This window comes from Cryptomeria japonica, chromosome 10 (assembly GCF_030272615.1).
Source record: "Cryptomeria japonica chromosome 10, Sugi_1.0, whole genome shotgun sequence".
NCBI classification, from domain to species: domain Eukaryota; kingdom Viridiplantae; phylum Streptophyta; class Pinopsida; order Cupressales; family Cupressaceae; genus Cryptomeria; species Cryptomeria japonica.
In genome coordinates, this window is record NC_081414.1 from 834,082,329 (window position 1) to 834,154,417 (window position 72,089).

General features: G+C 36.8%; 2 protein-coding genes across 2 annotated transcripts; both read left to right on the forward strand.

Moving 5' to 3' along the window:
- Positions 1-8,118: 8,118 nt before the first annotated feature.
- LOC131076953 (cytochrome P450 734A1-like) lies at positions 8,119-41,912 on the forward strand. Its single transcript, XM_059212933.1, has 8 exons — positions 8,119-8,410; positions 8,719-9,087; positions 12,284-12,570; positions 37,555-37,744; positions 37,936-38,159; positions 39,587-39,828; positions 40,394-40,787; positions 41,247-41,912. Exons 1-8 carry the CDS (start codon positions 8,119-8,121, stop codon positions 41,670-41,672), a joined length of 2,424 nt encoding a protein of 807 aa, XP_059068916.1. The 3' UTR covers positions 41,673-41,912.
- Positions 41,913-57,121: 15,209 nt separating this feature from the next.
- On the forward strand, positions 57,122-59,958 carry LOC131076936 (cytochrome P450 734A1-like). The gene is made up of 5 exons (XM_059213499.1): positions 57,122-57,467; positions 57,582-57,805; positions 57,980-58,221; positions 58,716-59,106; positions 59,270-59,958. Exons 1-5 carry the CDS (start codon positions 57,197-57,199, stop codon positions 59,693-59,695), a joined length of 1,554 nt encoding a protein of 517 aa, XP_059069482.1. The 5' UTR covers positions 57,122-57,196; the 3' UTR covers positions 59,696-59,958.
- Positions 59,959-72,089: the final 12,131 nt, after the last annotated feature.

Sequence of the window (72,089 nt, forward strand, 5' to 3'; positions counted from 1 at the left end):
CAGTGTCCTCATATCCTTGGACAAGTCATAGCATTACTAAGAGACAATCCATAGACAGCAAATACAAATAGGTGACGATATCCCATCCTCGCCTTTCTAGTCAAAGACATCCTGGAGATAGAATCTCTATTCAGAGACATCCTGGAAAAGCTAAAAGACATGTCACTAAAAGATAAAATCAAAAGAAAACCAAGACTCGACACCAACATCCACTGTAGTCCTCAAGTTTAGTGTCTCTTGTCACTCTTATAAGTCTTATTTGATTGTGGTTACAATGTTTACTTTCACAGAAAGGATAGATAGCACTGAACCATAATGTTGTCTGAGTCTGTTGAAAGATTTGATTTTGTTGAAGCCCATTGTTGCTGCTGTGTCTCATCTAAAACTGACTGAATCCATAAAACCGATACCTTATTGTGAAGAAGACAGAACTTTATTGCAGATCAGTGATGCAAATGTTTCTTTATTGTGGATTGTGCGCAGATAGATTGAAGGAAGCTGGAAGAAACTATACTCCTCGAAACATGTGATGCTCTTAGTTCCACACCCATTACTAGACGTAGGATTTGCCTTAGCCACAGGTAGGATCTAATTTATTATGGATGGAAAGGGAGGTTTATTATGAATGGCTAACCAATCTTAGGTAGATCAATAACAAGAGATGATGGGAATGGGTAAGTTTATTATGAACGAATAGGTTGTGAGTGTGTGCAAAGTGAAGGGATGAAAGTGAATCCTGAAGGAGGGAGGAGCAATGTCTCTACGCATGGCACTGGTGACCCAGTTTTCACCATGGTACTTGCCCAGGGCGCCACCGAAGTGGTTTTCATTGTTGGACGAAATTATTTCTCTTTACTTCTTTTTTTTTTTCGATTTTTTGATTTTTTTTGTGTCACGGGGCGCCTGTTCGCCAGGTTTTCACCAAGTAACGATTTTTTTGTTTTATAATTTTTTTTTTTGTATTTTTGAATTTAGGATATTCTGAAGAGCTATGTGTAGAACCTGCGAAGGTGCATGCTGTTGATAGGATCCTCCAAAGGTTCACCTTCTATAGTTGAGAGCTGATATGCACCAGATCCATATGCTGCTGTAATAATGTAGGGACCAAGCCAGTTTGGTTCGAACTTGCCCTTCTTCTCTCTGTCTTGTTGATTTTTAGGATTTTCTCTGAGAACTAAATCCCCTACCTCAAATGTGCGAGGCTTGACTTTGTGATTGTAGCTGCATTGTTCCTTGACTGAATGATATGTAGCTCGAGCGACTGTCTTCCTTGATAAGGGAACTGAGATAGAATTACTAATGTGTGCACTACACAGGCCCGTATGCGTGTCACCTGAAGAAGTTTGGGCATCCCTGATAACAAAGTCCTTCAAGGAAGCTCCATTAAAGGTCCATGATGTATCTCCAGAAGGGGATGGATCTGTAGAACAAGTGGATGAGTGATGAAGGCTTATGATTGTGAAAAGAAGTAAGAGTAGGATAGCATGATGGAGACTTAGGATCAACAAGTATGCTTTTTGACTTAGAATTGTAGAACTTTTTCTCCCAGTTATTTTGATATTAGGGGAGATCAACTCTTGTTCCTTTTCTTTCATAGGATTTTTATCCTTGACTTTGATTTTTGCAGAGTCCAATAGCTTTTGATTTTGATTTGGACTCAAGGACTTTTCTTTATTTTTGACTTTTAGATTTTTCCTTTCAAAGTTTGATTTTTGATCCCCAATGAGTAAGGGCTTTTGCAATTCTTATTGGTCCAAGTCTAGAAGTGGAGTGGAAATGGTTTGAGTGGATGAAATGGTAAGGCTATGTGAGTTATCAAGAGGTTTGGCGATATGCTCAATAGATTCTTTGCAGGAACCACTCTTAGGACTATTGATATCAAGAGATGCTTGCACCACTAGAGGAGATTTGCATTCAGACTTAGTAGCCACAACACTAGGTGGTTCACACCAAATTCCTTGCAAATTGTTTATAGATTGTTCCTATCGACTCAATCTCTTAGGAGATAGTGGGAGTTGATCAACATGAAAGATATACTCACCACATCCCATGTCTTTAAACTTGAACTTTTCTTTGAGCTCTGCTTGCTTTGATGTAGAAGGTTTCAAGGATTCTGGATCCACATATGCTGATGAAGGAATAGCTTCTCGATTGACTGGAATTGTTATTTCTGATCTAGGTTGCAAATTGTTGCAATATATGAATGGATTTGGGTCAGCTTTGACGGTCACTTCAACTCCATTGTATGGAAACTTGATACATCGATGATATGTAGATGGGACTGCGCTCATCTCATGAATCCATGGACATCCTAGCAATATATTGTATGTGAGATCAAGGTCTAGGACTTGACAAACCACATCCCTCGTAACTGGCCCAACTCTGAGAGGTAAAATGATTGTGCCCTTGGATGAACGCTCTTCATCATCATATGCCTTGATGGTGATTTTGTTTGTAGAATTCACAGCTTTATCAAAATATCTCAATTGTTTAATAGTGCTCAATGTACAAATGTTCAGACCTGCTCCTCCATCTATCAGGACTCGTTTTATTCTATGTTTGTGTAGGAAGACTTCAATGTGTAAAGGTGCATTATGTGGCTGATTTACGGAGGTGTCATCGGCTTCTGTGAAAGTAAGGGAGTGTGGAACGGAAAGGTATCCCACCATGGCTTGAAATTGGTCCACGTTCAGATTAGTAGGAACAACAGTATCTCTTAAGATTTTGTCAAGAATGGCTTTATGTGCGGGAGATATGCGTAATAGCTCAAGGATTGAAATGAGCGCGGGTGTCTTCCCTAACTGTTCTACAAGGTCATACTCAGGTTTGGTTGATGATGAAGCGTTGTTTTTAGTTGGAGCACCTTGCAATGTGATTTTCCCTCGGTGGGTTGTAACATGACATTCAAAGGTAGGTTCAGAAGAAGATCCAACACCTTTCAGGACAATCCTGGGTCTCTGGGTAGAATTCTCAGACGCTTTGTCGTTGATGATAATAGTAGAGATGTAATTGTCCATCGAGATGTGATTGATAGTTGAATCATAGTTATAGGATGCTCTGCTATAGTTGGTTTGATCCTTTGTGGCTTTAGCTTTTCCCTTGTCATGTTTTGGGAATGGTTCCTTAAACATCTCATGTTCTTGATTAGACGAGTGTCCCTCAATCTCATTGTCACCTCTATCAATGAGATCTTGTATGATGTTCTTCAGTCGATGGCAATTTCCCGTCTTATGACCCTTGCTCTTATGAAATTCACAATACTCATCATCATTCCACCAATTTGGTTTGACCTTTGGTTCATATGGCGGGAAATCTGGAATTGTGATCACCTTGTTTGCCACTAGCTTCTTAAAAACTGACTCAAGTGGTTCTCCCAATGGGGTGTACTCCCTTCGTGTTCTGGAAGTTGTTTGAGTATTCACCTGATTGTTTGTAGAACTTGATCCCGAAAAAATGAATTTGGGCTGCATTGTGTTGGCATCAACAACACCATCATTGACTGTGTTCTTGTTTTTATTCCAAAATCTTGGCTTATCTTTTCCTTTAAAGTCATCTTTGTTTTCCTTGAATATCTTGATGACTCCTTGTTCAATTAGGACCTTTTCTGTTGCTAAGCCTTTTTCAATAACGTCCTTGAAGGTGGACAAACAAGCTTTCCTTAGATCATAGTCAATTTCTTTATTAACATTTTGTGTGAACATTTCTACCATTTGTTTTTGCGGAATTTCACAAGAGCATCTGCTGGCTAGATTTCTCCATCTTTGTAAAAATGATGCAAAGGATTCTCCCTCTTTTTGCTTGGTGTTGCACAAAGTAGTGACTAATATGTCTGTCTCTATGTTGTAGGAGAAATGTTGAATAAATGTCTCTGCTAAGTCACCCCATGACTTAATACCAGGTGGAAGTTGGGAGAACCATTCCATAGCTTGATCACCTAAGCTTTGTGGGAATAATCTCATCAAATATGTCTCTTTTGCTGCTACCTCAATGCAAGCTGTGAAAAACTGTCTTATGTGTGCCTTAGGATCCCCCTTTCCTCTATACTTATCAAATTTAGGCGTCACAAAGTGTGTAGGAAATGGAGGCATTGGAATGCTCTTGTCAAATGGATAAGGACATATGTCTCTCATTGTGTATGTTGGCTTCAGTGTATTTATGTCCTCCATTTTCTTTTGTAAGTCCCTAATTTGTTGTTCCAAACTGCTCTTAGGTGGAGATCGACTTCTTGGACCATATCCTATGTTTGAGGTACCCATTTCAGGAGGTGCATGTTGCATATATGGATGATATTGATCATACACATGTTCATATGGAGGAGGTCTATAGTAATGCTGCGTATGTGGACCACCTGGTATAGATTAATGTTGAGGAACACCATATCTATTTTGTGCATGTATACCATATTCTACAGGCATGTCATGTTCCAATGTGTTGCCCCCAAATTTGACCTGAGGTTTCCTTGTGTCCAAATTTTGAGCATGCCTTTGAATATCCAATTGCTTTGGTGGTTGATCCTTAGCATTGATATGTGATTGAGCATATTTCTCTCCATAAGATTTCCATAATGGTCTACGAAGGTGAGTATCATATGTTGGACCATGTGTATGTGGGACCTCTGGTTTTTGAAGCAAAGCTGATGGTGATTCAGGTACCATGTGTGGTCCTCTATTTCCTCCACTATTAGGTCTCCTTTGATCCATATTGGAGTGAGGTTGTTGCAAAGGTCTATGTTCCATTATTTGAGACATGTCAAAGTCATGAGGTATCTTGGCTCCACTTTGCACCATCATTTGTAAGAAATATTGTCTATCCCTCCTCATTATTTCCTCAACCAATCGATTGAAATGGGGATTCATAATGGATTCTTCCACATCTGCTGAATGTACTGAAAAGTTGTCCACATTGTCATTGTGCGTAGCATTGTTGTTTATAGTGTCCATGTTCTCAACATTTGGAATGTTTCTATAGGCATCCATGTCAGGTAATGTAGTATGATCAGAATTGAAAAAGATATCATTGTCATACTCATAAGAACTCATGTTTGCAGACTCTTGAGCCTCTTTAGTTTCTCTCCTAGATTTTTGAAGACGGGTTTCAACCATGAACTAGGTATTGACCAAGATGTGTGAAACTAGATGAAAGATGGAAAGAGTATGGAAGACCAAGAGTTGGATGGAATGTAAATGAATCTGAAGTGTACTTGCAATGTCCAAAGTGTAAGACCAAGTATGTATGTAGTAGAGTGGGTGTGGCTTCCAAAGAGAGGATAGTTTCTCTTGATAAGGTAAGTTGACCTTGACTCCAAGTAAGACCAAATGAGACCCAAAGGTAAGAAACCTTGATGAGGGACCACTTAGCAAGGTGTTGTTGTATGTAGTGTGTTAACAAAGTATGATGAGGACAAGCAAGTGACCTTTTGACACAAGTTTAGACAATTGTGAATGTAATGAGAGAGGTGAAGCAATGATAGACTTTGTGAGACCCAAAGATAGGTTGACTACTAAATGAAATTCTGGAGAAATGACCTAGGAAGCTCAAGAATTCCGAAACTGATTGTGTTTGTTTGCTGGACTGTAACAGGTTTTTTCAATTCTGGACACAGACGCGCCTGTGTACTTCACAGACGCAGTTTCCCGACACAGACGCGGCTCTGTTTAACACAGACACGTTTCTGAGATTTTTTTGCCAAATGTAATGTTGATTTTGTGGACACAGACACGATTTTGCCCTTCACAGACGTGGCTAGACAACACAGACGCTATTATGCTCGACACAGACGCGTTTCTGCAAATTTTGTGCAATTTTTCCAATCTTTGAAGTTGTTTTGTTGTGACCAAATCTGATTGTTTGACTGTTTTTCGTGACAAGAGGACACAATGTTGATGAGGACTCAATGTTTGCAAGTGTCTAGACTCAAAATGACTCCAAGAAAAGTGTGTTGTTTGATGTAAAAAAAATGTTTTGCATACACTTGAAGACACAATAGACATAATGTTTTTGTTGTTTTATTTTGAATGTTTTGAATGTTTAACATAAGTCAAGCACAATTCTTATGGCTGGCCAAGACAATAGTTGTTGATCCCACATGGGGTTTTACCCCCGAGGCTACGCTATTCAGAGCGGATACTTAGATGCTTGACCTCACTAGCTCCACCCTCGACACTCACTTCTCAGGTCAGCCAAGCATCAGTCCCCATGAAAACTCCTCGTGGCGAACTTTGTATCTCTAATAAGAACCGTATGTGTGTGGGCCGCTACCAGAGGTCTGATCTCCTGCCCCAACAACTAGAAGGATTTGGGCTTCTAAAACAAAAAGGTGCTAGTAAGGGCATCCGCTCGTGTGGCCATACATGCGGCACTTTCAGCTCTGTAAATACAGAAGGCTCCTAGCCGGTAGGGGTTACGCCCTACAAATGATCAAATAAATTTGATCAAACGGGTTTATGGGGAGACATAGTGTCGGTATGAACTAATCAGCACACGTTATTTATAGTTTTCACCATGAATACAGTTATTTATAGTGGTTTGGAAGAAGATGGCTTTTCTTTTGCTACCACTTGGGTCGTTCTCTTCTCACTAGTAGTCCTAATGACCACACGAGAAGACAGACCCTCTAAAGATTAAACAAAAAGAGCCTATTGCTCAAGACACAAAAGACAATGATTCAATTTTAGTGCACCAATTGAAGTGTTTACTAGTCTATGAAAACAAGGCACACAATAAAAAAACCAAAAAACCTTGCCAAGGTCCTGCAACAAAGAGTTGTTAGTAGTTTGGATTTGTTTGAAATAATCACCCCTTCCTGCAAGCACACAAGTTAGGTAAATTTTAAACCCAAAAGACTTTGTGAAAATAGGGGCCTTCAACCAAATGATTTAGCTTCCAAGGCAAGCTGGACCAATTTTGTTAGCTAGATCTGAAAATGTTAGCTCAAAATAAACCAAATCTGAAACTCTAAATGCAAAATCCGAAAAACTGAATCAATGATAAATCAAAATTCAAAACTGGTGAACACAGACGCGGTTACCCTCAACACAGACGCACCTGGGTGACACAGATGCGGTTCTGTGCAGCACAGATGCGCCTACAGAACACAGATGCACTTCCTGAACACAGACGCGAATAAAAACATCATAAACGCGACTTTACGACACAGACGCGCTTTCCTGGAACCTGCAAAATTAAAAAATGCCAATAACACAGACGCGGTCCCAGACGTTGCAGACGCACCAGAAAATCAAAAACGCGATCCGAAAGTGCACAGATGTGGTAATGTCGAAAACGTCAGATCTGCAACTTCAAAATACAAAATCTGCAACAAGATGTTAAATGCAAAAAGGGACAAGAGTCCCACCGGGCGTGCCAAAATGTATATGGTGAAAATGGATAACAATGATAACAATATTGAAAGGCTAAATGAATTCAACCACAAAACCCTAGCCTAACAACAACAAAGATCCACCATAACATATGAAGATTACCTAAGACAATGCAAATCAAACGAAATCACAAAGATTATACCATCACATGTCCAATAGGGTTTTGAATCTCCATTCTTCCTATCTCCATTAATCTTGCTTGATATATTTGCTCTCAGATTTTATGTGCACAAGAGCTCAACAAAGAACGGAATGTGGTTGCAAGTAGGATCGTAGTGTAGTCCAGTGAATGATTAGCCTCAATGATTAGGGTTTGATAATGAAAGAAGCATCTCCTTATATAAAAGACACTATAAGAAATGGAGGGATAAGATTGAGAGGTGTAAAAGGAGATCGACTATGATTAGAGGGTAGGTAAAAGAAATAATAAAATAATGAAAGGGGTAGGTAGTGTATGAATTAAGAGATGAATGACATGTGTCATGGGTAGAAAAGGTTAATGAATTAATTAAATAAATAAAGATTTATTTAATTTAATAGAAGAAGTGGGATAATTAAATAAATAAAATATTTATTTAATTTAGGAAAAGGATAATTTAAATAAATAAATGTATTTATTTAAATGAGAAATAAGGCTAGAAGAGGATAAATTAATTAATTAAATAAATAAAGATTTATTTAATTAATAGAAGAATTAAGCTTAGATAATTAAATAAATAAGATATTTATTTAATTAGACATGACAATTTTGGGTGTCTACAATGTCAATCTTCACTCTCCGGTTATGGAGACTGGCACGTTGAGGGAGATGGGAGGGCAGATCTACTCCTCGACAGGTATTGAGCTAGAAGATGGAGAAACTGAAACCTCCGCCTTGGAGGGGGAGGAAGACTTTGAACTGGACTCAGATCTTATACTGGAGGGTACTCCAAAAGGTTTTGGTAAATTGGATTCAACTATTGATAAACCTAATTTTAATCCAAAAGGTGTGCGGGAGCGTAAGTCCAAAAAAGTTATGCTTGCAGTGGCTGGTACTTCTTGTGGTCAAACCAAACTTAATTTAGAGAAGGGAAATACCCTTCCCCAGGAGCAATGAAACTCCTATCTTGGAATGTCAGGAACATCAATGCCCCTGACAAACGGCGCTTGATTAAGCGCCAAATTGATGACACTAAAGGAGATATTTGGCTACTTTAGGAAACTAAATGGAGCATGGCTGAGACTGCTGCTAAAATGAGAGTTTGGAAACACTAGAATGGGCTTTTTAGGCAATTGGATGGAACCTCTAGTGGCTTGGGTATCATTTGGAACCCCATGAATGTTAAGATCTCACTTGTAGGGGATGATAAGTATTGGCAACACTGCTCGGTTACCATTCTTGGACGGAATGAGAATTTCAATCTTTTCAATGTGTACAAACCATCTACTGTCGGTGAAAAACGGGCTCTCTGGGATCTCTTATCCAGCAAACTAAACAATATTACCAATGGTACTTGCGTGGTAGCCAGGGACTTCAATGCTATCCTCTCTAGCACTGAGAAAAGTGGGGGTATTCAGAGAACCAGTACGTCCCAGAAGGAATGTTTGGATTTTGTTGAGCAGAATCACCTTTTAGACATTGTTCCAAAAAATGGTATTTTCACATGGACAAACTGGAGAACAGTTTTTACTAATATTGTTGAACGGCTTGACCAGTTTCTTATCTCTAGTGAGTGGTTAGGACAAAATTTATCTTTAGAATCATCGATTCTCTTGCTTATCGGATCAGATCACTACCCGATCTGTCTGGAGGTCACCTTGGGTCAAGCGGAGGGGGGCACCCCGTTCCGGTTTGAGAAAATGTGGTTTAGAATGCCTGAACTATATGACCTTATAACCACTTGGTGGAATGAACTAGTTTTTGGAAATTATTGGAGACTTCTCATTCTTAATAAAAAGCTCAAGTATATTAAGGTCAAGATCAAAGAATGGAATAAGAGCCATTTCAAGAATATTCATATGGAGAAATTAAGAATTAAGGCTGAACTAGCAGACTTAACTAGCTCTGTAATCACTTCTAGAATGACCAAGGATCTATTTATCAAAGAAAATTCTCTTAAGTCTGACCTAAATGAAATCCTTCGGTGTGAGGAAATTCATTGGCGTCAAAAATCAAGGGAGTTGTGGCTTAAGGAAGGTGACAAAAACACCAAATTATTCCACCGGTCGGCTATTGCCTATCGAAATAGAAACAGAATATCAGAAATTATGAGACCAGATGGAGTTACTGTTAGGAATTATGAGGACATTGCATAGGAAGCTGTAAGATTCTTTGACTCTTTGTTGAACGGGGTCCATCAGATCGATCATGAAGCAAGAACCAAAATTTTGAACTCAATCCCATCTATTATATCTGGTGATCAAAATACAACTCTTTGTACTTCTATTTCAATTGACGAGGTAAGGACTACCACCTTCTAGCTGAAACCGGATAAGACTCCTGGCCTGGATGGCTTCCCTGTTGCTTTCTTCCATCATTGCTCGAGATCTACACCTTGCAGTAGAAGAATCAAGAAAGAATATGACTATGTTAGGAGCTTTCAATCACACCTTTTTGACTCTAATTCCGAAGAAGCAAAATCCACAACAGATGAGTGACTTTAGGCCCATTACTCTATGTAACACTGTATATAAGATTGTAACAAAGATCATTGCTAACAGATTGAAGCCCCTCCCAAATCACATTATATCATATGAACAAAGCGATTTTGCCCTTGGAAGATCCATTGTGGAAGGCATTATCGTTGCTAATGAAATGCTTCACACAGCTCGGAAGACCAAGAACTCTTGTATGGTTTTAAAACTGGACATCCTGAAAGCTTATGACATGGTCGATAGGGTTTTCTTATTTGGTGTTCTTAATAAATTTGGCTTCTACAAGGAATGGCTCACCTGGGTCATGAGTTGTCTTTCTTCCCCCAAATTCTTTGTTCTGGTTAATGGCTCATCCCATGGTTTTTTCTCTTCGACAAGAGGAATCAGACAAGGTGATCCGTTATCACCATTTTTGTTGATCATAATGGCTGAAGCTCTAGGTCAATCTATTAGAGCTCTTCAACAAGATGATCGTTGGGTTGGAGTTAATGTGGCATCAGGGGTTGAAAAAATGACTCATCTCCAGTTTGCTGATGACACCATTTTATTTGGTTCGGCTTGTAGGTGGGAAGCTAGAACTGTTAAATCATTCCTTGATAATTACTGTTTGGCTTCCATGCAAAAAATCAACTGGCATAAATCTGAAGTGTTTTTTGTTAACATCCCACTTAACCTACAAGCTGTATTATCAAGGATTCTTAATCTCGAAATCACTAACTTCCCTGGGAAGTTTCTTGGTACTCCCCTCTTCATTGGTAGCAACAGATCTTACTACTAGAAGCATCTTTTTGATAAGTGCAAATCTAAACTTGCATCTTGGAAAGGCAAGTGGTTATCCTCTACTGGGAAGCTTACTATGATAAAATCGATTCTTCCAGCGCTATCGGTTTTTTCCATGGCTTGCCTGAGATTATCAGTGGCATTTGAAGATGAATTGATTTCTCTAATGAGAAATTTCCTTTGGAATGGTTCAGATGACAAAGGTAAATTCCCTTTGATAGCTTGGAAAAATATCTGCCAACCAAAAAAGGTAGGAGGTGCTGACATTCACCAAATCTCAATTATGAATTTAGCAATGGGTGCTAAGTTGGTTTGGGAAATTTATAGCGATGGGAAGAAAAAATGGGTAAGGCTCTTAAAACACAAATATATGGACTCCCTGGAGCCTAAAAGGATACTGACTATCAACAATGCTCCCAGAGGCTCAGCTATCTAGAATTTCATTATGGACAACAGGGAAATCATCAATGATCAGGTTACCTGGGATGTCAGGAATGGCAGGGATGCCTCCTTTTGGTTTGATTCTTGGTCTGGTGAAGCTGCCCTATGCCATAACCCCTCTTTGCAACCTATTATGGTAGAAACCTGTCGCCTTTAGGGGCACAATATCTGTGATTATGGTTATTTGATCCAAGAAAATGGTATTGCCAAATGGAAATGGAACTCTTTGGATCAACTAGACTTCGATCAGCATCAGAAGGACCTGTTTGCTGACATTCTCAACAAAAGGTTTATTTTCCCTTCCCCTGATAGGGACATTATTAGGTGGTGCAGCTCCTCTGATGGCAAATACAAAGTATGTTTTGGTAACAAACTGAAAGAAGTGGCTATCGACAAACAAGACTCACCTTTTAATCTTTTTTGGCATCAACATCTCCTTCCCAAAGCGGGCTCCTTTGCCTGGTTGGCTTGTCAGAGAAAAATATTGACTCAAGAAAGTCTCCAATCAATGGGTATCAATGGACCTAGCAGATGTCCTTTATGTTTGGCAAAGGAAGAGACTGTGGATCATCTTCTTCTCCACTACAAATTCTCCAGTCACTGTTGGTGGCATTTCATGGGTAAACTGCGAATCTTTGGCCCCTTCCCAACAAGGCTGGTCAACTGGTTTTTGCAATGGCCTAAACCGACAAGTAAGGTTGTTTTTGTTGATCTTCTTTTTATCCTCCCATCTCTTCTGATCTGAGAAATATGGAAAGAAAAGAACCGCAAAATCTTCTAGGGTAAAGAAATGAGCCTATTGTCTCTTTGTGGGAAAATAGAGAACCACCTAACTGAACTCCTGAATGAGGCTGCCCAATGCAAATCATTAAAGAAAAATTTGTTCACTGACTAGGATTGTAAGATTAAGCTAGTTCTTCCAAACCTACTCATCCCTCCGATCTTCAAACTGGGTACCCCGGTGGATTAGATCAATCCAAGAGTGGGGCTGAAATGGGATGCACCAGAGGTTGGGTGGTTCTAGGTAAACTTTGATGGTACGTCTATAGGAAATCCGGGTCAAAGTGGAGTTGGTTGTATTCTGAGGGACTCTGATGGTCTCTGTTTAAAAGAAATCTCTAAAAATATTGGTGTGGCCACTAATAATGAAGCAGAATTCAGAGCGGCTTTTAGAGATCTTCAGTTAGGGAAGGAGCTAGGGGTGCAGATAATTCATTTGGAGGGAGACTCATTAAATGTTATTAATGTGATTTGCTGTAATAGCATCCCTGGTTGGCGTATTAACGAGTGGCTTCAACTGATCCTGGCACTGCTAGCTACCTTTGAGGAATTTCAGGTTAGCCACATTTACAGGGAAGGTAATGGTGAAGTTGATAGACTTTCTAAATTGGCTATAGCCATTGGTGACCCCACCTGATTTTTCATCAATGATATTTTTTGGGGTCGGTTGTGTTAGGGTTTCAAGCAGATCCGAAGCAAATATGAACTAATAATTATATGCAGATTTAAATACAAAAGATAAAGAAATAAAATAGGACACAGATAACACAGAGATTTAACGTGGTTCACCCAAAATGGGTTACGTCCACCATACACAGTCGTCCAATCTTTCTTATTATCCAGCGAAAATAGTACATCAACATTACAATGCCTTAAGCATCCCAACCACTTATAACATGCATTTTTAGGGCAAAAAACAAAGTCGGTCTTTTTAGGGTTTTATTACAATGTCGGTTTTCATCAACAAACCCGGCAAGGATACATGCTGAGTGTACAATACTTTGCTGATCAGTCACCACATTTCAACAATCTCCCACTTGGAGACTAATCAGGCTCCACACCGAACAATCTCCCATTGTACATGCAACATGCACTGGAAAAAACACTAGGACTCTACTGGTATACATTCCATAATTATCAATCAAGAAGACCAACTGAAACTGATGAAGAAATCAGCTTCTCCTATGGAACTGCCTTCGTGAACATATCGGCAGGATTCTCACTTGTGTGAATCTTCTCAAACCGTAACTGACCCTCCTCCAAAACAGTCCGGATGAAGTGGTACCTGAGCTGAATGTGCTTTATCCTTGAATGAAAAGTAGAGTTCTTCGCAAGATGAATGGCACTCTGGCTATCAATATACAATGGGAGATCCTCCTGTGTTTGACCCAATTCCTCCAGAAAACATTGTAACCAAATCATCTCCTTACTGGCTTCTGTAGCAGCAACATACTCAGCTTCAGTGGTTGAAAGTGCAACAACCTTTTGCAGCCTAGAAATCCAACTGACTGCAATTCCCCCTATAGTAAAAACATACCCTGTAGTACTCCTCCGTGAATCAATATCACCCGCTAGATCAGAGTCAACAAATCCACTCAAAGCAGCATTATATCCTTTGAAACATAATGCCTTCGTAGTAGTTCCTTTCAAATACCGAAGAATCCATTTCACAGCATTCCCATGTTCCATACCCAAATTACTCATAAACCTGCTCACAACTCCCACTGCATGTGCAATATCTGGCCTTGTGCATACCATTGCATAGATTAGACTGCCAACAGCTGATGAATACGGGATGTTAGACATTTTATTAACCTCTTCCTGTGCCTTTGGGCACATCTCCTTAGTCAATTTGAAATGACTAGCCAAAGGTGTACTAACTACTTTTGCATCCTGCATGTTAAATCTTTTCAACACCTTTATATACTCACTTTGGGACAAATTCAAGGTTCTATTTTTCCTATCCCATGTAATCGTCATACCGAGAATTTGCTTAGCTACACCCAAATCCTTTATAGCAAATGACCTGGCTAATTTTTGTTTAAGATCATTTATATGTTGCATGTTAGACCCAGCAACAAGCATGTCATCAACATAAAGCAATAGGATAATATAATTGCCATTATCAAATCTCTTAAAATATATACAATGATCATAATGACATCTATGATAACCGTGTTTAGCCATGATACTATCAAATTTTAAATACCATTATCGGGGTGCTTGCTTTAGGCCATATAGACTTTTCTTCAACCTGCACACCAAGTTCTCCATACCTTTGACCTCATATCCCTGTGGTTGCAACATGTAAATTTCCTCCTCCAAATCTCCATGGAGAAAAGTTGTTTTCACATCTAATTGTTCAAGATGTAAATCATCTGCAGCCACAAGACTAAGTATAGTTCTAATTGAAGTCATTTTTACAACTGGAGAAAATATTTTTATCATAATCTATACCCTTTTTCTGTGCAAAACCTTTTGCCACAAGTCTGGCCTTATATCTTTTCTGACCTCCTTCCTCCTCCTTTAGTTGATAAACCCATTTGTTAGGCAAGGCTCTTTTTTTGCTTTAGGAAATATACCCATGTTTTTCTGGTTGAGTCATCAATAAAAATAACGTAATAACAAGAGCCACCAAGAGATGATACCTGAGCCGGTCCCCATACATCTGAATGCACAAGCTCTAACTTCTCACTCTTCTTCTCTTTCCCAACCTTGAGAAATCTGACTCTTTTTTGTTTGCCATAGACACAGTTTTCATTGAACTCTAAATCAATCTTCTTTAGTCCTAGCAATAGATTTTTGGAGTGAAGGATTTTCATCCCTTTCTCACTCATGTGCCTGTAGTGTCCTAAAATTGCGACACTTGCAATTTCGACTGCATTTGGGTCTTCACGATGGCGGCGCAACACTGAACTTGAATGGAGACCCCGAAACCTGTCTATAACACCAAAAACTGCATTTTTCAGCACCCTGGCCTGATCCTCCTTGCACCCTGCTGTCCCGGGAGGTGGGACCATGGCGCCCAGCGCCCTGGTCCTTCAGGACTAGGGAGCCCAGTCCCCTGGTCCCTGGCCCTATTTTGGGCCCGGTCTCTTTTGGGCATCGGGTCTTTAAGTTTGCAAATTGGAAAATAATGTTTCCTGGTCGGCCTAAGGTCGGGAAAATCAGTCTATCAACCCTAATCGACAAGTATATAAACTACATTTCCTCTCCCATTTTGGTAGATGGAAAAAAAGGCGAAAACGATATTCAAGCATTCAAGCATTCAAGCATTCAAGCATTCCTTCAAGCAATTGAGCATTCTAAATCTCCATTCAAGGCTAAGTGTTGCATTCAAGACAAGGATTCAACCATTGAAGAGGAGATCACATACAACATACAACATACTACATACATTACACCTTCACATGTAAGAATACAAACATTCTTACAACAAGGTTGCAGGTACGTGGCTGTAATTGAAGATCTGGAATCCTTGTGCAGAGACGAACAGATCCCCCTTCGTTTCGTGGATTTTTCGGAGGACCGTGTGCACGCCGGGCGCCATCGTCTCGTCAACTTTTGCTCAAATTTGCAGAACAGCACCGTCTTGACATTTTACTGCTAATTCCAGGTCCGCAGCTTCATCCCATATCCCTATCTCTGTTTATAAGCGAATCTTTCTTGCTTTACATGCATTCCTAGTTCAATCTTTCTATCTACATTCTTTACAAAAGAGGGTATCCTTGATGTCTTAACCCTTGAAACTCATTTAGAATCCAATCTTGCATTGTGTGGGATTGGATCTTGTGGGTTTCAACCCCTCTTTTGAATGTAAAGTCTCCCCTAAGTGAAAACCATCAACCCTAGTGGCTCTCCCTTCTCTCTCCTTGGAGTTGGGGAGGGGAGAACGATTAGGGTTCGATTTTTCCGCTTTACATTTTGGTGAACCCGACGTGAACATCCTCATTCTGATTATTCATGGTTAGATCTAAAAAATTTGCTTCCTTAATTACATTTCCATGTTTGATCTTTTGCAAATTTTAGAGGTTGATTGCATAAAAACCCTAAAATTTTGTTTTTAGTAATTAAACTTGTGAAATGTTTAATTGTTAATGCTTGTTTCAGATCTATCCTTCTATTACAAATTGTCAATTCATATTTGTGCTTTAATTCTGAAAATTAAGTGGTTAAATGTCAAAACCCTAATTTTTAAGACCTTCTTGATTCAACCTTTGACTGATAATTTCACTAATCAAAACACCTCCAAATCGGCTGTAACTTTGGATTCCGCAATAAAATCACAATATCTTTCATCCTTGAAAATTTGAAAAAAAGTTGCGAGGACCGTGTGCACCCCGAGCGCCATCGTCCCCGACATTTTTTTTGAAATTTCGGGAGCTAGATCTTACTATATTTTTCTGCTAAAATCCAGAATTTTGGCTGATTTTATCAATTTTAACATCTTCAAAATTAAAGTTGAAGTTGGTCTAGTGATTTCTTGGATAGAGGCTTATAATCATTCAAAAATTGTTGAAATTGAAATTCATATCAAAATTGTGTTTCTTACAGTCCTAAATCTGAAAAGTGTGTTGGCATTCATTCGAAATTCCAGTGCTTTATTCAAATTTTTACAATTTGTGACTATTGAAATTAAGTGTTTAATTGCAACAACTTTGATTTCCACTTTCAAATTCGAATTTTGCATGAAATCGAGTCAACTTTTAAATTTCAAAACTTGCATTGCTTTCAGCATTCCCTCTAAAATCATAAAATTCAAAATTTCAGTTTCCCCCTCTTTTTCAAAATTCAAATTTTACATTTTTCAACAATCTTGGTAGGGTTCAAATTTGAGATTGCAAATTTAATTTGGCCTATCTACAGATCGTAAAATCACTCAATTTTTTCAGATTAGCTTTAAAATCATCATAACTTTCATCCCTGAAAATTTCGAAAAAAGTTGCGAGGACCGTGTGCACTCCGTTCGCCACGGTCCCAGACATTTTTTCCAAAATTTTGGGAGATTGTCCTGATTGCATTTAACAACTTAAATCTAGGAGATTGGCTGATTTTATTGAAATTTTCTACCTCTAAAATTCAAAATCTTCTCTCTTTCTTTAGTGCATGAGTTTTACAACAATAAGCCCTACTTACACTATTCCCGTTAGACGAAGCCTTAGAATTAAGTCTTTCCAAGGTGTAATTACCGAGGAGATGGAACCTAATTTGAATGGCCTTTTTAACGAGGACATGGGTAATTCCTCTAATCCTCTTAATGATGAAGAAGCTCTCCAAGAGGTTTCTATAGAACAACTTTCAAAATTGAATAACCAATCTGATGATTTTCGACAATGGATGTCTCAAGAATACCCTGATAGTGAAGCTCTTTCATTAATTGAGGGTCTAAAACGTATGGTTCAAAGTGATAAGAATGGAATTGATATTTTGCGTGGTATTGTACACATTGTGGATTCGAATGTGATGCCTATGAAGAGTTGTGCCGAAACTTTAGGTTATACACAACCTCCTACTCAAGTTAATCATTCTATTCCTTTGACAACTCCTATTGCTAGTATACCTACTTTTACATCAAACATAATGACTACTTCAATACAAGACATTCCTCCTATGATCACTAGTCATGGGGGCAATCCTTCTTCTTCAATCAACCCTCTTCCTTCATTCAATCCGTCTTCTTCATTCATTCCTTCAATGAGTGTCCCTATTACATCTCCACAAATAAACATGACACAAGGGGGCAATTCATTTAACCCTACCATTCCTCCTTGTAGTGTTCCTCCTTTCCAATCATCTCCTATGACTAACTATCATAGTGTCCCACCACCTTACTCTCTACCTTCTTTCAATAACATAACACCTCCATCACAATCTAACACGTCTAATATGAACTCTTCGACTGAAGCGACCATTAACAATCTTGCACAAATTGTGTCTTCTTTACAACAACAAATTGCCTCTATGAATCAATCTAAGTTTAGTGTGCCCACATTTGATGTTGCGAGCCCACTTTCTCTTGACATTGTTCGAGCTATCCCCCCTAAACATGTTGAAATTCCACATTTGGAGCTTTATAATGGTAAGGGTGATCCTTTAACACATGTTAAGACCTTTCAAACAATATGTACTGATTTTGCTTATGACCAAAGGTTGCTTGCAAAACTGTTTACTAGAACATTAAGAGATAAAGCCCTACAATGGTATTGCTCGTTGCCTTCCTATTCTATTACTTCTTTCGAACAACTTGCAAATGCTTTTATTCAACAATTTCAAAACAATATAAGTCCTAAAGTTACTTTGATTGATTTAATGCATTGTAAACAAGGTGTTAAAGAAAAAGTGACTGATTTTATTGGTAGATTTGTATGCTCAAATTTCTTTTCCAGTGCTTGACAATGATATTCAAAGAATCTTTATTTCTAATTTACAAAAAGACATTAGAGAAAAACTCTTGTTTTCTGAGTTTACTTCTTTCCAACAGTTGTGTGCAACTCTTCACAATTATCAACTGACTGTGAGTCAAATGGAACAAGCAAATCCTATGGCTCCGAGTGATAAGGGTGATAGTAGTCAACAACCATTTGGGAAGTTTAAACCGAACAGAGAGTCCATTAAATTCAATGAAAACATCATCAACAACAATGTGAATGCAGCATCAGGTGTGCCTCCTATTTCTAAGTTTTTCAAGAAAGAAAGAAAGTTCACTCCTTTGAATGAATCATTGCATAGTATTATGAATAAGTTATTGGAACAAAATGTGCTTACTCTTCCTCCTATAAAGCAAATAGATCCTGCAAAGATTAACTCACCCTATTTTGATAACAAATCTTTTTGTCAATTTCATCATCATCCTGGGCATGATACTGAAAAATGTTTTGCTTTAAAGGGTAAAATTCAAGATTTGATTGATAATAATACTATCTCTGTTTCTGGTGTGAATGATAAAGGCAACACATCTGTAGCTCCTCCTAACCAAAATCTTTAGATTTTTACTGATCCATTGCCTTCTCATACCTCTAATGCGATTGATACTATTGATTCCTCTGTCTCACCTGATGATCTTGTGTCTATGACTCCGAATGTGATTAACTTTGTAGAGCAGCAGAAAATCCCTAAAGAACTTTCCATCACCTTTGATTCTAGTGAAACTATCAGGGCACCTGATGGTCCTTTATATATAGTTGCAAAAGTCAAGAATACACCTTGCCGTGGAGTGCTTATTGATCCTTCTTGTACGGTTAATATCATTACTGAAGAATTTCTTTTTACTTTGCAATTGAATCAAGTGATCTATGATGAAACAAATGTGGTTGTGAAATTATTTGATGCATTTTCTTCTCCTGCAATTGGTTCTATTACATTACCTATTGAAGTCCATAACAAATCCCTTGATGTAAACTTTGCTATTATTCCATCATCCGAACAATTTCGTGTGAAGCTAGGCTATCCTTGGCTATCTTCCATGAAAGCTATTGCTTCTCCTATTCACAAGTGTTTCAAATTTCCCCATAATGGTGAAGTTGTTACTATCAATCATAGTCTCTTTAAACCAGCTGAAAGAACCTCTAGCGTTCCTATTGATTACTTTTGGCCTAAACAATTCCAATCTCTTCCTCCGCGAAGTGATCATCTTTTCAAATCTTATCAAAAGTGGAAGAAAGATATGATCCTATCTCTAAGTGAACCTAGAACACCCAAACTTGACATTCCTATCATTCTTGAGAAGGAAGTTCTTCCTTTGAAAGATAAAACTAATGTCTTTCCTCAAGAAGATTCCCAACCCATCCCTATGGATGTGACTATGCCTATGACTAATAAACTTCCTAAAAGTAGACCTATACCTCCTCGTCATGATGGACTTGGTCTCCTTCCTAAACCAAATATTCCTCCCTTATATGGAGCAGTTCCTCCTCCTTACTCTTATGGAGAGAAGAGACCTTCCTCTTCTCCTATTGTTCAACCTAAGAGACCACAACCTAAACACCCAAGTGATAAGGATGAGAATATTCCTCCTCCTCAATCTCCTCAACTTCCTACTAAGACTAGACGAAATCGTTCTGCACGTGAATGCCGATGAAAGCGTCGTCTTAGAGCTCAGGCAGCTACTTTTCAAACTTCGCAATCCCCAAAAACACCTTTAGCTAATATTATTCCATTTTCTCCTCAGCCGACGATTGAGCCGAAATCTCCTAAACATAAGATGCATGATGGTCTTGATCCTGTGCGAGTTAAAGATCCTATTTTTATAAATCTTGATGATGATATAGATGAAAATGTTACTCCTATTCATTCTGATAGTGAATATGAACATGTTGATGTTGATAACCATTTATCTAACAAATTTTCTAAAGCACTTATCCTAGCTCCTAGACAAGAACACCATGGCTTGGGATATGAACATAGCCCTTGTTTGGATCTTGCAATAGCTCCATCTGCTGTGTTGGATGTTCCTCCTCTAGCGTGTTTCCTACCTTCCCAAAATATTGATCAGCAAGATCGGGGGGTAGATGACGTGCTAGACTAGTTCATTAGCATACCAGACTCTCTCCTCCTCTCTTTTGTCACTTCTTCTATGTGTTATTCTCATTCTTCTATTTGTTGTCCTTAGTGTTGTCTACTTGAGGACGATGCAAAACATTGAGATCTCTTTTGGTCTCTCTCATGTTGACTCAAAAGACACATGTGTTCCCTTCTTTTAGGTGACCTTCCTTGATTGGGGAATGAAGAAAAATTATGCATACATACATATGATATACATGAATTATCATACAGCATACTGACCTCGAGGAAAGAGAAGTCACCTTGTGCTTTGTGTTTTGTGTCTATTATCCTTGGGCTTATCTCACACTTGGGGGCTAAATCCTTGTGATAACGTGCTCCTTTCTCATTTCTTATATGTATCACTACCTTAAAGAAATCACCCCCGGTGAGGCGTGTGCAATTTCTTTAACGTAGGGGGGCATATATCCCGTTCATATCTTTTCAAGATACTTGAAAATTTCTTGACAAATTTAGCTTTGCCTTGAAAATTTTTGATATCTTTCTTGCATGACTCATAGTGAGGGAACCTTACTACTGAAAGTCATGGTTCTCCCTCGTGATCTTCCCTTTTACTTTGTCAATCGAAGTTGTAAGATCCTTAGTCCACTGGGGGCTTGGTGTATCTTGCCTCCTTGACGTGGTGAAAGTCTTTCAATGTTGTTTCCTTGTACTTTACCGGAAGTATGAGCGTACGCTTATACTCCCGCTAAAGTGGGGGCTAAATGTAGCGTCCTAAAATTGTGACACTTGCAATTTCGACTGCATTTGGGTCTTCACGATGGCGGCGCAACACTAAACCTGAATGGAGACCCCGAAACCTGTCTATAACACCAAAAACTGCATTTTTCAGCACCCTGGCCTGATCCTCCTTGCACCCTGCTGTCCCGGGAGGTGGGACCATGGCGCCCAGTGCCCTGGTCCTTCAGGACTAGGGCGCCCAGCGCCCTGGTCCCCCAAGACCATGGCGCCCAGCGCCCTGGTCCCTGGCCCTATTTTGGGCCCAGTCTCTTTTGGGCACCGGGTCTTTAAGTTTGCAAATTGGAAAATAATGTTTCCTGGTCGGCCTAAGGTCGGGAAAATCAGTCTATCAACCCTAATCGACAAGTATATAAACTACATTTCCTCTCCCATTTTGGTAGATGGAAAAAAAGGCGAAAACGATATTCAAGCATTCAAGCATTCAAGCATTCAAGCATTCCTTCAAGCAATTGAGCATTCTAAATCTCCATTCAAGGCTAAGTGTTGCATTCAAGACAAGGATTCAACCATTGAAGAGGAGATCACATACAACATACAACATACTACATACATTACACCTTCGCATGTAAGAATACAAACATTCTTACAACAAAGTTGCAGGTACGCGGCTGTAATTGAAGATATGGAATCCTTGTGCAGAGACGAACAGATCCCCCTTCGTTTCGCGGATTTTTCGGAGGACCGTGTGCACGCTGGGCGCCATCATCCCGTCAACTTTCGCTCAAATTTGCAGAACAGCACCGTCTCGACATTTTACTTCTAATTCCAGGTCCGCAGCTTCATCCCATATCCCTATCTCTGTTTATAAGCGAATCTTTCTTGCTTTACATGCATTCCTAGTTCAATCTTTCTATCTACATTCTTTACAAAAGAGGGTATCCTTGATGTCTTAACCCTTGAAACTCATTTAGAATCCAATCTTGCATTGTGTGGGATTGGATCTTGTGGGTTTCAACCCCTCTTTTGAATGTAAAGTCTCCCCTAAGTGAAAACCATCAACCCTAGTGGCTCTCCCTTCTCTCTCCTTGGAGTTGGGGAGGGGAGAACGATTAGGGTTCGATTTTTCCGCTTTACAGTGCCCAAGCCTATGGTGCCACATTATCGAATCTATTATTGCAACATCTATTGTTGTTGTCCCTACAGTAACTTTATCTGTAGCAGCTAAGGTAGAGTAAGTGTTACCAGTACACAAATATATTGTGCCTACCTTCGCAGCTTTAGCTACTACTAATGATCCTTTACTGACCTTCCAGGTATTGTCTGAGAAGGTAACTATGCAACCTTCACTACCTAGTTGCCCTGCAGAAATTAAATTTCTTCTTAAGTTAGGAACATGTCTTACATCCTGCAGAAACTAATCATTACCATTCTGCAACTTGATCTTTATCTTTCCTTTTCCAACAATTTGACAGGGCTCATCATCACCCAAATATACCTATCCAAAATCACCTTGAACATAATCTAGAAAATATTTTCTATGGGGTGTACCATGAAATGAAGCCCCAGAATTAATTACCCAGGAATCATTAACATTATCCAAACATAAGATTAAAGCATCTTGTAAAGTATTACTTGCAATATTAGTTTCCTTACTGTCATTTTTATTTTTGTCTCCTCCTTTGATTTTCCGAGACCAACAGTCTTTCTTTAGATGACCAGGCTTTCTGCAGTACCAGTAATCTTTCTTTCCTCTAGATTGAGAGCGTCCTTTCTTTGACTTCCCTCGTGACTTCTCATTCCAAGGGCCTTTTCCTCTTTCCTTTGATCTTCCTTTGTTATCCACATTAAAAACACTACCCGATGATGTTGGAGTCTCACCTGTGCTTTTCCTTCGCATTTCCTCACTTAGGATAACACCAACAATATCATCGAATACCAAAGTATTTTTACCAGAGACAGAGTTCCTTATAGCCATAACTAAGCTATTCCATCTTTCTGACAAAGAACATAAAATCAAGAGAGCCCTAACCTCTTCTGCAAAGGTAATTTTTACCGAAGACAATCGACTGGTAATTGTATTAAATTCATTTAAGTGCTCCGCTACAGATCCTCCCTCACTCATTTTCAAATTAAACAAACGCTTCATAAGAAATACCTTATTCGAAGCTGAGAGTTTCTCATACAGCTTAGCCAATGCCATCAAATCTACAATCGTTTTTGCTTCTGTTATATTGAAAGCTACAGATGGTGCAAGGCACAATCAAATGGATCCCAGTGCCTTTCTATCTAAAATGTTTCATTCTTCATCTGACATTGTGGTCGCTTTTTTTGCCTTTCCTTCTAATGGCCGCCACAAATCCTTTTGATACAGGTAATCCTCCATCTGCATTTTCCATAACTGATAATTCTGGCCGTTAAACTTTTCGACCTTGAATTTGGAATCCTCCATTGCTTCCACTCAAATCTAAAAGTCCTTCCAATTTATAGAAAACCTCGCTCTGATACCAAATGTTAGGGTTTCAAGCAGATCCGAAGCAAATATGAACTAACAATTATATGCAGATTTAAATACAAAAGATAAAGAAATAAAATAGGACATAGATAACACAGAGATTTAATGTGGTTCACCCAAAATGGGTTACGTCCACCATACACAGTCGTCCAATCTTTCTTATTATCCAGCAAAAATAGTACATCAACATTGCAATGCCTTAAGCATCCCAGCCGCTTATAACATGCATTTTTAGGGCAACAAACAAAGTTGGTCTTTTTAGGGTTTTATTACAATGTCAGTTTTCATCAACACAAAAATGGCAAAAAAAAATTTCTTTGCTGAGTGTACAGTACTTTGTTGATCAGTCACCACATTTCAATAGGTTGGTGATGTGGCATTGGTTCCATCGGTTAACATGTTATCCTCGCTCTCCATTTAGGGGGTCACGCTCCAGTTGGGGCTATTGATGGTTGTGCGCTCTCCAGTTCATTCTACAATTGTTGGTTTTGGAGCAATTTGTTGCTTTGCTCCCCGATAGTTGCTTTACCCCCAGACATGGTTTCCGGTGGAGAGATCGGTCGCTTTCCCTATTTACCTGTTATGGTCTCTTCTCACCAATGCTATGTGACACTTTCCGACATCATTGATTAGTGCCGGTTTTGGCCTCAAGGCAATTAAAATATAAGTGTACTTTAAAATCTCTAGTACTTTAAAATATAAGTGTACTTTAAAATATAAGTGGCAATTAAAGTAGGGACAATACCATCTTCTTGCATAGAATGATCCTCATGAGGAGAGTATTCTTTAGGAGGGAGATGAACATCTTTCTCCAAAGATTCATGCTTAGGAAGGAGATCTTTGAAAGAAGTGCCCATAACCTCTTGTTGCACTAACATGCCCCCATTGGTCAGACCAAATTTAGGAGAAGATAATTCAATGTCCATCAGTACCCTTTCACTTAGAGAGACATCATGTAAAGAAGGTAAAGTAACACTAAGAAAAGTTTTTATGATATCATCCTCTTCCTCTAAGATAGCTAGATGGGAAGGGCACATTTTAGGAGAATTGTCAAGATCACTCTTCAAATATTCATCCATAGAGCATGGGAGAGTTTTAAAGGGGTTGGTAACAACTCTTTTAGGCACTAAAATATTGTCATATATAGGAGGAGTCTCTTTAAGAGATGGAAAAATTGAAGCAAGGGAAGCTAACCCATTATCACATTTATGAAATGAATGCATCATGACAACAATTTTCCTCTTTCAAATGATAACATATGCAAAATAGAAGGAAATGTTCAATTTTAACGAATGCAAGCACTCTAAATGTTGATTTAGAAAATGAAATATATGAGTGAAATGTGTTCCTAAATTAGATTTGAAATTAGTGATCCAAACTAAGCTATCCACAAGTTCAATTTTGAATTGAAAAATTAGGGTTTTAACAAAATTAACCTCTAAATGTTTTAAATTTGCAAGGATTTGAAACTTGTAAGTGTAAGTTCGAATTTGAAATAGCAAAAACACTCAGATTTGAGAACATAAATCAAAATTAAAGAAGATTGGATTCACGTCAGGCTCATAAAAATGTGGAGGGAAAAAAGTGAGACCGGGTGACTAGGACCTAATCCCACTTTTGCCAACACATTGGGAATACGAAAGAGCCTAGGGAGATAGCTCACTTTGGCTACTTCTTGTGAGAAAGAGAGAGAAAAGGATGATGTCCTAGGGTTTCTATTCCTCTTGGTCTATATGAAGATAAGATGTGAAAGATTGTTCAACTAGACTAGGAGATGAACAATGAAGCATATATGAACTTGAATTGAAAAAACTTACAGATCTAAAACTAAGATACTGAAAGCAGAGAAGGGGGAGGAATTTAAGTGTGTACCTGATGTTAAAAAATGAGCCAAACTAACCAGGACCAGGGTTCCACACCCCTGTCCATGATGATTTGATAGAGAGTTGCAACTGAAGGATTGCAATCTAAAGGTTTTGAGGCAACTTGCTAAAAACCACTGAAATTGAGGGGGACCAGAGCACCATGCCCATGTTCTTGATGGATTCAGGGAATTCTGAGGGTTTAATATAGTCCCTATGTCTACTATTGACCTGAAATTCCTCCGGGTACCTATACCTGCAACTGAAAAGAGGGGGTTCAGGTGGCTATATAGGGTTTTGCCTCATTCAAACCCCTATTTCGGTGATTTCCACCTCAACAAATAGCCAATTTGTATAATAAAATAGTGCGTGCAAGAATTTTGTGTGTGTGCAAGATCCTAGGATGAATGCAAACAATCTAAAGCAACCCTAAAGAGTAAACCCTAAATACTTATAATTGACAAAGTAAATGCTCTAGATCAATGATGCAAAGTGATCTAAAGAATAAATGTAAATATGTAAATTGATGTAATGAAGCCCATGCAAAGACATGAAAACAACATGAAATCATACCCAACCCCTAAGGGAGGGGTACAAGCCAATCGTCAGTCGGTGATCTCCTATTATTCTTTAATGTCTTCAAGGCTCCTAATTGATGATGAATTCTTGGTGAATGCATGATGAATGTTGTTGAATATTGTTGAAGACTTCAAAAGATCTTCTCTTTCTCTACATAGAAGGCTCCGTGTAATCGCTCCAAAATATTTTCCCAAATACAATTCCTTAGACCTTCAAATGAAGAAAGAGAGCTCTTATGTATGAAACCCTAGATCTTAATTTCATCTTTAGTCTAACCTAGAATTTGAATTTCCCAACAATATTTTGGGGTTAAGCATTATAATATCATATAATTATGCTCCTAAAATTTCAAGAAAAATGTGGGGGATAAGGTGCACTTTGCACCTGGTCCGACCAACTCCTCACCAAATTTTTAGGGCCGTTAGATATGATGATATTAGAGCAAATCCCAAAGTTATAGTTGATTCCTAGATATTTTTATATATGAAATTGGACCTTAAAAGTTGAAATAGGACATAATTAGGGTTTATGATTTAATGATTTATTGGAGGAATAAAATAAAAAGGGGCATACTTGGGTAAAGGGCACAATTTTATGATTTGGGGAGCGAATAAATGTGACTTTAGATCTAGAATTAAATTAATTAATTAAATTCTTAAAGGGAAATAGAAATGCAAGATGCAAAACACACTAAGGCGGGTGCTAAACCAAGCATGGAATTGCACCACCCTAGCAAGGGTGTACAATTTACGATGCTACAATGATGTTTTATTTGCACTCGAATAGGAAAAATGTTGTCCCACACCTTATTCCTTATGAATGGAAGTTCATTCATAAACATGAAAGACAAAAATATGATTAGAGACTGAAACTTGAATAGATGCTTAAATTATCTCTTGGTCTTCTCAAGGCTACCTAGCAATTGCAATCTTAAAAGTTCATAGAAATCAAACCTCTCACCCTAAACCACCATCTGATATTCTACATAGATTATGGTCGCAGTAGTAGACCCCTACCAAATCTAAAAGTATATCATATATGTCACTCCCTTGGTAACATACTTGACACCCATATCAACTATATATTCCACTTTCATAGATCTCTTATTAGATACTGAACCAGACAACTATGCTATTATGTCATTTTTCACCGTCTTCATCACTAGGATAGTGCTATAGAAGCACAATCTAATCAAGGCCCTAATGAAATCCTTCATCATTCTATGAGGCCAGTCAACAATTATCACATCACCATGAATTCAACTCAAAATAATATGTATCCATGCATTCTCATAGTTGAAGTCAGGGAATTATTTCCAAATGTCCAAACCAAACTCCAAAATATGCTTGTATTGGGGCTTGAATGCCATCATATCATCCTCTAATAACTACTTCCACAAATCATTAAACTTTGCATGGCTTGCCTCTGTTAAGGGTGCATGGATATAAGCCCTAATATCTTTAATGTAAACTACGTCTATATCAGGACCCTTGAAAAATCTCCTTCATTGTCTCTTACCATGGCCACATATGGATAAGGATTAATATTGGTTCTATCTTCAAATACAGATCAACAACAATCGACATAGCCATATCACACAACACAAACTGAAACTAATAATCTAGGGTTTGTAGAAAAAGCCTTGAATCACATTGCCACACCAAAAATCTCTTCTACACTGAATAGCTCTCGAATTCAAAAGAACACAAGTGATGAAAATGAATTCAAAAGGCCAATCAATCTATTGCATCCACCTACTTAAGGATTTTTGACATAAATGCATTTTACTATTACATAAAAAGTTGATACTTTGTTTTGCTAGAAATCTCAAACACCTCTGTGGACCACCACAAACATCCAGAATGCTTTGGAAATGCCTTCATAACCTCAGCCATTATGAAAAAAAATCAACATCCAAACTGTAAGGGGGATTCATAAGGTATTCAATCAGTTCTCCTCCTCAAACAATGTCTTTTATCTAGTTTCCAAATGAAGCATCTGCACTCAATAACCTTGTGCCCAAATTTGTTGCAAGCATAGAAATAGCCAATGAATGACTAAACATTTATACAATATTTTGTATTCACATCTCCATGCCACACCATCCTACTTCTGTACTCATTTTCCTTATCTCTAAACTTATTTCAAGAGTAGCATTGACCATTAGATGATTGAGATCTAATCTCACTTGTACATTCACTAGCTCTATGTCCAAACTTATTGCATGAAAAATAATTACCATTAAAAGATGACAAATACTCGGTTTGAGCTGGAGGAGGCTTTTGCAATGGTGTAATTTGGAATTGGGGTCAATTAAGATAATAAAACCACTAGAAATCCCAAATTAACCAAAACAATAGTGGAAAGAGGATTGATCCCAATAGATCTAGCCCCAATCCAGCTAAGGAAAGGGTTGAGATTCTCACTAGATTCACTAGTTATCATTGGTTATCCTCTTTCCTAGTTGAATTTGGAATGTAGTTGTGAAATTAGGACAAAATGAATGATAATTAAAGTAAATTAACTAATACAAAATGCTACAATTGTCCCATAGAGCTATAGACTTGTATTTGGGAAAAAGAATAGATTCAGAACCTGTTCCCAAAAGTTTGGACTAATTTTTTGGGAACAGGTAGCACAAATTCACCCTGGTCCTCCCAATTTTCCTCCATCAAAGGCTAAACCTGTTTGTCATTGTTGACTCTGCCAAAATTCCTGTATAACTCGTGCACCTATTTCATGCACATAGAAAAAGAGGGAAAGATGTTGTGGATAGGGGTTCACATAAGTCAAACCTCGATTTAGGAATTAACCTTGAATGAAATAATGCAAATGCTAAAATAAATGTTAAGGAGATATCCCTTAGATCTATAATTGTTGGCGATGATGCAATGTTCTTTGAATGTAATCACAAATGTTGAATGTAATGGCATGACAAACACATGAACATGAAAAATCCTAATCACACACACATGCTTGCATGAAGATTGATGTAACTTTTCTCCAACATGCAGCCTTGAATCTTTGAAAATGCTTAATGATGAATGCTTCACAAATGCATGAATATTAGGTATGGATACTTCTATTACTTCTCTAGGTTAAAATGAATTGATAGGATGCCTTTATATAGGGTTCCCTAGGTAAATTACCGGTTAGACCAACCTCCAATAGTCACGTGTAGAAACAGGGATTAGAAGCCATCAGGGAGATAAAGGGCCTACGCCATTTCAAATTGGGGTTTGTTTAAGAGAGACCAATACAAAGAGAAATAGGAGAAGGACCTCCAAGGTGGGGTTGACCAAATGTTGTTCAGGAAATCAAAGTTAGAGAATAGGGTCAAAACAGACCTAGAGAGGGGATGGAGATAGAGCACGCTAAAGTAGGAGCACAAACATGAGGTGTAAATTGGACTAGTTACAATTTATGATGCTACAGATTCCTAAAATTCTTCTTATTTTGAACTAGAATGAAACCATTTTGATCTTCATTAGTCTTCTTCAATTCATCCTTGACTTTTTCCTTCCTTTTATCATCTTTGTTGGGAGTCTTAGGACATTCATCTTTCTCAAAACCAAGTCTACCTTTATCTTTAGATTGGTTATGATCACTTATCATCACATCAAGTATTTCACTGACACTTTTAAGCTTCAAGCTCTTGTTAATTTGTTATTTTGATTCTTTCAACTCTTTCCTCAACATGACCACTTCTTCTTCAAATTTGGTACATTCTCTGGATTTGATATGTGGTTTTTTTTGAAGATCATCAATGGTCTTCTTTCCATCATCAACTTTCTTTCTCAAAAAACTAATGTGTACTTCTACTTACTATTTTTTTTTCTACTTTCATCTAGATCAATAAGAGTATATCTCAATTCTCCTTCCATATCCACTACAACTTTAATGTCCCATTCATATTCCATTGCATCCAAATCTTTCTCAAATTCAAGTATTGTGTTCAAATCCTAGATATACCTTTGTTATTAGACTATTTCTTTGGGAACCTCGCTCTGATACCAATTTTTGAACACTTCTGGATGCTATTAGGCGAGGTGAATAAGCATATATTAAAACTTAAACAATCAATTATCATTCATTCCATTTACAACATGTGTAGAAGTAAATAACTAGAAAACACAATAGCAATCACACATGAACACCAAGATTTTATGTGGAAAATCCAACGAGGGAAAAACCACAGTGAGAATTACCCCACTATACAAAAATAGGTTCCAATTTTTTAGGCTCAAGGCAAGGAAGCTCAGTAATCCTGATATGGACTTCCACTTGACTAAGGTGCACAACCTCGATGAAATATATAGGGGACTTGCATTACTTAGATGTACAATATTAAGGAAAGATATGATAGAGACTTGTGAACACTAAAGATCACTTATTTAAGGCAAGATACAAAGCATGTGAGAATAAAGTATCAATATGATTGAAGTGTTGAGAACAACATCCTCTAATATGCGCATTACATTCCACTATTAATACACATTTGAAACTACCTTCATTACTGGTCAACTATGCTTATGCACCTTCACACTTACACAGTATCACTCACTCACACCACATACAATTTTTTTTTCCTCAAAATGATTTCATCCTTTATGTAACATTCACAATCTTGAAATAACATCAGTTAGGTTGTCCTAATTAGATGTAACATGTAAAGATATAAATAGTTGACCCAAAAACAGTCTTCAAGGCAATGTAGAAGGTAGAATGAGGTGTGTGAAGCATGACACCATTTCGACACACATTCCTATCCATCCCAAACCAATTACTATAGTTTTGCACAAACCAAAACATCATAGGCTGGCTCCAAGAGATAAAATTGTAAATTCCCACTGACCAAACCAAATCAAAACATGATTCAAACCACCTAAAAAACTTGTTGATGAACCATATAGCATCATCAAACACCAACATAGCCAAATCATTGAACCACACCACCAAAATTATTACACAAGTTGATACATAGACCAACATAACTTCAACTATAGATCAAATGAGAACCTAGAAACTGACATATATGCAAAATTTGCATCTACCAACATCATACTACAACTAAAAGAACTAATGAAGCAATGCACCACAATGTGGACCAAAAATCTAAGCATACTCTAACAAATTGTTCACCAAAACAGTCACACTTAGCCAATACCAATTGTGAACTGCTAAGATCATCTCCAAAGCTCTGAAAAATCCATAATACAACTAGATATACCATTTTAATAATCCACAATAAATTTATGCACATTTGCATGAACACTAAACTAATCCTATGTTATTACACTAATTGAACATGTATTTGGACCAAAGATATCAACAAGTTTGACAACTAAACACACAGTCAGATCAAAGATATCAACAAGTTTGACAAATGAACACACATTAGGATCAAAGATATCAACAAGTTTGACATCAATGACAACACAAACTCATATTTTATACATGGCAATGAGGCCTAAAAATTTCGTGTTCACTATTGCATTGGCACTGTAATTCCTCATCATTGACTAATCAAGAAGGGCTTGGATATCGGTGTTTTTCTTACCATGAAGGAATTGGTTCTCATTTTGAGAATATTTTCCATCAAAAGTATCTAGAAATCTTGGGAATTCCTCAAACCTTGGCTGTCCCATTTTTTTTCTTAAGGGAGGCCAATGAATCTCTCACTGTAGACTCAATCTTTGAAATTTTTCAAAAGAGGAGATACAAATTTTCTAGATATTATTCACCCAACCACCAAGAATTATTTTCCTTGGCTAGATTTTAAATTTAAGTACAAACTTTCTAACCAAGATTAGTAGACTTACCAGATAGTTCTTGATTCCATACGTTCATACTCATTTCATAATTTGGGTTTGCATTATCTCAAGCCTTGGTGGAAGGATTGGAAATGGTTTTGAGATACTCATTTTCAAAGTTACAAACCCTCTAAGTGGTACTATTGGTTGTCTCCTCACTTGCACATGGTTGATCAAATTATTTTTTACTAGTAGTTGCATTCCTCTTGTGGGATATAGAAAAAATATTCTAGTGTGTTTGGGTTGTTGTGCTTGAGGCTAATTTGGCTTACTTTTCTTGGTGTTTATTGTACTAAGGTCTTCCTATGGATACTTCTCTCGCTCACATGAGCATTCACACTCCAAATTGTCATTTTTGTGGTCAAATTGAATCCCTCAAGCACCTCTCTAGTTTTGTCCTTGGGCTAGAGAAGATTTAAATTGGATTCATGAATTCTTTAGGCCCTTTAAGATGTCTTTGCTTCTTCCACATGGTTCTTCTTAGGGATTGGTCGAACCTCCCCCCAAGTTCACCTAGATTTGGCATCATTTTAGGGTGGGGAATTTATTTAGTATTTGGAAAGATATAATAGTCACATTGTTTAATCACAACATTGCTAGTAAATATTTTTCTTTGTATTATAAAGCTATCATTTTCTCTAATGTTCTTATGTGCATTCAAGTGTAATATAGAAAAGCTACACTTGAATTTGTGCATCTCTAAGAGCTATTGGACCATTGGGGTAGTACCCTCTCACTATTGCCTTGACTTCACTTCTTCTTGTGGGTGTCAAAGTAAATATAGCCAATCTTCTCGCTTAGATAATTGTGGAGATAATGGGTCTAACTCTCATGGTCATGTGTCTCAAAATCCCAATGAGTATTTTGCCCATAGAGGATGGCCTCAACCTTGACGTTTTCCTTCTCCTTGATGGGACAATCACTAGCCAAACACCAATAAATTTCCCTATGTGTCACTCACCATTTGTTTAGTTCACACTTAGCTAACTCCCAAGGAGAATGCAAAACATAATGCTCTCACTAGGCGAGAGCCAATGAATTATTCTACCCTCAATCATTTTTGGGGGAAACTTGATGATAAAGATCCTCTTTCACCTAGCATAGTCATGGATACTTAATTGTGATTATAAGCTCAAACCTTATTTTTGTAGTTCTAATTTAAGGCTATGCCCTTATGTTGGACTCATGGGTGTGCCTCTGTACCACCCTCCTTTTTTTGAATATTATACTATTCTTTTTTTTAATGTAAAGTTAAATAGGATATATTCGTAAAAACTAATCACATAATGATTAATGTTAATTTCTAATATTTGTATAATTCCTTTGTACTATTCTATTTTGTATATCTATTACAGTGCTAATTTCAAATATGTCTATGATATACAAAACTTAAGTTTAATATCTAATTTCAAGATAATTATATAACCAATTTTCCCCCACTTCTTCATATGAGTTGGGGAGTGTGAGAGCACCACACATACTACTATTAAAAGACAGATAACTTAGAAGTTTAACTTTTATAGTTATAACCTTGTTTATTGATATATTACACTTGTTATCCTAATTTAATCTTGGCTAAATTAGCATATTCTTTAAAGCCAGTGAACTTCTGAATATTATTATTACAATGAAACATGACATTTGTGATACACATTTTAACAAATGTGATTTTAACTACATTAAAATGGTAGTTTAATATTCCCATGAACAAGAGTTATAAAAGGCCCAAAGAGTGCAGTAGTAGCCAAAATACATAACTTACTCAAACAAAAGATTAAATTAGTTTACTAAAATTAAAATATGCTACAAAAATGGATCCAATCCATAGCTCCAAGGATAAATACCCACAATTTGGTGTTTTTCATTTTGTGTTCTCTCATGAGCATCGAGATTCTCCATCTCCACCTCTAAGGGTCTTGTGGTTATCGAAAAGCTAACATGAATTTAATAGTGCATGCATTGATCATGGCATACAAATTCCATCAATAAACACACCAACACTATCAAACACATGTGAAATGATATCACGAATCCCTTCTTATATAAAGTAAATTCATCAAGCTAGCTTCCCACTCCCAATAGCCATTCCATCATAGAGCATACCATTATGGTGGTGGACAACATAAAAATTGACACTATTATGTTGTTCCTAATGGTTTATGTTTCCAATACTCCATTTTTCATTCCTTCCTACAAAATTATATCAAATGAAACTTGTAATTCTTTGAAATTATGTAATGATATTAATAATACAAAAAACCAATTGTAACTCTCTTGTTTTACCATCAAAGACTTAAGAGACCAATTTAAGACCAATTTTTTATGTATACCTACTTTTTGAAGACATCTTCTCATACAAAGGTTGTCAGTCTATACAATATAGCAATTCTAACCATACCTCATATTTGAGATTTTGTTATAAATTAGTCCAATGCCTACAACTTCAAAAAGATGACTTTTTTTTTTTACATTGTTTAATGGAGTGTTTTAAGATTTGATATTATTTTAGATTTTGCCATCAAACCAAAAGTACGTACTTTTGGTGTGATGGCAAAATCTACATGGTATCAGAGCACAGGTCATCGATTCAAGTCCCTCAAGCCCTAGAGTCTTTGTCCATGTAAGCTTGGCTTATCGATGTGGTACGTAGTGGGTACGAATCCTACATGGTACGTGGTTGTATCTGGCTCTATCATGTTGGGGGTGTTTGTGTAGCGACTATATCGATGATGAGATCCCTCTCCACCACAAGTATGTGCTTTTGGTGTGACGAAAAAAATATACAATGCAAACATATGATAGTTCATGCAATAATATGTAGAAAGAAAAGGTGCTTTAAAAAATAAATGTCAATTTGTTTCCAAATAGTTGTAAAAATATGAAAAAATAGGTTTCAACACTTGTCACATTGGGCGTTATGTGACACTGTTAAACATTAATACCTTCAAAATCATATTTACTTTAGCTCTATTCTTATATGTTGGTTTTGAAACTTAGGAGGCCTATGATAAAACCTTAACTCCAAGATTTTTTAATTAGTTAAATTATTGAATAAAAGAAATAATAATAGCTAGCTTGTATTCTCCCTCTTACTCCACTCAATAGTAGAGGCTTGGAATCATGTGGATATTCCTCATAAGTCCCCTACACAATCAACTTCCAGTAGCTTCAATAATTTGTACTTGTAGGCTTCCTCTTTCAACTATCACTTATCACAACTATGTTTAGAGTGGACTGGGACCATTTTACACTATTATGCACTTGAGGTTTGATGGTTCTCTCTACATCATAGAGGTCCTTAGTAGGTCCCAAGCATAAGGTAAGAAAAGCATAGACAATATTAGTTTTTTTTTATAAAAACAAAAAGGAAGTTGAAGTCCATAGCCAAATCAATGGGTTATCTATGAATATTTAAGGTCTTCATGGAAGCTAATTAGAACACAATCAAAATGAAAGGTTTTGTGAAACACGAAGGTTGATTGATTTTAGGTTAGAAAATTGGGCTATAAATGAAAGTGTGATCGTTATGCTTTTAAATAAATAAGAATTTGGATCAAAATAAATTCTTAACTTAATTACTGGAACTTCATAAAGTAATTTTATGGGTGAAATTTTTTCTAATTTTTAATATATAGATTTGTAGAGTAAATATGGTAAATTATTTTCTCACTCTCATTAATATGTTTATGGTATGTGATATTAATCTTGAAATGTTAGCCAACAAAACAATCACACACTATATCTTATTTGTGTAGAGGGACTTAAGAAAAGGTATAGTAATGTATGATTGATTTTGACTTCTAATGAAAAAGCTACAAAATTATTGTCATGATCTAAATGCGTGGAAAAGAAAGGATCTTGTATAGTTCACGATGCCATCAATCTATATATATATATATATATATATATATATATATATGGGTCTACAGATGGCTTACAACAATATGGGACTACCTCATACTCCTTGTGAGAGGCACCTAACTGTGCTACAAATGAGGTGTACATGCCTTACCCCCTATGGAATTTGAACTTGTAAACTCTCTTTCAAGAGCACAAGAAGACCACAAGTTCTCCACTACTAGGCCAACTTAAGCTATATATATTAAAACTTGTGATATAGTATGTTTTGTTTTGCCATCAATTGTGTAAAGCAAATTGTCTTCTACAATGGTGTTGAGAAATTATCCGAGGGATTAAGTATTGGTAACTAGGAGAGCATTTTCCCTTGTATCATATTGGTTATGAAATTTATGAGACAAACATAGACAACCTTTTTTGTCGATTTGTGTTTATTGTTGACTACTATAATTGATTATCACTATAAAATTGAGATATGATCTTGAATAACATCCTTTATGTTTTTATGATGAAAAAACATTTACAAAAAACTCTATGAATTTTTTTTCTTTTATTAAAAACATATAAACAAATATATATAGATTCCCTTTTTTATTTATACTCTCTAATATATTACTTAATATATATTTTATTATTAATACAACCACTGCAATTCCTTGTGATGTAAGTGCTGATTTTTTAAAAATTGAAACACAATGTAACCACTTTTATACCACTATACGACTCTTGTGGATATATTACTAGCAATTGCACCTTGGTGTGGAATGGGTATGCCGAAGAGATATAGAAGGTCAATCAAGAATTTTTTTGGGTCTATTTTGCATACATTTGTGTAGTAGATGAGGTCAATTGGTAGGCCACTTAGAAAATGGTGTTGTTTATGCAAAAATGGTCTCAATGAAGAAGTAATGGATTAAAATCAACTATGCATTCATTTATATAGGGAACCAAACATAAGTGAAAGGAAACCTTTGAATCAAGGATTAAGGATTGGTAATTAGGCGAGCATTTTCCCTTGTATCACATTGGTTATGAAATTTATGAGACAAACATAGACAATCTTTTTGTTGATTTATGTTTATTATAGACTACTATAATTGATTATCACTATTAAATTGAAATTTTATCTTGAATAACTTATAGTGAAAAAACATTTACAAAAACTTTATGAATTTTCTCTTTTATTAAAAACACATGCAAAAATATATATAAATTCCTTTTTTATTTATACTCTCTAATATAATATTACTTTATATATATTTTATTATTATATAACCACTGCAGTTCCTTGGGATGCAAGTGCTAATTTTTAAAGATTTAAACACAATGTTAACACTTTTATACCACTATATGACTCCTCTGGATATATTATAAAAACTAATTAAAAAATTCGGGCCGTCATTGACGGTGTTATTTTCCTGTGTCCGAAAGTGACATGTTTCATTCATTTATCTCTGTCCATTTAATGAACATGTCATTTTCTTTATTCAAATATAACAAGAACACAAGGGATCCAACTTGGTCAGCATAGACATAGATACTGCAAATCTAAAGCTTTCAGAACCAAAGAATTACTGGGTGTTGACCACTGGAATATGGAGTGGGCGTTTTGGGGTTTGGCGGCTGTTTGTGCTGGTTTAGCTTTGTTTTTGCTCAAGATTGCAACAACAATATAGTGGAAGCCTCTGCAAGTGAAAAAATCCTTTGAAGCCCAAGGAATCAGGGGTCCTCCATACAGGCTATTCTATGGGAACTCTCCAGATATATCCAGAATGATCAATGAGCAGAAGTCCAAACCCATGCCACTCTCACATGACATACTTCCTCGAGTTCTTCCCTATTATCATCAGTGGAGCAAAACCTATGGTACACTTGTATTCTGCATTTTTTAAGCATCTGGTATTTCATTAATCATATTACTGGAATCCTACCATTCATTGATTTGATTGGGCGTTGTTAGAACTTAGAATACTGGCTGATTAAGAACAGGGAGTGATTAAGAAGACAGAGGATTCTGAAGACCTTATTGATTAATAAACTTGTTTCATGTGATATAGGTCAGGATTTTATTTTTTGGTTTGGGCCGATTGCCAGGTTGGTTGTTCCCCACCCTGAGCTTATTAAGGAGATATTGTCAACTAAATTTGGCAGCTATACAAAACCTCGATCTAATCCCCTTTTGAGACAACTGGTTGGACAGGGACTTACGGGTTTGACAGGCGAGAAATGGGCTCAGCACAGGAAAATCATCAATCCCGCTTTCCATATGGATCTCTTGAAGGTAAGGCGCGGAATGTCTGTATTTATGTCCTAAATAAGGGCAAATATGATCTGATTTATAAATTGAATTCTTTTTTAGAGAGAAATATTTCAAGTTCCTACTCATAAATAAACATAGATGTACTTTCCACGCCAATCTTCTAAAACAATTTATGCGGATTGATTAATGGATCAACACCCAATCGTGAAGGATAAAATCCTCTTTCGAAGCATGCAGGGACAGACTTTTGGGATATTACTATTTCCAGAGCCAGGGTGGCTCCCCTGATTAGGTTGTATCCCCAGGTTATGTAGACCCCCTAGCATTCCATGGCCGATTAGTGCCCCCATAGGATTTGTCTCCATGGCAAAACTTGGCACTTGGGTTTCATTACAAGCATTGGTGAGTGTTTGAACCCTGAACCTCATCACAGCTCAAGTTAAAAATCATTTTCAAGTAGCATGCAATCAGCATTAAGAAGCTTCTAGTCTTGAACCGTAAGCCACTCTTAAGAATGTCTAGTGCGAGGTCATATTACTTAATATCAAATATTTTTAAAAGAATTGAATTACGATGCAGTCCGTTTCCCTGTGACGAAGAATTTAGCCAGTAATCCTTCCAATTAGGAAACCTAAATTAAGGCACGCCAGGCTACCCTGGGTTTAGATATTAAATGAAAGATTGTATTTGAGTACAAGATCCTGGTCATCTTAACAGAGGGAAGATTCTGTGTGGTGTTAAGTCCAAGTTTGCGCATTTTTTCAACAGTCATAAAGAGATAGTTCTCTTACAAGTTATTTTCGATGCTGACCTTCAGAGAATACTTTGCAAGTAGAAAGATAGTATTATGAACTAATTTTGTTTAACTAGCAAGTGGAGAGTAGACCTAGCCCTATTGAAATGAGACACTGTTGAAATTGGAGATTTAAAATGTTTTTTTCTATTTAAATTTGTTGATTTACAAATATTTAAACAGATAACATATGTGTCTCTTATGTGAGACATATTCTATATGACAAATATGTTGGGGGCTGTACAATTAAATATAAATTATATTCTCATAAATTTTTTGTTTCATAAAACTTAACTATATTATAGGCTTCACCATGCATAGTGCAAGCATGAAACACTGATTATATTTGTAACTTGTAACTACGAGTCTTGTTTTGTGCTTGTCAATTTAAGCACAACATTTAAACCTTTTCTTGGCTGGTAATTTTTAAATACCAATTTTCTGTTTTAATATGTAGAATATACTTTTATCTAAGAATATTCAAGAAGCACAACTCTGCAAAAAAAACCCTAATCTGTTAGAAGCTATTGCAAATTATTTGGTAAATTATTAAATACTTCTCTATTTTGATATTGATATTCGGGATTTCATAGGAATATATGTTCTGCCGTTCTAGAATCTTATATATTTGATTATACTAGTTCTGTAAATACAGGGTATGATCCCAACAATCGCTAAAAGCAGTGCCAATATGTTGGATGAATGGTGTAAATTGATATTGTCAGGTGCATCCGAAATTGAAGTGCTGAAGGAGTTCCGTGATCTCACGGCAGATATTATTGCCCGCACAGCGTTTGGTAGCAGTTTTAGAGAGGGAAAGAAAATCTTTGATATGCAGGAAAAACAGATGATTCTTACATCTGAATTATTTCGCAGTGTTTATATTCCAGGTTTCAGGTGACAAACTGAAGTGTTATGACAGTGCAATTGTCAATCTTAAGTTGCCTAAGAATGCCATAAAAATTTTCATTGGAGTGTGTTCATGTCTCTGTCCCTGTTATGTTTCTCTTGAAACAGTCATTTGAGAGATTCCCCAATATTTGGCTTACAGTTGGCAGTGCCGCTTATTTTTCAACTACATCTTCCCATCTAAAATGCCTTTGTCCTTAAAGAATTATCTGCATTTGGTAGTGTTTTTAGGTTAAGGAATTTTTATCCTGTGAAGACATTTTATACAATAGGATAAATGGGTTGGTACTTAAAAGAGGGTTTACTCATATTCTGAAGTATGCTTCTTTTGGTTTAGTGGTATTAAGTTTTCACAATCTATAGTAAATTATTTAGATTGTAAATTATTGAATATGTTTCTGGATTCGATTGTGTTAAAGAATTTTTTGCATAATGATATTAAGTTTTCACAATCTATAGTAAATTATTGCATTTAATCGAAACCAGAAACAAATTCAAAAATTCTTTTGATTTCTTTCATTTTATAATGTCTGAAAGCGACTCCTCTTATCAGGTTTCTGCCTACTACAAAGAATGGACAACTTTGGAATGTGGAGAAAGAAATAAGAAAATGTGTAAGACAAGTTATAGATGCCAGGGAAAAGACTGCTGGAATGGAAAAAACAGGTAGCTATGGTGCCGATCTACTTGGTTTAATGATGTCTGAGAGCAAGAAGCAGATGGGAGTCAATTTAAAAAGTAATGCAAGCCTGACTACAGAGGAAATCATTGATGAATGTAAGACTTTCTACTTTGCCGGTCATGAAACAACGTCAGTACTCTTGACATGGACCATAGTATTGCTGGGCATACATCAAGATTGGCAAGAGCAAGGTCGCAAAGAGGTGAGGGAAGTGTGTGGGAGAAACAATTATCCAAATGCAGACAGCTTAAATCGCCTCAAAATTGTAAGGACCATCTAACACAAACCGAAATATCCATGTGAATATCATAAAGTATTTTGAAAGTAGTAAAATAATAAACTTCAGGAAGAGCCGTTTGCTTCTGCTCTTAAAAACTGAATTTGACTAGAGCCTCTGTACTTTTCCCTGTACATGAGGTACCTGGTGACACATTACAGAAACTCATATTCAGTTTTTTTATATATATATGGAATAGAATTCAATCACAGATATAGGGCCTATGTGAAATGATATTAAAGAAGGTCAACTATAATAGTTAGTGGGTAAGCAGTCGGTGTAATCATATTATCTTTAGCAAGAAAATTTAACAGAATGTACTGGGAAGCAGTACCCAATTTAGCAAGAGATAACAATCATGGTTCAACTGTTAAACAAGCACTGGTATTTGAATTCAAAAATACTATTTTGGATGTGTCATAAACTAATGTATGAATGTTTTTGTAGGTGGGAATGATTATAAATGAGGCCTTGAGACTTTATCCACCTGCAGTATTTCCACGGCGACAGGCATGTGAGCCAACGAAACTTGGAAGGCTCTCAATTCCTGCAGGCATTCAACTTGAGCTTCCGATCCTGGCAATTCACCATGATCCTGCTTTGTGGGGAAATGATGCCAACGATTTCAACCCAGGGCGATTTAGTGAGGGAATTTCAAAAGCTGCAAAGCATCCAATGGCATTCATGCCCTTTGGAACAGGTCCAACTATATGTGTGGGTCAGAATTTTGCTTTGTTGGAAACAAAATTAGTTTTGGCCATGATTCTGCAAAAATTTTCTTTTGGCACTTCACCTGCTTATACTCATGCTCCTATGCTTTTAGTTACGCTGAAACCTCAATATGGAGCTCAGGTAATCTTCCACATGGACTAAAAGCCAAGTTATCTTTCACATGGATATCTGAAAACAGTACTGCCTAGTAATTTCTCTATTTATAGAAAATAGTCGTGTACTAGAGCCTCTGTACTTGCTTGATTGTGAAGTATAGAGAAATCTATCATCAAGCCTCAATAGTGTAGATGTCGAATAGTACCTCAAATCAGGAGTGCTGGGAACAATCACAATCTCTCAAAATGTTTTATATGTTGAACCGACTGATATAATTAATATGGTAATTAATATGACTCCTAATTTTGTGAATTCAATAGTGTAGAATTAAATGTCGAATAGTACCTCAAATCAGGAGTGCTGGCAATAATCACAATCTCTTAGCATGTCTTCTATGTTGAACCGACTGATGTAATTAATATCTAACTCCTAATTTTGTGAATTGAAATTTGTTAATAACACAGAAATCTGAAACAAGATACACAGAATTTATCTTGGAAAACCTTTCACCTGAGAGTGAAAAATCCAATCCACTCAAAAGTGAACTTTATTATATCTCTGAAACTGAATACAACTGTTGATAGTTTCAGACTGTTATCGATCACAATAAGATAAAATTGATTCTACAATGTTCTCAACTTGTTACAAGACAAACGAGAGGCCAGCAATATATAACTATCCATCTAACTATCCATCTGTCGAAGAATAATAACGAAAATGGAAGAGCAATGAATATAAAGAATCGGAATTGCAAGTGAAGAGACACCGCGAAGAAAGAAAAAAAGACACCAACGGTTACATCTTCACCGACAGCCATATGGACATGAAGAGTCACCGACAGCCACAACTACACTGTCAGCCACATAGACATGAAGAGTCACCGGCAGAGAAGTGAAGAAACTCCATGATGGAGAGGAAGAGTCACCGACAGAAAAGTGAAGAGACTCCACGGTGGAGAGGAGGAGTTAGATATTATCTTAGATTTCTATTGAAGTTATAAATCTTCAACAAAATTGAACCCAAAAATAAAATATAGAAAAAATAAATCAGAACAAAACTTCTTATTATTCGCATCTGACTGAAACAGGGACACGTGCTTTTACGAAAACAGAGTAGGAGAGTCGTAAAAGACTCAATATGAACTGCTCCAGATTAATTTACTAGCCTATATCTAATCTATTCCTAACAGTACTTACACAGCTGTTCTATGTGTTATATTTTATCAAACAGAAAGCTCTAAAGAACATTCCCACTTAGTCGACTATTTCTCAATCAGGCTGAAGCCTAGTTACCAGAAACGAGACGGGAAAGCCCCGTTTCACGTTTCGACAGCAGAAACGGGTTTCCCGTCTGAAACGGCCGTTTCTAAGCCATCTGACCGTTCCAGTCGGCTGTGAAGGAGTTTGTAGAAAAAATATCTGCCAGTTTTTTGTGCTTGCCACTGTCTGCTGCGTCCTTTTAGGCTATTAACTCACCACTTACACGAGTTAACCAGCAGTTTGTCATGCATATAGATTTAATAATTTTTAAGTAACCGATGACGTGTTGATTTTCGACTAAGCTAAGCAAACAAACACTGGTAGATTTTTACAGCAACCGTTCTTTGGTAGATTATGCAGGCATTGGAGAGACAGATGAGGTCCTCGCCCTAAGGTATTTTAGAGATTTATGAGTTTATTTCTATAAAGTATTTAATATCTGTAGTCACATAAATCTGTCCATTTTAATTAAATGAATATTTCGTATTTATTTGATTAAAAATCCACTAGCCATCAATTAATTAAATTAATATTTAATTAATTCATCCCCAAACATTCTTCTATTAATTAAAATAAATTATTCAATTTATTTTAATTAATTCATTAAATCAAATTCCCATCAATTAAATAAATAAAATCAATTTATTTAATTAAATCCCCCTTTTCCTCTTTTAAATAAATTAACATTTATTTAAATCATTTTAAAACCCCCCCCACTTGCATTTTCCTACAAATGCAACTTGCACACATTTATTGAAATAAATGAATTTTTATTTTTATAAAATCCTATTTTCCCTCACCCACCAAATCCACTTGCAAAATCTAATCCCCTTCTAGATTCTTCTAACCCCTTCCTGATTAGCCTAATCCATCCCCTAATTATTGTCACATTCCTAAGCAAAATGGAGTCACTTCTCAAAGACTCCAAAGTCTTTGAAAAGCATTTAATGCTTTGTGTGTTCAACAAATTAACCTCCAAAGTCTTCCAAGACCACTAATGGCTCTTACATGACCATTTATGGCTCTTACATAACCATTTATGGTTATTTCAATCTTGTCTCCCCAAACATTTATTGTTTGACCATATTCATCCATTTCACATTTGCACAAGATTTTATCCATTGGATAAAAGCTTTATTCTTTGAATAAAGAGTTTATTCATTCAACCAACCTTGACTCAAAATCCCAGAGTCATGTCAGGCATTTAATGCTTATTCCCTCTCCTCTCAACCTATCTCACATTGACACTTGTCATCTTGGGATTGGGTTGAAAGCCCTCACATGGATTTGAAATCATTCAATCCTGACCCTTGTTGAGATTACTCAATCTCAACCATCCATTGCTCCATTTTTCCTATAAATAGAGCCCATTCCTTCATAATCCAGATCCTGAAAACTTGTAAGCATTTAGACTATAGCCATTTTAGAGAGCATTTAGCATAGCATAACTAAATATTGTCTTTTTGGTAAAACACATCATTTTAGCATAAAAATAGCTTTTCATTTCATGTTTAGAGCTATTCTATAAATCTCAATCCTCCATAAGCATCCATAGTGCAAAAAGCTGCTGAGAGCTACACTATTTTGGAACTTGGAGAGGAGAGGAACAAGGGAGAAAGGAGCTAATCTCATGCTGAGAGATAGTTGGAGATATCTCATTGTCTTACTTCTTTAGTTAGATTCATTAGCATGTGTTTTTAGTGTCTCCTTTGGAATGCCTTCATGTTTTAGTTTTTGATTGATTAACTCTAACATCTTGTGTGTTTTGTGTTGTTTGATCATAAACTAACCTTGTGCCATTTAGGAGGGCATCAATATCTACTTAGCATTTGTTTGTATCTTGAATTTTTTAATTTTAATTTTGTTTATATTTTGATTTTATAAAAGAATTATATATATAATACCGTTTCTTATGCGCAACTTTTTTAAATTCCGTTTTTCGTTGCGTTGTCGTTGCCGTCACGTTTCACGTTTCTCGTTTTTGGTAACATAGGGCTGAAGTACATTAGTCCTCCTTTACTAAAAAAACTCAAAACTTTTTTCTTGGTGGTACCTTTGTCATTGCATTTGCTGCCCTGTTTTCAGTTGTACGATACTCTGTTTTGTACGTTTGAAATGTACATTTCTAGTGGAAGACCATCAATAGTCATCATAGCTAATTTCGCGCACTCACAGATCTTAAACGGTACATCGGATTTTGAATTTTTTTTTTGGGCTGTCTTTGTATGCAACTTAACTGCTTAAAGCTATTGATTTGGCTTCTGGGTAGTAACAATGCACGCTGTGGAATCAGTTATGCGCACAAAGGTCAAAAAGTACACATTTCAAAGTGTCGTCTGATACCTAACTAAAGATGTTCCAGTAACTGTCCACTCAAAATCGTCAATACTTGTGGACAAATGTCCCAATAGTTTTGCAAAAATGTTCTAATAGAGTTGCACAAATGGGCCAATTATGAACAAAAAAATTACAAAAAGTGATCGACTATTGATACAAAACAAATTTATTAATGATGTTTTCACTATAACGACTAGGAGATCCCTATGTCAGCTATTGGTAGTCTTCCCCTATTGATTCTTTCCCAAATTTTTCAACTGTTTCCAGCCAGTGATTTTGTCAAACAGTTTACTTGCATGTGTGGAGGTATTGTTTCAGATTGATTATAAACTTAATTTCGGGAATGAAATTCAAACCAATCATTTGATAAGCATTAACTTTTAAAATTGAACAGCAAAGAACAATTTCATTAATCTGACCTTTATTTGATACGTGTTTGTTGCATAAATTTGATACAAATCGTGCCAATGCAAGGCTCAGCCTTCAGCCAGATATGAATTAACACTCGGTTCATACAATCGTCATGATAGTGCAAATGTGTCAGTAAGCTGTTCGAACCAGTGAAGGAGGCCCGCGTCCCACTATGTAATAAACTTCCAGCTCTAAAGATCCTGTATGCTACGCCGAAACGCAAGCTCCAAATCTAATGATCTAAAGAGGAACCCATATGATCATCTCTGCTTATAATAATCACCCTGGTCTTAAATATCAATCACCAAATTATGCTCAACGGCAGAAATGAAGGTGAGACGCCCAGCCAAACGTTCATGACCATGCAAAAGATTATAATATTAGTAACAATTCTGATAATGCTATTGCTCAAGAAAACAAAAGCCTATCTACCCATTACAATAGTCCATAGGCGACCCGAATACAACCTCAGATTACAACATCAATCGCATTAGATATAAAGGAAGCTTTGAAAAGTTTGTAGGACCCAGTGAGGAAGAACATCCCAAAATGAAGCCACCATATCTTAAACAAAATCAGTGCCAGCACCCCAAAAAGCCAATCTGCCTATGCACCACATGAGTCCAAGGCCTTGTAGAGAACAAAACACACAACCAAAAGGGAACCAAGAAAAAGCAATCTTGCAGACCTATCCAGAGTATAACAGAGAAGAAGATAATTGTCGTATGATTATCTTGTCATCATAAAAGAAAATGTCCGGCAAGAGACCTCATAACAGAAGATGAAAAATTCCCTCAAATCATGAACTCTTTCCTTAATGAGGAGATTCTCCCAATAAATATCAATAGCAATGATCTTGCCTCAAAGGCCAACACCCTCATTATAGGCACTTACGAAAGAACAACCACACCATTCATATTTAGTTTTTTTTGCCAAAAATCAAAATCAACTCAATTGTAAACAACCACACCAAGTAAATAATTGGAAACTGAGATCTTTTTTAGATCAAGGAGACACATTGGATCCATTGTCGGAAGATTGGACTAAATTTTTGGTATTGTGTTGGTAGGTTGCCCTTATCCTTCGCTTTTCGTTCCTTCAAAATCTAAACTTGTTCATCATCTTCACTTTTGTCAAAATTTTCTATCACGGCTCCTAAATTAATTTCTTGCACATAGAAAGAAATAAAAAAGGGTCGTGGATAGGGGTTTGTCTTGGGTTAAACCCCAATTTAGGAGTTAACCTTGAAATTGAAATGATAAATGTAAAGCAAATGGAGTTGAATTGCAGCAAGATGCTTTTCTTTTGAGAGAAAGGCTAGATCTTAAATTGAATTCTTGTAATTGAAGTGTATACTTTGATGAAGTTTGCTTGAATCCTCACACAAGGGTTTTAGGATGTCATGTAAAATGTCTTCATAGAAGTTTGATCATGGATGTCATCTTGAATGCTTGATTTTGAGTAAACTCCTTCAATGCTTGATTGCTTGCTCAGTTGAACTGAATTTGAAATCTTGGTCGAGGTTCTTAGACATCATTCTTAGGTTTCAAATGAGGGGGGTAGGCCTCCTTTTATACTTAGTCGTTCGAAAACTATTTGAATTTTCCAAGTAGACTGACACGAGATCTAAATTCTCATTCACTTGATGTGACCATTGTGAGGACCTAATTTGGGTCTTGATTGAGAGGACCACGACACTTTAGCGCCATGTTCTTGAGCTACGACCAGGGCACCCAAGCCCTGGTCTAGAGAATTAGGACTCAGATTTGGGGAAGAGGCAGAAGAGAGAGTGGAAATGTAGGTTTGTAGGAGATGTGAGTAGAATCAAAGCAGTCCTTGGGCATTGAAAGATAAAATGCCAAAGTGAGGTCCGTGTGAGGACAAAATTGTATGCGTATACAATTATATGAGACGTGTTACTACTTCACGTCTTTCTCAGTTATCATCAACGATGCCTTCTGAGTTATTTGGGGCTTCTAGGGGCCTTCATTAAGGGGATCCTTTATCTCCCTATTTGTTTATTATTATAGTTGAGGGTTTGGGCAGATTTATTAAGCCTCAAGTTTCCCAAGGATTGATTCAGGGTTGGAGCTGGGGTAGTGGGTTGCCAAAGTAATCCCACTAGTAGTTTGTGAATGATACTGTTTTTATGGGGGTTTCCCATCTCCATGAAGTTGAATCTTTTAGGCAAATATTGGATAATTTTTCAACTGCTTCAAGACAGAAAGTTAATGATTACAAATCTTCTATCTATTTTTTTAATACTATTCTGTAACACCTTGCTAAGGAACCTTAGAGGACTAACAACTAACAAACTAAAATAACATAGCAATAATTTTTTTCCAAAAACATAATACATTATATCATTTAGCACATTATACAAATAACCATTACAATGCACAAGCATAAGATAACATACATTTAAAAACTATGTCCTCTATGGGTTCGTTAATGTCACCACTATGCAACAAATCTAAATATAAACGAGAATATATATATTATTGATAAAATAACTATAACATTACATAACATAAAGAACATCTACATCTACAATTATGTTCTTTTAAGCACCATACCAAATGTTCCTATGATAATCTTTCAACATGGAATAAGATAGGACATACAATCACATATGAGTAGTTAGTACCAACTTTGATCTACCTAAACACTATTCTATCATTACATTGAATATTAATTATATCTTGATCTAAATTACATCAACCTCCTTATGGAGTGTTCAAGAATCAATTTAACAATACAATTGTAGTGCACCTCAGTGATACATAATACATCTACTAATTACAATTACTAAATAAATTGCAACTTGAATGAAGAAGACAAAATCTTTCCCAAACGAACACGAACAAGTCGCCGGTCCCCAATGGAGGTTGGCTTGAAACAACCATGTGACCATGTGGAACTCTTCAGTCCACCCTACTGTGATCAAGAGATAGACACAAGGCCCCAAATGCACAAGCAGACAAGGAAGGGAAACAAGGTCTACTCTCAAGCACAGCACCAACATCCATGGAAACATAAGGTATAAAGAACATACAAGGACAAGTATGAAATACGACAAGGATCCACCAAAGGCTTCTACTCACAACCACACCAAATAGGATACTAGACTACAAGAACGAAAGAGTGCCATCACATAGCCTAAAGAGACAACTCCTTTGGAACCGGATAATCCTTTCGTGAAGACAAGGAGAATCAACTATGCCAAATCGGCGCCCTTCAGATGACCAAGCCTTCCCACTCCCATTCTTAGTCTACAAAAGCACTCAAGGCCACAGGGAGTGCACCATATTATCTTATTAATGTATTTACCCTAGTTCATTAATTAGGTTATCAGTTGATTAAGAAACTCTCCAATGAGTTATCTTGGTAGCCTCTTTAAGGTCTTGATCTCCATTGAGAGCTACTTTTCCTTAAAGAATCTACTTACCCATACCCTAAGGTTCAATTCAATGAATCATAAATCACTAAAGCATATACATCTCATATTAGACATACATGAATCCATTTTCAAAAGATTGGATACATAATCAAAATTAGGATTTACACAAGACCCTAATATCAAGGGGTTAGCCTTGAAACAACATATGAATGCAAAATTAACTAATTTCTACCATAGAAAGGCATAAGGAATGGGCATATGATCACCACATCCTCCCAAAACATATCAATCAAACCCAAAACACAATATTGATAAAGTACAAGACCTAATTGAGCCTCTACGACGACTTGAGAACCAAAACAAGACCAAACAACAAATGCATAAACCAAAACTAGTTTCTCTGCACTTGACATAATGTGTTGCATAGTTCTTATTTATGTGCACTTATTTCCCAGAATTGTGCACTTACAGTCTAATTATGCACAATTGCCCTCTAACGTGCGCACTTGACCTGGGTTAACTTAGGACATCCAATTGGGCAATGTGATGACCCGGGAGGCAAAATAAGGGCAAAACCCATTTGAGGAGTGCCCGGTCACCTCCCAAAAAGTCAACCAAATCATCCACAACGTCCATATATAGAAATCTAGAATGCAACTTTCACATTAAACCCCATTTTAACCATTGAAACAAGAGTAATGTCAATTATAACTTTTCGATTTTTAGATCAATAATGAATACACATTCTAGAATGATATTAAATAAATCAAATCAACACATTTTATTTTACAAACATGATAAATTCAAAGATACACAAGGAAAATGAAGAACCCTACATCCAAATTGAAGATGAAGGGAAGAAGGAGAAACTTGCACACCAAAAGTTCTAGCCAAAAGCCTCTCAGAATCAACAACAAATCCAACAGCAAACCACTCCAAATCCCAAAAAAAAAATCTTTAAAACCAGGAATAATCTCTTCATGAATCAAAGCTAATGATTGCACTCAATCTCCATAACTCTTGAAAATTCTCCTTCAAAAATTGGAGCAAAAGAAGCTCCAAAAACTCCAAAAACCAACCATAAAAATCCTTCCCAAAACATGTATGAGAAGTGAAAACCAATCCAACCACCAAAAATAACCAAACATTAACAAATCACCAATAATTTAATAAATACTCAATTAATAAAATCACCAAATATAATTACTCCTAGACACAATAATCATATATTAATTAATTAATATTTTTATTTAATTATTTACCCCACCAATATAGATACTTTGCACTTTAATATAATGCTTCACACATAAAATATAAAGATAAGAGATAGAAATTAGGAATAGTCCAACACACTCAAATAAATAATCATTTATAAATGTAATTATAGAACTATAAAAGGTATAAATGTCACTTAAAATAATATAACCTAAAATAATATCATAAATAACATAACATAGCATATCACTTAATGAAATATATCATAAATAACAATGAATATAACCATCATAAATCCACCCAAATTCACACAAGCTACAACCACTTCACAATGGGTAACCGAATGTTGCTTCCATGACAACCCAAGAAGGTAGACTTAAGACCAAGATAATCACCCTAATTCAGGTTTATGGCTAGGGATAGGTCAGATGGACCTTAATGCTATCTCCATATAAACCACCATCGTGGATTGTATAGGCATGCTCAGACCTCTAAAGCCGAGATGGAGTTGATGCCTTGTACCTACGTCAACCAAAACATAAAACACTTGCACAACATATATATACATATACATATATACCTAATAATAATCAATTCTCTAATAAGATCACTGTTGGGAATTATTGTTCACATAGGTGGTAATATTGCATCATAGGATGCATAAATAATTAAGCATAAAATAATTAGGGCATGTTGATATATGTGTTGTAAATAAGTGACATATTAATATTAAGTTGTTTGAGAAACAATTTAATATTATTATTAGTCACATGGTTTGTTAATAGGTTAGCATATTGATTGTACGTACTTGGTTGTAAGAAGTTGAGTTGTTAAATCAACTCAATGTATTTAGTAGAGTTGTTATAGGAGGTTTCCTGTAAAATAGGATTTTGGAATCCTACGAAGGTGTAATGTTTATTCAATAAAATAAGGAAGTGAGCACGCATTATTCTCTGTAAATTATTTGCAGCTACAATTGCCTCTTCCCATAATTCCTGTCATGGTATCAAAGCAGGACGTCTCAGGGTGATGTAAGGCTTACGCCAGTCAAAATCCAAGAAAGAAATCATAGCTAGCTTGAAGCAAGAAGAAGAGACGCTACTTAGAGGTCATTGTTCAAGTCTCTGCAGACTAGTCATCTCTTGAGGCCACATAGGGTGATTTATCACATTCATATTGGCATCTACACTATCCAATGGCATATAATTCCTTAGATATTCATTTGTCTTGGGTTGGAACTTAAACCTCAGCTAGCTCTCATATGATTGACCACAGTTAATTTTTGGATCCACAATTTTGGTTTGGGTGGTGCATTCGTTCAAGGGGCTTCTATTATTTGTGTGCTTTCTTTGTGTTCTTTGCTAAGCTCATTGTCTATGGTTTATTTGCCCTTCATCGATTCATACTTGTATTACCACCTCACCAGTCGATGATAGTTATTCGAAGGCCTTTTCAGCCTATGCATATTTTTATTTATTAGACATCTTTATACTGGTCATCACAACAACTGTGATAACACTCTGCCTCTTTCTTGACACTACTTTGAGATGCAATCTCCAATCACTAGCCCATTTGTCTTAATGTGCCAAGAACGATCGCTGAAACTACATCTTCCATGTCAAAGCGCTGATTAGAAAGGAATGTCGACATATCAAGTCTAGTAGAGTTGCTTGAATATTTAGAGGCAGCATTAAATTTGGGATGAATTACTCCATCTTAGGCATCAAGATTAGCAACAAAGAGGGGTGTGTGTGTGTGTCAAGCCATTTGAGAAAATAGTTTTGTGCAGATATTACTCTCCTCTTGGCCATTTTAATTTTTAGATATAATAATTATTTGGGTAGGCAGCCCATTGATTCATTTGTGATCGGGAATCATTAGTTGCAGAGCAATCTTCTTTGTCAATTGGGAGTCTTTGATCACCCAACAACTTACATTGCCTTGTCGTCAGCTTATGATTTGCACTAAGTGGTTTTTGTTGCTCTCAATAGGACCTTTGGTGCAACTCATGTTTTGCAGAGAAGTTGACAGGTTGTAATTAGATTCATGTCAATGTCATGGATGGACAGTTTGTACCCAATACTACCATTGTGCTTCTAATGTTTGGTGGGGTAATAACTTCTAAATAAAATTTTAGTGAGGTTTTTCCAAGTTGTTCAACAAATCCACTTTATCTAGAGCTCTTATCGATGACAAATCGGAAAGGGAACATTTAATGCTTCAAATATTTTATGTCATAGATTAGTAGTCAAGTTGTCTATCATATGTCATTGTTGTGTCATGGAAAGAATGTACGTAAAAAAAATAAAAAAAATTCAGTGTGTCAAAAAATAAAAATTTCAATTGTAATTGGATGCACTTTCGCTTGTACGTGACATCCATTTTATGTGGGAGGGACATTCTAAAATTGAGCCTCAAAGACAAATTTGCTAAGTAGAAAACTCACTGGAGTTTGGAGGCACATGAGATTGCAGGAAATTTAGTGACCTTGATTGATGGGATCGTGAAACTGTATTAGTGGCAAAACAACTTGTGCCAAAATGACTAAAGCCAAGATCGATTTCTAGGTGACAAGGACAACCGTCTCATAACATTTGTGATTAGTGTGGCAATGATCTCAAATGATGGCTACATACGCGACAACAAAGACTTGTTTCTCAAGCTTTGCAAGTTATGGATGTATGTGTTTGTCCCCATTCACAAGATGATGTAAGTGGTTGGATGTGTTTGTCCCCAATCACTATTGTTGGTTGTTTGTGAATGGATGTGTTTGTCCCCATTCACAAGATGACTGGATGTATTTGTCCCCAGTCACAAGAGTTGGTGATTATGATTGGATGTGTTTGTCCCCAATCATAATTGTTGTGAGCAGAAGTGTGTGTCCCTTTTCATGATTGATTTTGGATAGATGTGTTTGTCCCTATCCAAATTTAATGTAATACCTTGGATAGATGAGTTAGTCCCTATCCTCGGTTCCATGAGTATATGTGTTTGTCCCTATCCTTGGATGAAAGTATAGTGAGCATAGTAATGGTAGTTCCACTATTGCTTGGCATGAGTAGATGTGTTTGTCCCTACTCTTATCTTATAGTGTTTGGTGAGCTATTGTGTGTGGTCATCAAGTATTGAGATGTACTCTCACCACATGTTCACACTAAAGGGGAGTGTTGGGAATTAGTGTTCACATAGGTGGTAATATTGCATCATAGGATGCATAAATAATTAAGAATAAAATAATTAAGGGGTGTTGATATATGTGTTGTAAATAAGTGTTATATTAATATTAAGTTGTTTGAGAAACAACTTGATATTTTTATGAGTCACATGGTTTGTTAATAGGTTAGTATATTGGTTGTACGTACTTGGATGTAGGAAGTTCAGTTGTTAAATCAACTCAATATATTTAGTAGAGTTGTTATAGGAGGTTTCCTATAAAATAGGATTTTGGAATCCTATAAAGGTGTAATGTTTATTCAATGAAATAATGAAGTGAGCACATATTATTCGCTGTAAATTATTTGTAGCTACAATTGCCTCTTCCCATATTTTTTGTCAATCATCTCAAACACATGCTAGTATATCGTGATCCATTATAATCATAATACATTATCTTCATGTCAGAGTTATTAAGAAATCATAAACAATAAACCTTAATATTATCAATATGTCCTCATATGCATAAATCATCATCATGAAGTTTGGAAATATAGAGTCATCATGAAGAGTCCACCATCATAGATCAAATGAGTATGTCCACACACACGCCTAATAACATATCACACACATATAGAGTCAAGCATAAGTCCAACAAACACAACAACAAAAAGAATTCATGGAAGGTATTACATATTCAGAGAAGGATTGCCAATATTTTTGAGGTTTCAGATTGGTCCTCTTCCCTTGGTTTATTTGGGTATTCCTCTAAATGTTGGTAGGAAACTTAGGTCTTACTGGCAAGAGTTGTTGGATAATTTATGTCAAAAGGTTAATTACTAGACTCATCGATGGCTTTCCACTATTGCTAGGGTGACTCTCCTTCAAATTGTGATCTAGGCTCTTCCCATTTACAAGTAGCTCCTTCGTAATTCCTCAAGGAATTTGATGCTCTCTTGCACCAATTCCTTTGGAGTGATATTTTTCTTGCTTTCAAGTGGAGATTAGTTAAGTGGGGGTTTGTGTGTCAGCCGAAGAAAGAGGGAGGCCTTGATCTTTGGTCAACCATTCTTGATGGGCAAGTTCTAGCAACTAAATTATATTGGTGTACCAGTCATGATTAGGTTTGGGCTAGCATTCTAATGCATAAGTATTTAATTGAGGTTAACATTTTGGATGTTCCTCATTGCCACATGGAGGGAAAGGGGTCTATGATTTAGCATAATCTAAAGAGACAGGGGCCCATCTTATTAAATAGGGGCAATGAGGGCTCAAAAGCTCTTTTTTGGCTTGATTCATGGGATGGTAATCGTCCAATCATTTCCATATATTCTCACTTGCAACCTCTTTATGATAGCTTTACTACAATAGCAAATTATAAGACTGCTCAAAATTTAGGAGAGGTTGATGTTTGCAGATGGAAGGACCCCTGTGAATGACTGTTAAGCGAGTCAAAGGAGGCTGGGCAAGAGTTAGCTAAAATTCTTGCTTCTTGGGAGTGCAATTCCTTATTGAGAAAGGATACTCTAGTTTGGGGTAGGGATTCTACTCGTAAACAATTTGTAGTTGTGGGATATCTAGAGCTTGATAAGCAGTTATTTGGAAATCTAGGAGTTCCTTGGTGGAAACAAGTATGGAACAAATTTTCTTGGCCAAAATGCAACTTTTTTATGTTGTTGGTGGTCCAAAATAAATGTCTTTCTTAGGATAATTTATGCAAATAGGGCTTCCAAGGTCCTTCTATGTGTGTGTTGTGTTGTAGGAGTGAAGAGTGTATTCCTCATATTTTCTTTTAGTGCTCTTTCTCTCAAAAAATTTGGTACCTCTAGTGGGAAGTTTGGAATCAGGCTTGCTAGCATGTCTCCTCTTTGCTTGGGTTTTGGGATTGGTGCCCGATCAGTGTCCAATTAAGACTTATTTTCTTTAGGTTGTTTGGGTTCTTGGGCCCACTCTCATTATTTGGCATATTTGATTGGAACAAAATCAACACATTTTTCGAGATGCTAAAATGGTTGCTCAACATTTGTGGTGCAAAATTATGCATACTCTTCATGAGATTGTCTTGGCAAAGTGTGATATTGCTAAAGATGTGGACCCTAGAGATGTTGCTATTTACCATCGATTTAATTTTCCTATTCAGAGAGATGATCCTTCTATTGGATCGAGTTGTCAGTAGGTTCTGAGGAATAGGTGCAGGCAACCTTTGCGGAAGATTAATCATATGGGTCGATTCCTTTGCCTCTATACCTCTTGCTCTTTTGCCCCTATCATAAACTATTTTAGGGATATGGTAGTCGGTAGATGCCATTGTGGCACCATCCTCCTCAAGGGGTTTTAAAGATGAATATTGATGGTTCTTCTAGGGGGAATCCCAAGCATGCAAGTGTTGGTGGTATAGGGTGTGATAGGTCTGGTGTTGTCTAGTTTATCTTTTCACTTTATAAAAGTCTTTATACTAATAATTAAATGGAGGCTCTTGCATTTTGTATGCCATGGAGATAGATTGTGTTTTTGGCTAGAAAAGGATTATTTGTGAATTTGATTCACAAGTGGTGGTGACTCTGCTGAATAAGCAATGATTTGATGATGTTAATTGGCACTTGGCTGTAGGTATTAGACAAATTTTAATGTTGTGCACTTCTTTGGAATATGTTACTTTTACTCACATTCCTAGAGAGTGGAATAGAATAGCAAATTGCCTAGTCAAATGGGCTTCTGATCGGCTAGACTGTTGTAATATTATGGATAGAGAGTAATTATTTTTGGAATTGTCTCATATGTTGGAACAGTTAGTTGAGGAAGATAGGGTTGTGTAATGTTTTGTTTTATGTTGGGCGTCTAACCCTTCTTGCGCTGTAATTCTCTTTGTGATTGAAGAAGTTTTTACCCCTTTTTTAGTTAAATAACAATATATTATAATTTGGCATGCTCTAAAAAATGTCCCTCCTATCAATAATACTATTGACCTAAGGGAGAGGATCCAGAAGTTGTGCTCCCTAACTTCACACTTTTCAAAATCCTATGTGGAAATTTCAAATCACTCCCAATTTTTTACAGCAACTTACTTGGCGAGTCCCATGTTTATAACTAAGGTTTCAAGGCCACATCATCAAATATGATGCCACATCAGCATGGTTTTGCCAAGGTGTCCTAAACAACTCAAAAAAAGGTGAGACCAATAGGTGTGCAAGAGGGGTCCCAATACTTGTGCAATTGATGTGGCATCACATGATTGATTGCCTTTTACAACAAAGGGTATATTTCATTCAATTATTAGTACTCATCGTCATCAATAATAACTTTAAAGTCACAACTATTGATACAATGTTATACAAAAATTGGACATTAAATCAGCAAATATAAAATTATTAAATCAACTACTTCTATCCTAAGAATTAGAATGCCCTCAACAACTAGTTCCTTTTCCTATATCAGAATAATATCAATGGACCACTGAAATGAACTTCTCAGCAAATCTTACTCTATACACTCTATCTGGAATGGCCGGTATGAATGAGATGGGAAGTTGGACCTGCCCATCTGGACCCGAGTCTGATTAGTTAATGCTTCACTTTAATCCAGCGTTCACAAACTGGTGGGAAAGGCGATGGTTCACCAGAAAGTGACTGCCGGGTTATAAAGTGACTGGGCCCTGCCTGCCAGGCAGTGGTATCTTTTATTTATTTGTTTGTTTTTGGATTGCGTGCGGGTCATTTTTCGTTAGCTACATAAGGGATGCTACACTAGGGAAGCTTTCAGAACCAAAGAATTTCTCTGCTGGCCAAGTCTGGAAGATGGAGTGGGTATTTTGGGGTTTGCCCGCTGTTTGGGCTGGTTTAGTTTTGTTTTTGCTCAAGATTGCAACAGCAATATGGTGGAAGCCTCTGCAAGTGAAAAGGGCATTTGAAGCCCAAGGAATCAAGGGTCCTCCATACAGGCTATTCTATGGAAATTCTGCAGATATATCAACAATGATCGATGAGCAGAGAGGCAAACCCATGCCACTCTCACACGACATACTCCCTCGAGTTCTTCCCCATTATCATCAGTGGACCAAAACCTATGGTACACTTGTATTCTGCATTTTTTTAAGCATCTGGTATTTCATTAAGAATATTACTGGAATTCCTGCTTAGCACCATTGATTAATCAAATAAACTTGTTACATGTGATGTATAGGTCAGGATTTTATTTTCTGGTTTGGGCCTCATGCCAGGTTGGTTGTTCCCCACCCTGAGCTTATTAAGGAGATATTGTCCACTAAATTTGGCAACTATCCTAGGTTTGCCGATGATCCGCTTTCAAAACAACTGGTTGGACAGGGACTTACAGGGTTGACAGGTGAGAAATGGACACGGCACAGGAAAATCATAAATCCTGCTTTCCATATGGATCTCTCGAAGGTAAGGCATTGAATGTCTGTACTTAGGTCCTAAATCAGGACAAAAATGATCTAATTTAGAGAGAAATCTACCAAGTTCCTAGTGATACATAAACATCTGTGTACTTTGCCCATCAGTATTCAAATAATTTCATGATGACTAATTGTCGGCAAAACGCCGTTTTCGTTTTTACAGGGGATGATTCCAACAATTGTGAACAGTTGTGCCAGTATGTTGGAGGAGTGGAGTAAATTGATAACGTCAGGTTCTCCGGAAATTGATGTGCAAAAGGAGTTTCGTGATCTCACGTCCGATGTTATTGCACGCACAGCATTTGGTAGCAGTTTTGCAGAAGGAAAGCATATCTTTGATTTGCAGGGCAAACAGATGATTCTTGCATTTGAATCATTTCGCACTGTTTATATTCCAGGTTTCAGGTGACAAATTACGATACAATTGTCAATCTTAAATTCCAAAAGAACGCAATCAACATTTTGAATTGTATGTTTTGTTTTTGTTATGTTTGTTGAGTTTTCATGGATAATCTAGAAGTCAAATCAAGAATTTTCTACCAACAGATTTACTGGTCTTTATAGAACCAGATCATATTTGTTCTGAATTTGGCTTATTATTAACATCCCTCTTTTAGTCACATTATGTATAGATGGGTTAGTTTGGCTTGACGCTGGATACTGTGTTGAGCTTTTCATAGACCTGTTAAAAGTCTATTTGATGTCAGAGTGCTCTACCATCTGAACAGCTGACCCTACAAGACCAGCCTACCTTTATCCAAATCTGACTTATTACCAACAATATTTTTTCGAAAGCTATATCATCCCATCTCAAATGTCTTGGTACTTTAGGAAGGTTTACTCATATTCTGAGGTATGCAGAATCTGTAACTTCTTTTGGTTTCTTACATTGGTATCAGGTTTCTACCTACTACAAAGAATAGGCAACGTTGGAATGTGGAGAAGGAAATAAGATCCTTAAGACAAGTTATAGATGCCAGGGAAAAGACCGCTGGAATGAAAAAAACAGGTAAATATGGTGCCGATCTGCTTGGTCTTATGATGTCTCAGAGCAAGGACCAGATGGGAGCAAATGGGAGAAGTAATGGAGGCCTGAGTACAGAGGAAATCATTGATGAATGTAAGACTTTCTACTTTGCTGGTCATGAAACGACATCAGCACTGTTGACATGGACTATAATATTGTTGGGCATACATCAAGATTGGCAAGAGCAAGGTCGCAGAGAGGTAATGCAAGTATGTGGAAAAAACAATTATCCAGATGCAGACAGCTTAAGTCGCCTCAAAATCGTAAGGACCGTCTATACACAGACCCAAATTCCATGTAAATAACATAAATTATTTGGAAACCAGTAAAAAGATAGAGTAAGGGCCATTAGCTGGCTCAATTAAACTGAATTCAAAAGTAATATTTTGGATTTCTCTCATTTTTTATTGTATAAATGTTTTGTAGGTTGGAATGATTATAAATGAGGCCTTGAGACTTTATCCACCTGCAGTATTTCTATCGCGACATGCATCTGAGCAAACAAAACTTGGAAAGCTATCAATTCCTGCAGGCACTCAATTTATGCTTCCGATCCTTGCAATCCACCATGATCCTGCTTTGTGGGGAAGTGATGCCAAAGATTTCAACCCAGGGCGATTTAGTGAAGGAATTGCAAAGGCTGCAAAGCATCCAATGGCATTCATGCCCTTTGGAGGAGGTCCAACTATATGTGTGGGTCAGAATTTGGCCATGTTAGAAGCAAAATTGGTGTTGGCCATGATTCTGCAAAAGTTTTCTTTTGTGACTTCGCCATCTTATACTCATGCTCCTTTGCTTTTAATTACTCTGAAACCTGAATATGGAGCCGAGGTTATCTTTCGCATGGACTAATATCGGAGGACAGTACTGCCTAGAAACTACTCTACTATTGAAATTTTAATAGTAGTTATAATAGTTTTAAATTTTTCATTAGGTCTCAATAGTGCAGATCTCCAATGGTGTCTCATGTTGTAATAGCACTTGTTTCCTAGTTAACTTCTGAAAAGGAAAGTTGTTGTATGAAATCCTATGGACCTTAATGGATTATAAATCCTAATGCTATGGGTTATAGTGAATTTGTCTTATATATTAATAAATTATAATTTATTTTGATACTTAATTGTCTCTTGATAGAGAATGATTAATGCTTCATGAATATTGATTGAGAGTACAATGATGATTAAATTTAATTTAAGAAATAATAATCATTAATAATGATTTATAGATTATTAAAACATTTTAGATTAATAGTTTTTTAAAATCATTTTAAAATTGTTATATGGATATAAATACTTCAGTAGGTTTTGGATTGTGTAAGTCAAACATTTATGTGGAGTAATCTTATTAATTAGTGAAATGGCTATGCAACACATCAAAAGCACCATTGACCTTCTTTATTAACTAATAAAGACATTTTAATCTTACGCTAATCTAACTTTTGACCATGTTTATTAACTAACAAAAATGATCAATGGTGCATTTCATATGTTGTACAGATGTTGCAATCAATTAGAAGGGGGGTTATACAAGTACATGATTTTTATTTTTTTATTTTAGTTTATGTTGGTGATTGATGATAATGCATACGTAGGCTAACAAAAAACAAATGGGAAGATTAAGTATCATTTAAGGATGACACTAGACAAATTGTGGTTCCATCTAAGTGGCACATGATAGACCAAGAGTAATGTGCCTTAAGCTAATGATGTGGGACGGTAAAGAACTCTTGTGTGCATGTGAGAAAGAGGCAATTGTGTGCTTTAATGCACACTACTAAGAGAATAGATAACCAAATGAAATGAAGATCTTGCATGGTATGAATAGGCCAAGGAATGAAACAAATTGACATAAGAAAATAGTGATTGACCAGTCCAAGGATTTAACAAATTGCCCTAATTGGCTAATGAGATTTGTAATAAAAAGCTCAAATAAATTCTTAAAGTATTGAAAGCATTTGATAGATAAACATGTTGAAACTTCTATAATCAAACCAATAATACTTCACATATATTATGAGTCCCATTATTTTCCCCTATATTTTGCACCGTACCACTTCAGACCACTACACATGTCTTATTAGGCCATTAATGAGATTTTGATAGCTTATTGAACCTTTGAGTCAGTAGATCTTATATGACATTTATGAAACTTAGTCCAACTTAGTATGAGGTAGCTCCTAACATCTATCACCTACATGATAATGGTGAAAGCTAGCTAAGACCTATCATGCATTGGGTAGCTCTTAACATAAATCACCTCTATGCTACTACTAACAAACTACTAGACCCTAAGATATGATAATTAACTCTTGGCATCTATCACTCTCATTATAGAATTTTCAACTATCTAGATCATGTTTGAGTCATTTCATGGTTATTTTCTATCATCCTTCCCTTTAATACTACTGGTGAAAACTAAATAATCCATAAGCTATGATAAATAGCACTTACAATTTGTTAAATGCATGGAATTAGTTATAGTTTCCAATCCATGCATGTACCAAAGTTGGTTCTAATAAGTGGGTTCATCTTATATCCAAATACACATAATCTGGATATATCACAAGGATTAAAAAGAATTGGGTATGTTGACTAAGACTTGGTTAGATACCTCACAAATTGATTGATAAACATACACCTTAGTAGCTATAGCGGGGTTGTTTCTAGCTGACTTTGGCAAGATCATTATAAGCCTCTTTTTCTGCATGTCTCTTTTTACTGACTTGCCTCCGCCTTAACATCCCCAAATATTTTTTTTCATTCACAAACATTAGTTAATCATGTACGTTGTCCCTGTTAGATTGATGACAATCTGATAGGAAGGAACTTGCAGGGCCTAACAAAATCTCCCCATTCTGAGCCTAAAAGAGGTTTCACAGACCCCTTTGTTGTACCAATGTTTGGTGCCCATTTTACCACTTCTAGAAATCTGAGCGCACATTTTCATCTGATAAAATGTTCATCTATGGTTGATAAATATGCATTTTGGTTTTTGAATGAAATCTTTGTTGCAAATGGTTTAGGGTTAGGCTTTCATAAATTGGGTTAGGAAAATCTGAGTTGGGCTAGGAAATAAATCAAGTCGAAATAGATCTGTTTGCTCTCACATCAACGCTTTCTTGCCTTGCCCAGAAAGCCCATCGGCTGGAGCAATTTTTTAGAAGTCAATCACTGTGTTCATCAAGGCAAGATTTGCAACAGCAGCAGCAAGAAAAATCATCCCTAAATTCAGTCCTGAGCGAGGTCATTGCCACATCTATTTCAATTTATCACAATGTCAAATCTCAAATAATCCACACAAGTCGCCGAAGGAAGAGGAAGAAGAGGAAGAAGAGAAAGTAGAAATTATACAGATCAATGAAGATTATATTCTGGTAGAGATTGTTCGTTTATGCAAGGTCAGTGGGAAAGGCTTCAGGCGAGATGGGAATGTCAGTATTCATATGCGATCCCACGACAACCAGTATAAAAGCCTAGAGGCACTTAAATCCAATAGGCCCAAGGCAACAAAATCGTATTTTTCTTGGCCTATTGAGGATTGCAAGTTGAACATGGGTCATCCCAATTTTAAGCCCCTAAAATCAATGGTATGCCTGAGGAATCATTACAGAAAAAAGCCATTGCGCTAAGATGTATAGCTGCATGCGCGAATGTGTACACAATGCATGAAACGGGTGGACTATATATTTTCTATTTTTTTTTTTTTCCTACTTCAATATAAATCTTTAATGTCATACAAACCCTAACGTAATTTTTGTAACCCTAACCCTAATCCATACAGAGTACCTTCACATGAAAATTTTTATGCGTTGAAGGAATGGAAAGGAAAAAATATGACATTCATTAGTCTGATCCTTAAAAAACTACAAGCTACAAATGCACATATATGGGCCACCACCATCTTGCCATTCTGAAGTGTACGTCTATGGCTTGCACAACGAAGTGGCCATGCTCCACTCAGACAAAACCCTCATCTACCTGCATGTGCTTCACTTTTTGGGCTCTCTCTTTCACGAAAGTAGTTGTGTCTTAATCATCAAATCAAATGCCCTATTTGACGAGATAATGGAACAGGCTGCCAAAAAATTAACTGCCCAAACAACGTACAAAGAATGTAGGTGGTAGATCCATTAGAGAAGGCGTGTCGGCATTAAGGCTAGATCAAGTGGTGGCGATGACTGAAGATGAAGACTGTTTTTTTGTGAAATTATCCCTTTTTCAAATCTACTTTTCACATAAAAATAAAAGTGAGAATCACATAGAAAGTGTGGGTGAATGGAGACTGAAAACAGTAGTTCAATGTTTCTCATGCTTGAAAAAAAAATTTCAGGTAGTTGAAAGGGAAAATAAATTTAGACTCGTAATTAATATTTTTCGTTCAAAAGGCTGAAAAAAATTCATTATTCTACAAATCAAATTATATTTCACTCACCTTACATGTGAAATATTTTCTTAAGCTCAAGAATTTAGTAACCCCTATATTTTTAATTTTCATTTAGTGTGAATATATTGAATCTGTAGGGAGACTTTTTTTTGTTTCGTGCAACTGAGTTAGTTTGTTTGGGAAGTGAGTACCCACGATAATCAATAAAATTATTTACTAGCATACTGGATGAATTATTTTTAATTAGTTATTTGCTCAGCAAAATCCCACAACTTTGATCTCAAGATGAATATCGTTTTATTCACTCACATAATGAGTTTAATTCTCTCTCTTTTTTCAGTTTGATTGATGGACAGAAATGCAGAGATTCTCTTTTTAAAATCTCTGGCAAATATGTCCTGATGCTCACATAGAAAACCATCATTTTTGAAAAGGCAAAGTGAGCATTAAAGAAGAGGAACTTTCTAGGTGGACAAAATAGAACTCTCATTTATCATTTATTGGTCTTACATTAACACCATCCTGTTGCAATCAATGTCATAAAAGTTTATTATTAGTTATTTTATTTGTTAATCAACTATAAAATATACCATCCCACCATACTTTTCCATTGTAGGAAATTACTTCACTAGCCACGCGTTTATTTTCTACTTAGGGAAGAGGAGCCATTACTTGTGATAGGTCTTAGGCGGTTAGGGGCCCACAGGTATCAGCCTAACCACCCAGTACATGTCGACATGTGTCCCACCACATGTTTTTTTTTTGGATTAGATATTTAAAAACTTTACATATCATCAGCAAAAAAATTGAGCTCGGCAGTATCAGGGGCACCAAGAGAAGGTGCATATACAAAATATATAGTTATCGGGAACCTCCATTATATCAGGGATGATTACATTAGATATACATAATTGTAAACAAAAAATATCAATAAGGAAACCTAAGCATCAGTCTTAGGAAATTGAGATTTTAGCATCTGGTGAATTATTGTTTCCCAGTGGGGGGAGCCATGCCACCCACCCCATGTTTCCATCCTGCCACACTTCCACCCGACCATCAAGTATATCCTTTTTATGTGGATGGGAGGTGCGCTCACAGATCAGGTCAGCCTCCTCCTGAATAATTTCTATGTGCATCTGTCTACGATCCAATTGCCTCATAAAGGCCATCAATGCTTGTTCAAAAGCTGCTTTGCCTGGTTCATCCCTCTCCCAAGTGAATCCATGTGACAGTTCACAGATGTAAACAGTAGTAGCCCCCTCCTTGATCCACCTGTCAAACTTGTCCGAGTCGAGCTTAAGTACAAAAGTGACCTGCATGGATATAGAATGAACTTTGAGTCTCCTAAGAGACTCAGTGAGGTGCCTGGTATTGCTATTAAAGATGTCATCATTACAATACTTCCATATGAGCCAAAGAACCTCCAAAGAAAAACAAGACCAAAAGATATTTGCAATTCTCCTACAACCCTTGATATAGCCTAGAATAATATCTATGTATTCAAAAGAAACAGATTCTAAATTAAAGCCAAACAGTCTCCATATTTCTTTTGCAAAATGGCATTCAAAAAAAATATGTTTCATAGTTTCAGGCACTCTGCATATGTTACAACTTAATAAAGCACCTTCTTTATTTTTTATGAGGAGTTTATTTAACAGTAGGCGCCAGGCAAAGAATTGGTTTTTTGGTTCATTATGGGCCATCCAATGTCCCACCACATGTTCAACATTAAACCAATAAATAATACCATTAAACAATCTCATGAATTAACCATAAAGTGTATCTTTTGCATTCAAAATATAAATCTTTATGTTCACACGTAAACACTTAAACCATTCATATTGATTCGCATAAAAGTTTGAGAGTTTTGTCAAATAAGATCATGTGCCCAATAAAGGGACCACGATAAAAACATTAAAGTTTGTATTAAACATTAAAACAATAACATACAAAGCCTAAATAAGCCGACTTGGAGGTAATACAAAACAACATGATGGCAATCTGATGCCAAGTGAGCACCCATGGACACTGATGTGGCCAATCAAATGTCACATGTTGGTCAAAATTTGTCCACGTCTGCGTCAGACCACATGACCCTTTCAACACCTTTCTGCATCCCCTGTCCCATCTGTCCAGCTCGGACCAGGCTGATATGGTCACTTAAGCACCGTTACTGGTCATATCCCCTACATCCATCACAGTGCTTGTGTAAGGCCACGAATTGAAAAACAAAAACAATCAACTCAGACATAAATGGGAAAATATGGAGATTCAAATTCAAATTCAACACAGTAGGTAAAAAAATTAAAGAACTTCGATTCAAATTCAAATTCTCAAACATAAATAAGTACTTGAAATCAATGTATTTAATTTAGAGAGTGAAAGAAAGAAGTGAAGAGCAAGAAGATACAGAAAGAGCACATTGCAGAGGTGTAAGAAGACACATAATTCAAGCAAAGAATGCATGTTTTGCAGGTATTTTTCTTGTTCAAAATCCACAAACCTCTTTTCAATTTACGTTTAACAGTTCAATAAATTGTGTTTTTTTTAAAACTATGACTCAATTACCAGAATGATTACAAAAATGATTCGTCATAGACCAAAAAAAATCATTTCTTTCTTTCTCCCATGGGTTTTTGTACCCATAAGTCCACCGACTTGAATCTGACCTGCGGCCTCTGCTCGCCACCTTCATCCGCACCCACACCACCTTCCTTTTCACAAAGAAATTGCTTAAGCAACCTCCACCCCTTGGCCACTTCGGACCTCCTACCTTCTTGGTCCTACCCCACTCATAATCTAATGAATGGGAAGAGTGTCGTGACTTCTACTTCCACTCCTTCCCCTACTAGATAATCAAACCCAATTCCAAGAATGACCTTGTCAAGAAGAGGCTACAAGCCGCCTAACCTTTCCTTACCCACCATTCCCCACAACAACCATGCACACATTTAAGAGTTCTTCCCAATCTTCAGCTCCCATTCCAAAACCATATTCATAATGTCAACATTCATGTGGTCCCTGTGTTCTATTTTCAGGAAATAGTCACCAAGGAACACATTAATTGTCGTGATAAATTCTTCATCCCGGTACTTGAAAAATTGCTTCAATCTCTTATCAGATATTGTGCTAGCAAATGCCAGTTGTTGCCTTGAGGTGTAAAGTGTGAATGCAACTTCCATGCTTACTAGTTTCTATGAACTACCTCCCCTTAATTGAATGATTACTAAAATAAACTATATTCTCAATGCACTACTTGATGCCTATAAATAGATGCATTTCTTTATTTTTGTATTTTATTTCCTCTTCAATGCTTTATACTAATGTCGGTGAGCCAAATCTCTTTGAATATTTTGGCTTAATTATGCACACTTCCCATCTAAATAAGCAACTATCACCTCATATTCCCTACATAAATGAGCTTTTGGTGTTTTAGTATGCATCCACCAGCTCACATTTTATATATTAATGCACAGTTCAGTATCCTGACATATCCACTTGACATTATTTGTCCTAGGGGAGAGGACCCACAACGTGTGCACCCCATCTTCATGGTGTCCACGTAAGTATACATATGTATATACACATTATCAAATGTATATATTTGACAATGTGTGTGTGTATATATATAATCCCATCTTCGTGGTGTCCACGTATACATATGTATGATACTGTATACATATGTATATACAAGTTGTCAAATATACACATTTGATAGTGTGTGTATATATATATACACTGTCCAATATATATATTCCACATGCAATACTTATACACTCAATTATGTATTTTTGAAGGTTTATATATACAATCCCAATTCATTAAACTCAACTTTATAGCAGCCAATTCAACTTTAAAGAAGCCCACTAAAAATGCACAATTGAACATAGACAAAAGTGTAGATGAATGAAAATGAACATAGAGCCATACAAATGACTGACTTCGTGCCAATCCAAACACAACACTGACTCAAGTGGACATACATCAAATAGTGACTCAATTTAGTGTACATGGATGCATGAACATAGACCCATACATTTACAACCCTTCTACTTATATGCATATATGTACATCTACAGTTGATGTTCATATAAGCCCAATTCAAACATCAAAATGTAGTTCCAAATCCACAAGTGAACATACTTAAAACCCCGCATGATAGAAAACCAACCCTCAATGACTCAAATGTACTGAAACAGAAACAAACTTCAAATTTTGAATTAATTTAATAGTAAATATCAAAACTTTTGACTTCATGCATATAAACATATACAAATATCACAACAAAAACATCCAAACACAATTGAACATTAAACAACAAACTACTTACTGATTTGAACATCAAAATGGTTTAATAGTTGTATGTACTAACAAAATTCAATTAGTTGTCCATTGGAAATCCATATTTGTATCTATATACATATACATTTACAACTAACGTACTTGTGTGGTTTTACATGTATGTACATATACAACTGATATACATATACATATATACAAATATGCACATATAGAGGTCATGTACATATATGTTTGTACAAATATTAAATTTACTAAATTTCCACAAACCATGACTGAATTACATTACCCGCTTCTGGATTTGATTGTCTGACTCTTTTTTATACCAACGTTTCCAATCACACTTTGTGATCCATCATCTTGCAGAAGGAGAGTGCCCAAAGATGTACAAATTAAATGCCCCAGTTGACACTCTCCTTCATCTCAATGGTGGATCACAGTGTGTGATCCAAAATGTTGATGCAAATTCCAGAAGCATCAAATCTTGTATACATATGGGTTCAACTATCAGGTGACATGATATATTTGTAATGTATACCATGATGCAAATCACTACGGGGAAGTCACAATGATACATTCCAGACATTAAACATGGACACAACTGAGTGTGGATGTCTCAAATAGAGATGAACACTATCAAGTTGTTTAAAATTATCAAGACGATAGGGAAAACTAGTTGAAGGCCCATCACAAACTAATAACTCAAGGTTTCATTGCAGCCCTCACTCCAAATGATGTAGATTATGACATTACAACTTACCTCTATGAATATTTTGACCCCTTCTTGCATTCACCTATTCCACCCACTAAATGGCCAGTTCAAATCCCTTATCCACACATTCGTGCACAACAAGAATGGATTGTGAGGTATTCTCATATTGTTGACCAACTCTTTCTCTAGCCAAACCCCTGTGATGATCATATATTTCCAACCCGGTCGTCTTTCTATTCTAAATTATTCAAGGTGAATCTGGAATCATGGCAAACCAACTATCTAAATAGGTTTTTTTTAGAAAACTATGGACCACAAGTTTGTCAAAGCTCCGCTACCCTATCATGGCAACATACACTTCAAAGAGAAGTCAATGAACATATTCCATGATGGATTTTTACTAGAGTATACATTCAACCTCATCGTGGTCAAACTGGGTTGCATTCTAATTTGCCTTGCCGACTTTCAACCTCATCGTGGTCAAATTGGGTTGCATTCTAATCTACCTTGCTGACTATACAGTCAACAAATTCTTTGGAAGGAAGCCATTTCAGCTACACCACCACATCTACTTAGCCCAGAAGGTTTTGACCACAAATCCCTACCAAAATATGTCTGCGCATGTACCTCTAAACCCTTGTTGTCTAAGTTTCCAATAAATAATAAATTTCCACACACATATGTCCATAAAAGATATCATAGGGAACCGTACTTCTACTATTCAAACATTACTATCATCTTACACTATCTTGTCATCCACTCCTTACTTGCACAATGGTGCCATGTCAAGCATAAAAGTTAATATGGTTCAGAAGACATCGACTTACAACATCACTTGGTTAGTTGTTTCCATCTCAATGTAACCCATGTTGTACTGTATATATGTTTGCAAGTTACATTTAAAATTACAGAAATTTTCCATACGTACTGTACAATTCATATTGATCTGTATATTTTTCATGGAATTACAACTAGCGTACAATTTATTATTGTTCTTGCAGATGAGGAAGGCAAATAAGATGGCTTCCCATGGTGCAAATAAGAGAGCATCAACAAGGTTTCCATCACATAAAAGAGGTGTGAAGATCCCAGTTCAGCCACAGACCCCACCTCTTAATGTGGCTGAAACAGAGACTATACCCCCATCACTGGATGATCAGGAACCAGAACCTGTCTTGCCACCCACAGTGGGCGTTTCTGCTCCTTCAACTGAAAGGAATTTTACAAGGCCACATAAGCTGTGGTTGGATTGGGCCATGGAGGGTGCAAAACATGATGTAGAGGAAAATGACATGTCTATGAGGGGAGCATCAAAGAAGTGGGGAATACCAGTTGCGACAGTGACAAAATGGTTGGGTGGACTAACAATGATGTCGACGAAAGGTCCCCCAACCATCCTCACTACTAAAGAGGAAGAAGACATTGTTGATTGGTGCCAACAAATGACAACAATTGGTCATGGCCTCGAGATCTTGAACTTGAAGGTAGTTGTGGCACAAGTTTTTGAGGGTAGACCCAACCCTTTCAAGGATGGCATGTCTGGGAAGTCATAGTGGGCTAGTTTTAAAGCCTGACATCCAGAACTCACCTTGCGGACTGCTGAAGGCCTTGAAAAAGATAGGGCGCTCACTCTGAGACCTATCATTGTTGTTGCTTTCTACAAGACATTATCAAAGGCCTATGCAGCAAATTTGTATGGTCCTCGTTGGATTTGGAACTATGATGAAACTGGGGTTATGGCGGGCAAGAATGGTGCTATATATGAGGGTGCTTGCTAGGAGAGGAAGTTGCAATGTCTTATACATAATCCTGAAGAGTCAAGAATGGATTATGATTTTGTGTTGTGTGAACTCTTCCGAGCAAAGCATCCCAGGCTTCTACTTGTTCAAAGGGAAGAAGCAACTACATAATTACATCGCCAAATGCGAGTCGGGTACTTGTATGGCAGCACAAAAACACACATGAATGATGAAGGAACTATTCCTTAATTGGCTGCACCACTTTGTGCGATTTTTTTAAGGAGGTGTATTGCCCACCAATAGGAACTTGCTTATATTTGATGGCCATGGAAGCTATGTTGCAGGTACAACCATCTAAGAGGCAAGGATGTTGGGTATAGACTTGCTCACATTGTCGGCTCAGACCTCTCACAAAATATAGCCACTAGATGTGAGTGTCTTCTCTCCATTCAAAACATACTTCAAAACAAAAACAACAACGTGGTAGGTAAGGTTTCCAAATGTGGAGATCAGGAGGGCAGAATTGGCAGAAATAGGAAGCAAGTTCTTGCAGAAGGCATTGACAGTTTCTAACATCGTAGTAGGCTTTAGAAGGACAGGGATATGGCCCATCAATCCCAATTCCCTCATGGATGACATGCAGCCCAGCACCACATTCGACATTCAAAATGGCGAGGATATTTCGGCTATGCAAAACATGTTGAGCCTATCCGGTGTTGATGTTTCAAGTAAAGTTATTGTAGAAAACATCGTTGAAAGTGTGAGTGATAGTGTGGAAGATAGTCTTGCTCTTCCATCACAGCAAATAGCACCCACATGGGTGGTCGATGGGGAAATGGCTTTAGGAGTTGACTTGGAAGGGGAACATCAAGACTCCATATTCACTTTCCCTTCACCACCCGCAACTGCCATGGATAATGTGGTGCATTACTATGTCGATTATGGCATATCAGATAGCCAACCTAATGCAGAATTGGCATAGAAAGACACCACACAAGGCACAACACAAGTTGGTAATGAGGAAGACAAGAGCCTGCTATCCCAAGTCAGTGGGATGGGCCCCTCTCTACAGGAAATTGGACTGTCAAGATTTTTAAAGTTGCCTGTTCAAATCGTCAACAAGATGAAAGGGAAAGGTGTTCATGATGGGCTACAGTTGAGTCATAATTCACAGCTGATTACATCTAATGAGTTCATGAAACAGTTAATGGTTCAAGAGGTGAAGAAGATGGAAGTGGAGGAGACCAAAGAAAGAAAGAAAGAGTAGGCCAAAGACAAAAAGGCAACAAGCATATTGGCAAAGAAGAAGAAGGAACTTGAAAAAAAACAAAAGGAGATATTGCATAAGGAAAAGGAAAGGCTGAAAGAGATAGAGAAGGAGGAATGATAGAAATGAGAGAAGGCTTTTAGGGATCAGGAGGAAGAGGAAAAGGCCATCGAGGAGCTGAGAATGATTCTAGCAAGAAAGAGGATGCTAAACAGTCCATCGACTCCATTGAGTCTATTTCCAGAACGACAACCCATAATGCAAGACATGCTGAACACAATGATCCCCTCCTTTCGACCAACTTCAATTTGTCAACCAAGTTCCCCACCCGTGACCTTTATTTACTATTCCTTCAACTCACATGCCAGGGGTTGTCAGCAGCCCTGGGTATTTTTGATCACCTTCAATTTGTCAACCAACTTCCCCATCCGTGACCTTTTCTATTCGTTCAACACACATGGCAAGGGTTGCCAACAGCCCTGGGTATAGTAGCCCAATACAAGGTGATGATAACATGGCACATGTCATAGGATTAGGGGTACCATCTGATGTTAGAAGAAGTTCATTTCCCCCTTGGATGAACTAACATCTACATGAACATATGTGCTTTTTTTTTTACTTTTCCAATTTATCAAGTCAGACCAAAACTGCAAAAAATGTCTTTTCAAGACATAGATTTGACATGATTTTTATTTTGAATTATGCTTATATGGTATGTTTTTTGTATGTCGATGCAATACAAAACAAGTAATGTGATGATTGAGGAAGTTGTTTTATATGTCCATGCAATTCAGAACATGTAATGGGATGAATGAGTAAAGATGATTGAGGAAGTTGTGGACTAGT

Excerpts from the sequence above, each read along its gene's own strand:
- LOC131076936 (XM_059213499.1), top strand. The coding sequence starts at position 57,197 with ATGGAGTGGGTATTTTGGGGTTTGCCCGCTGTTTGGGCTGGTTTAGTT. Across the intron at positions 58,222-58,715 it reads GTTTATATTCCAGGTTTCAG|GTTTCTACCTACTACAAAGA; the intron begins GTGACAAATTAC and ends CATTGGTATCAG. Across the intron at positions 59,107-59,269 it reads GCTTAAGTCGCCTCAAAATC|GTTGGAATGATTATAAATGA; the intron begins GTAAGGACCGTC and ends AATGTTTTGTAG.
- LOC131076953 (XM_059212933.1), top strand. The coding sequence starts at position 8,119 with ATGACAATTTTGGGTGTCTACAATGTCAATCTTCACTCTCCGGTTATG. Across the intron at positions 9,088-12,283 it reads TGACCAGTTTCTTATCTCTA|GAAATCCGGGTCAAAGTGGA; the intron begins GTGAGTGGTTAG and ends GTACGTCTATAG. Across the intron at positions 39,829-40,393 it reads GTTTATATTCCAGGTTTCAG|GTTTCTGCCTACTACAAAGA; the intron begins GTGACAAACTGA and ends TCCTCTTATCAG.